The sequence below is a fragment of the Ciconia boyciana genome, chromosome 2 (genome assembly GCF_034638445.1).
Source record: "Ciconia boyciana chromosome 2, ASM3463844v1, whole genome shotgun sequence".
NCBI classification, from domain to species: Eukaryota; Metazoa; Chordata; class Aves; order Ciconiiformes; family Ciconiidae; genus Ciconia; species Ciconia boyciana.
In genome coordinates, this window is record NC_132935.1 from 16058829 (window position 1) to 16129674 (window position 70846).

The 70846-nt window shown below is 41.4% G+C and overlaps 1 protein-coding gene across 1 annotated transcript; it reads left to right on the forward strand.

Annotated features, from left to right (window-relative positions):
* Positions 1-19605: 19605 nt before the first annotated feature.
* RAD21 (RAD21 cohesin complex component) lies at positions 19606-44521 on the forward strand. The gene is made up of 14 exons (XM_072851994.1): positions 19606-19755; positions 26907-27076; positions 28922-29051; positions 31039-31138; positions 32134-32240; positions 33092-33295; positions 33893-34018; positions 34216-34338; positions 35588-35811; positions 36137-36296; positions 36675-36826; positions 38400-38549; positions 39990-40073; positions 42698-44521. Exons 2-14 carry the CDS (start codon positions 26933-26935, stop codon positions 42887-42889), a joined length of 1896 nt encoding a protein of 631 aa, XP_072708095.1. The 5' UTR covers positions 19606-19755; positions 26907-26932; the 3' UTR covers positions 42890-44521.
* The last annotated feature ends 26325 nt before the right edge of the window (positions 44522-70846 follow it).

The following is a 70846-nucleotide window of genomic DNA, read 5'->3' on the forward strand; positions in this document are numbered from 1 at the left end:
AATGGCTGCACTGGGGCATTGGCATCGCAGGGCTGGGACCAAGGTCATTTATTCCCGAGAAGAGACAGGGTAGAGCTAGAAGACTGCAATGCACACACCATGGGTGCATGCGCAGGATACTATGACAAGAGATGGGTGAGGTTTGCGGAGCTTCAGCAGCAGGGCGAGTTGGCGTGTGAAGATACTGTGTGCATGAAGACAATCTCACTGTGATGCTGCACAGCCACCCACTGACCAAAGAAGTTTTAAAAACAATCTTGTCCTACTATGCAAGGATTTAAAGCATAAGCTCTGACATTAATCTCTAACATTATCATAATCTTCAATATCAAATAGTTGCCATTTTATTCCAACTCTACAGGGATTCCCTAGAACTTCTTTCATTAGGAATGGCTAAAACATTCCTGAGACTCCTGGCACCAGTCTGGCATATGTAATGTATACTGGGCCTGCTTCTTTACTCCACTGTATCAGTTTTATTCCAGTGTAAAAGTGATATAATAGAGAACCAAGCCTCCAGCCTCTGTGCTTGAATTACCAGACCCTAGCTTTAGTACAGAAGAAAGTAAATCAGTGTATCTGTTACATATTTCTTGTCTTTCTTATCTCCAGAGGCAAAATCATTTTGGATAGGTGCCCTAGGGAGCAGAAAATACCATGTGTTTTCAGCTTTTGTGATATTTGTTGCTTCTTTGATCAGAAGATTACACAGTAATCTCAACAATAAAATAAACTCCAAACAATAATAATCCTCCAATGTTTTAGCTGTGTGAAGAAAAGCCTCCTCAGTGAAGACTTTGAAAAGAAATAGGAGGTGATGGAAAGGTTAATTTGGATGTAATTTTATTCTTAAGGTGATTCGACTCACGACTGGGAGGAGCACTACTGAAGAAAATGCATTGAATCTCTTTGACAGGACGTGAACTCAATCACTAGCAAAGGTGCTGTCAGTAAGCCTACAGCAGTAGTCCACGATCCCCAGGGAGCACGGCCAGCGAGCAGGTGATGTGACCACTGCACACGTGCAGTCCTCGGCAGCACAGCCCAGATGGGCATTACGTGTTGCTCTGCTCTCTTCTCTCCCATCTCCGCTTCTCTTTGCCCAAAACAGGTCTTTAAAACTGCCTTTGTGCCTCCCTCCAGCCCCAAACTTCACAGTTTCCCCTGGGTTTCTAAAAGGATATGCAGGTATAGCCCTGGATATGACCTTGTTTCCCAAAGCTAAGTTCTATGAAAAACAGATAGATGCTTAGTGAAAACATTATTTCTCTTCATTCTTGTTCATGCTGCAAAATAATAGCCTATTTTATACGCACACACAAGTGTAAGGGCCTCTCTCTCTGAGCAAACATACTGATACACGAATGGTTGTGGTTAAACTGATGAGTGAGCTGGAAGTACAAACTGCTGGCATGAAGAGGGTTTCAGAGCCGGGGACGTGTTTCTCACAGCTGTTACGTTTTCCATAGCAGGCATGAAATTTACTCTTTGAAAAGACACTTCCTTTTTGAAATTGTTACTGGCTTTGAGAAAAATAACACATTTCAAGCTTTCTTTGCACATTGTAAGGAAACACAAACAGGATACAAACAACATTTAAAAAATTCTCTGCTGGTCACCTTTAAAAACCTGCAATTTTCTGTAAAAGGACTCAGCTGCATTTTCTTCCATTAAATCCTTTCTGTCTCATGTCTTCTCAGTGCTCTGTTTCTGCTATATGTGAAAAAGTATCTTAGCCATATAATATCACGTGGGGGGCAGAATTCTTCTATGATGTGACAGTACAGTTTTAGAAATCATCTGAACTGGAGTCAGATACTAGTTTATTTTCAATTATGATCTTAAAAGGTGTGTTACACTGTCCTAGAAAGACAAGGAAAAAAACAAAACTTAAGATACCAAAAAATGCCACAGGAAACAAACTGTAGAGATATACTTTTTCATAAATGTATACTTTAAAAATATGTTAGAGGACCCAAAATATGAAAGTTCTCTTCTGTACTTACATGTCTTTTCTGGTAGATGTTCAAATCAAGATCTAGCTGAAGAAAATAAAGCTGCTATAAGAAAAGTCCCTTTCAACATTGGACAGTCTTCCTCAGCTACAACATTATTTTGACTGTCTGTCATGCAGATCTCTTCCTAAGTCTGCACCCAGGGCTATCAGTGGTAATGTCTCCCTGAACATTCCAAAGGGATCTTTATCTGGTCATCCAGGGTGCACTTATCTTCACATTTGTTATCTAAAAGTTGGCCATCTAGTTCAAACCAATTGTCCAGGGAACCTCTTCAGTCAGTGGAGGGAGGCAAGTATCTTCAACAACGGGCAAAGATACACATCTCAAGATGTGTGTTTGGCACCAATAAGAGGAACTGCCCTCTGGATGTACCTGTGTCAGCCCACTAAATGTGAAGACAGCTAGCTCAGGCTTTTACATGACTTTTTTGACTTTTACATGACTGAAGATCGGTGAGATGAAGCTCAGCATCGCAAATGTACTGTTGCAGTGGGGCTGCTGTAAGGCTCAGATTCACTCCACCTTTGTTTAGGTACATTTCCAAAGCACCTACGGGATGAGTCACTTGCCTGAGGGACCTTCTATAGAGACTGGAGAAAGACAGGCACATCCTGAGAGTGAGCCATACCCGGGGCTGCACAGAACATGACAAAGGCACTCTCAAAGTCTATTCAGGCCACCTAAGACCTGCTGAGAGACTACAGCAGGAGCCAAGAGCTAGTCTTTTCCATTTCAGGCAACCTGGACAAGTGGTTAACGTTATGTGGGATGAATCCCAGCTTAAACCCCACTAAACTGTGGATTTCCACATGTACTGTACAGCACTAACTGCAATGTCATACTTTGCTGTAAGATAAACAGTACTCAATAATAAGGCAAATCCATAGTTGTCTGAAATAGTAGCTCTTGGAGAGTTTTTTATAGCAGAGTAAACCCAGATGTTGACTTTGTGAATGTGATAAACTGTTTTAAAAATCGTAGTACAATAGGATTTCAGCTGTTAGCACAGATTCTGCTAAGTCATCTGTATATGTCCAAGGAGAAAATTTGTCCTTAATGACTACGCTTCTGCTTATTTTTAAGTGGCAACTTAAAAACATCATCCAGCATGAAGTATTGGAGCCAAACATGGTCTCCTGCTATGTTTATTAATTTCAGTGCAGAGCCATTTTAGCTTTGTTTTTTGCCATTCAGATGTCTTTGCACCATATTGCCCAGTATTTCTGCCTGCAGTAGTGTGGTGCATGGAGACACGCACAGAGCTTGTGTGTCAGACAAAAGCTGCTGAAGTGTTTCTGGCCCAAAGCTTGTCCTGGAAAGTATTAAAGTCAAGTATCCAAACGAAGTATCCAAACACACCAGGAGTCTGGCTAACCCCATAACTTCAGGTTGTTATGGTTTAGCGTTCTTGTCCACCCCACAAACTCTGCTCACCTCAGGAGTAAGCAGACTCAGCTGAACACAGAAATACCATTCTTTCACCAATCTCCCCTAGTCCAAGTCCTACTCTGAAGTGCAGCTCCTTGGTTATTTCTGCTATTGCTAGTTTAACTGCTGTTATCTCAGTCCTGTTGGATCATGGCACAGTAAAGTCACTGCTGCTGCTAAACTAGGCTGGCCTCCACCATGCAAAGACCCAAGGCCAGATTAGTCCAGTCCTTCAGCTTAATTCTACAAATCTTATTAGTTAAAATCAAATTCACCCCCTCCTTCTCCTTCTCCTTCTCCTTCTCCTTCTCCTTCTCCTTCTCCTTCTCCTTCTCCTTCTCCTTCTCCTTCTCCTTCTCCTTCTCCTTCTCCTTCTCCTTCTCCTTCTCCCCTTCTCCTTCCCCTTCCCCTTCTCCTCCTCCTTCCCCTTCTCCTCTGACGACATGTCCTTACCAAGCTGTCCATACAGTCATGCAGGAGGAGCTCACTGCATGGCACCTCCTGTTCATTCGTTCCCTTTCATCACTAAGGTAAAAATAGGATTCTACTGACATCTGAGGAAAACATAAGCAAATAATACATGAAGAGAAATGATGCATATGAAGTAGTGTAATTCATACAAATGAATCAGACTAAAAGCTACTTTTCCCCCTATACACGGAACAGAGATTTCTATGCTTCTAAATAATATTCTTACAATGTTTACATTTCGTATAAATTGACTTCGGGGCTCTCCCTGGGTCACTGTGGACATTTTCCCATCACCAGTGATTTTCAAGTGCTTTCCTACAGTCTGATTTTTTTCCGTGCTAAGGTAACAATATAAAAGTAAACTTACCTTACTTTGCAGGAACATTAAAACCAAATTTATAACAGCATGTGTTGTTTAACTGCTGGGAGTTGAGATACTATATACAGGAAGTTTACTGGAAAGCTCAGAGCTAGGGGATTTCTGCATATTAGTTATGACACCTCTGGGAATATTTAGATTTTGAGTCAGAACTCAGGTGGGTTTCAGTGACATCAATTTTATCCCAAAAGGAATGTTATCACACTACAGGCAAATAGTACTGGTTTGTTCCTATATGAGAAAAACTTCATTTTTATAAAAAATAATGTGCTGACTAGGTGAATTTCTCTGCTGTGCTGAGAGATTGTATAAGGTTTATGAGCAAAGACCTCAGAATAGGATGTGAGGGGGTGTGTATACCTATATGGCTTTCATCCTCAGAACACTATACTGATAAAGGCAAGAAAAAAACTGGGATTGTTGTGCCCCAGTTAGCCTGTTAAATGTTCACACTAATAGATATAGTTATGAACTGAAAAAAACAGCTCTTGGTGTTGAGATTGTTATATATCCGAGTTAGAGATAAGCAGGATTTGTTAGAGTGAAACTAGAACACAGGTAGGTAAGTAGGTAGGTGATTATATACTAGTATTGTTTCCCAATTTCAACCAAAGGCAATTCATCTCTTTCTTGGAATAGAAGGAGCCACATGATAGGAAAAATAGTTATTTATTCCATGTTAAACAATTTAGATGGGTTTAGCAGCTTTAGTTTTCCAATGGCTTGAAGCAGGAATTTGGAGCCTAGCATAATACAAGCACAGTCCTACTGATCTGTGTTTGGCTTTCTCTGTGAAATGCTGCCTACAGCAGAGCAAGCTGTTAGCCTGAATTTGAAAGGAAATTAGGCTTATTCAATTAAGGTCTCTGTCAATCCTTCCCTAATAACTTTTAAACCAGATGGCCAGTTTAAAAAAAAAGCTGACAAGGGGACTGAAGTCTCTGCAGTCTGAAGTTGCTAAAAGCTTTCAGACAAGAAGCAAATACAAAAAGAAGGAAGAATTAAATATTGCATACCCAGTGGAGGAGACAAGTGAGCTCAAGTTAGCTGTTGTGCTGGGCATGCCAGGCAGCCCCTCAGCAGCGGTACGTCCAGGGAATTAGCATCAGGGTACATCCAAGGAATTTGCATCCCAGCAGCCCAGGATCAGCCACAGTACACGCTTCCTCTTGCCTTGCCCATGGGAGGAAACTAAGGACAAAGTGGGGAAAAAAGAAAGGGCAAAGTGCTAGGGGCCGTGAGGGAGGCTAGTGCCCTCCCAGGTGAGGGTAGAGGGAATATGTAGTAACACAGACACAAATTGATAGGAAATGAGATTTAAATAGTTCTGCTGCTCATGTGGCTTCCTGCTTATTAAACATAATCATCATGGTATCACACATAAGCCTTTTTGCTGAACTGACCTTTGGCAAGAAGGTCACAAAAATTGTGATAAGTATATATACATATACATATATACATGTATGTATTTAGATCTGATTAACCCCGCTTTATCTGAACCTCAGGTACATAAATATATTTCTGGTGGCAACAAGAAGGGCACTTTAGGCAAAGGGAAGAACAACAATAAAAAGTTAAAATTCTCTTTTTCTTTCCTAACTGTAAGATGAAATTTTGGCATGCTGCATTTAGATTTGAAATACTTGTAGCTTGTTTGATATATCTATTACAGTGAGCATGAAAGCTCTTCCAGCAAATTAAAACTGATTCTAAAATACCTACAATATTATCAGACTCAAGAATTCCTTTATCTTTTGCACCACCTCAATAGAAGGTGAGCTTGAAAAATGTTCTGTAATGTAACAGATGAGTTTGCAGACCTACAAAGAAGGGAAACCAGTACAATGCCAATTTATTTTACTGCATCTTTTATTACTGTGAACTGTATCTTAATTTCTCCTACAGCTTTTACGTTGCTGCTATTTTTATTAGACAATGTATATTCTATATCAAAATGTGTTATCATAGTATCAGAGAGTAAAATATTGACCAGTAATAGATGTCAACAGAAAATGCTGGAAGCCCTGTAGTGAACAATTACGGGGCAGACATTTTGGAGACAACCTGCATATAGGAGAAAATGTTCCCTTGTTTTCATAACACAGTAGTAGTGGCTTTATGCAATGACATACAGGGTTTATATTACTGGAGATAATTCTGTCTAAATGTGAGTATATTATCTACATAAATATCAAGTTTTTTACATACCTCACTTAGCCCTTGACCTGAAGCCTGACCGTGAGTGCCATGGGTCAGTCTTGCATTAGATGCTTTGTGTTGTCTTTTATTAATTTCATAAATATTGCCTTCTAATTGCATTGCGGCTAGTGGCTAAACTTTGCAGCCTATTACAAGCTAGGGGCAGGCTATGATCTCATCTCCTTCTCAGTCTTGCTCTTCTTTAAGGCTAGAAGACCTAGTCTATTAACTTAGACTAAACATAGGACTTTTGGACAGCTTAAGCAAGATAAACTCCACTGGCAACTTCAAATCGCAAAGATGTAAGTAAGACTTTTTCCATTGATCTTTCTGGATAGTGGCTGGAGGCATTAAAAACTTTACTGTTTCCTGGCACCCTGGGTCTCTGGGTGTATATTCCTCTTTTATCACTTGTCTTACAGTATGCCTTGCCTAACTCTCACTCAGACCCAGCCCCTCCTGCCTTTTGATCTCAGTTTGATTGCTTTGCTCCTTTGCTGACTAGATTCTCACAGCTTACGGGGAGCTGTGATTGAGAAAGCAGTTCAGAACCAGGCCCATCATAGTATAATTTAGGAACAAATAGAATCATCCCCACCACAGTATATGAGTTTAGAAAAGGTTACAGCTCAGACAAATAACTAATGCTTTTTTTTGTACTGAAAAGATAACAAAATAGCTTAAACACATTTTAGCTATTTATATTTGAAATAGAAATGGTCTTCTTGAATAGGGATTATCTGTAAAAGTTTAGGAAATAAAATCACAGGTTTTAGGAATGTCAAATAGGAAACAATCTGCCAATCACGTTATATTACCCCCTTCACACACTAACCAAGCTTTATATTAAAAAAACAGTTAGGGAGTTCTTTTGACTCTTGCATTTCCTATCCTAGAGTCATAGTTTTCTAATGTTTGGAACTTTTAATTTCTAGCTTAAGTTTTCCTGTGAAAAGATTATAGTTTGTCCTTGAGTCATTACTGCCAGTTGGCTGAACTGAATCTTCACCTTCTCTGGCATTTACCTCTCCTGCCAAAAAAAGCCCATCATATTCCTCTCTGCTTTTGTTTTGTTAACTTAAATACACCACTTCCTTTTATTCTCTTGACATAAAGAGGTTCCCTATTGTCCCGATTCTCTCAGTACTCCCACCTCCCAGTACTGCAAGTCAAGTCTGTGTTTCTAGGAATAGAAAACTGTAAAGATGATATTTATACCAATAAAAAAAATCATGTAGTACCAGGGCATGAGGGCACAGGATCATCCATACTATCAAAACACTAGCCTGTTCCATGGCACAATGTTAGCCCATGCCATCCAGCGTCCCTCCAGACAACGCACGGTTCGGGGGACAGAGCAAGTCATGGCCATTCCTAGTAGATGCTTTGAGATGAACCCTGGACTTCTCTTTCAGGAGTGGCAGTTGGGAAGAGGGAATGCAATTTAAGCTTATGAGCCATTTATTTACTAATATAGATATAGCCACAGAATTTCAGACATTAATGACACTTCATTTACATGCTCTCAGTACCTCCACTGGAAATATTTGATACCATTGATGATAGCATTTTCTGTTTTCATGGACACATTACATGGATGACATCATATCAACTGACCTTATGCAGTTGAGGCCCTTAGAATCATAGAATGCTTTGGGTTGGAAGGGACCTTTACAGGTCATCTAGTCCAACCCCCCTGCAAAAGCAGGGACACCTTTAACTAAATCAGATTGCTCAGAGCCCCGTCCAACCTGACCTTGAATGTTTCCAGGGATGGGGCCTCCACAACCTTTCTGGGCAACCTGTTCCAGTGCCTCACCACCCTCATTGTAAAAAATTTATTTCTTAAGTCCAGTCTAAATCTGTCCTCCCTTAGTTTAAAAGGTTAGAAGCTGCTTTTGTTTACACTGACATTTAATTATAGCTGAACTAATTTCTGATCATTCATTTCAAAGTATTTTTCAATGACCACCTTTTCAATAACATCACATCACAAAACAGGTCTAATATAGTACTATTCTGATTGGTTCTGTGGCTGTTTGGTGCATGTTCTTGTGTTGTGGTTTAACCCCAGCCAGCAACTAAGCCCCACCCAGCCGCTCACTCACTCCCCTGCGGTGGGATGGGGGAGAGAATCAGAAGGGTAAAGTGAGAAAACTCATGGGTTGAGATAAAGACCGTTTAATAGGTAAAGCAAAAGCTGCGCACGCAAGCAAAGCAAAGCAAGGAATTCATTCACTCCTTCCCATGGGCAGGCAGGTGTTCAGCCATCTCCAGGAAAGCAGGGCTCCATCACGCATAATGGTTACTTGGGAAGACAAACGCCATCACTCCGAATGTCCCCCCCTTCCTTCTTCTTCCCCAGCTTTATATGCTGAGCATGACGCCATATGGTATGGAATAGCCCTTTGGTCAGTTTGGATCAACTATCCTGGCTGTGCCCCCTCCCAGCTTCTTCTGCACCTGGCAGAGCATGGGAAGCTGAAAAGTCCTTGACCAGTGCAGCAACAACTAAAACATCTCTGTATTATCAACACTGTTTTCAGCACAAATCCAAAACATAGCCACATACCAGCCACTATAAAGAAAATTAACTCTATCCCAGCCAAAACCAGCAGATCTTGTCAGATACCAGGCTCAGAAATATCTAAATTTTACCTTTTATTCTCCGATCTATACCAGAATGACAGACTAACACTTAAGTGAATTGCATCTATGTCTATACCTGAGGGGTCTAACTATGTTTAAACCTGAGGGGAGATCTCTGGCAAACTTCATTCACTCCCTTCAGGAAACTTTCTTTCTTTTTTTAACAATCAGTCATCAGAAGGGATAGTAAAACTGATTTTTTTCTCTTTGTATCCCCTTTTATAGGAGATACCCATTTATGGTCTCTAGCATTTAGCAATCTGTTCCGCTCCAAACTGCCTTTAATATTTTTTCTGAAGATGCGATTTCTAGTTACTTATTTCTGAACATTTTATGCTTTACAAAGATGATTGCTATTCACTATGTCCCTGTTGTTCCTATAACATCTAGTTTCATATTCTGCGTTGGTCTAATTTCTTTCCTTTCTTTTGTGTAAGCCCCTTATAATTACTGTATAGATACTTCAATTGCTTTTTACTGATTATATCCAATTTCCCAGACAGATAAGACACAGACCTTTTTCTATCTTTTTTTTCATTAATATAAACACTTTTTTCTAGCTAGCAGTGTTTTCTTACTCTTTAACCTATTCCTTTTTTTGTTTGTGTACTTTTTAATCAAATTTTGTTTTCTTTGTGCTAAAACCAGGTATGTCTTTTCCACTCCTCATAATTCCTCTCACTTCTTCACTCACAGAACTGCCTCCCAAGAGGCCAGTATCCCTGGTGCTCAGTACTGTTATCATAAACGTTTTCTAGGAGATGGACATCCCAAAATCTTTTTTTCACAGAGGTAATCCTTGGCTGCATTATATTATTATGACTATGTCACAGAATTATAAGAAAGGTAAACTGCACGAGCCGCTGCAGATCATCAACTCCAACCTTGCTGCTCAAGGCAGGGCTAGCTTCAGGGATAGATCATGGGGTGTGGAAGCAGCAGCAGGAAGGATCAAAGGCAGGAGAAGAGCAATAGGAATGACCTCATATTGAAGGCACCCAAAGATTAGCAGTTCATCACGATCCTAGCACATAGATAGCAGCTTCTGAGGACACCCAGATCAGAGACAAAGAACAGTGAGTAAATGCTGACAGCTCATGGAGGTGAGACGTGAGATAGGATGGAGAAACTCATCACTGAGAGGCCCTAAATGGTACAAAAAGGCATGTGCAAAAATCAGCACAGTTCCCAACCTAAGAAGAGATCAGGAGACAAGATGAGGTCTCAATAGCCGGTGTCCTTGTCCTTCAACAGGACTCCTGGACAGACCACCTGGATTTAAGCATCCTGATGCCTGCATGCTGGACAGACCACCTGGGTATATATGTCCTGGTGCCTGTCTGTGGGAGTGTGAGAGAGCATGAGTGAAACCAGTATTGTTTTAAAGTAAACCACCTTCCAGTCCCATTTTCAGGGGGCAGCAGCAGCGAGGTTGCTCCATGAGGGGAGACGAGCCGGGTGCTGAGGCTGGCCACGCACAGGCAGAGTCCTCACCGACCGGGCACCCTCCCACCGCCCCTGAGCAAGGTGAGCAGGGCTGGGTTGAGAGGAACAGGGTCTGGTGACAGCCCAGTGACCATCAGATGAATGCAAAGTGATGGCTCAGGTCCAAGGTCAGCCCAGGAAGTCCGAGGCAGGACTGAGCAGAAATGGGACTCCAGGGACCCTAGGAAGAGGATGGGGGTCCGAGGTGAGGCCAGTCAGGGCAATGAAGGCTTACTGGCCACTCAGGGCTCTGACAACCACAGGATCTTTCACATGGATTTGTTACAATCTTGCAACATTTTTTCCTACTCATCCAGTTGATTTTTAAAAATCTCTGAGGCCAAAGATTTGCAGACCCTTGGGCAACCTGTTCCAGAGCTAAACCACTATCATGGTAAAGCTTTTTTTTCTTATGTTTAAATCAAAATTTCCCTCACTGCAGCCTGCAACTGCTGCTTCTTGTTCTTTCATTATGCCGGCCCTGCCTTTTCTAAAGCCCCCTTTAAACAGTGGAAGACTGCTCTTAGAGCCCACCGGAGCCTTGTCTTCTCTATGCTGAAGTCCACTTTGCTTTGCCTATCCTCATACGCCATATACTCCAACTCCCTCACCAAATGGTTTCACAGTCCTCTGCAGTCAGCTGAGAACACCTTGGATGGGGCAGGGCCCAGCCTTTATCAAGCGTTTGAGATGTGACCTCACCAGCATTAAGCAGAGGGTAAATGGAGTAGGTAAATGAAGGCTAAATGAGTAGAGGGCAAATAGAAAGAGATGCTCCATTTCCTGAGCATCTCTCCCTAGCTTGCCATAATCATCCCTGATCTGTTCCAGGTCAAGTCATTTGTCCACAGAAGAGTGACAACCAGAGGAGACTCTTCTGGTTCAACAGTCTACAAATGTACATCAAACTACATCTTGGTCACTCCCCAAGACTGCCGTAACAGCCAATATGTCTATAGCTTGCTTATGACCTTGGTATATGAAAATCTCTAACATCTTCCACTTACATGCTTCCAGGCACCTTCAGCTTATTCTATATGTAGCTGTAACTTACTTATAACATTTATTGATCATCTGTTAATTCCACATGAAGTATTTATAAATGTACCCTTCATATAAAGTATGATTCCTTCATCTACAGAAATTTATTGTTTGGGGATTATATTATATAAAATAGATCTTTATTATTAACAGAATTAAATTACAGTACCCTCTAAAAATCATTCATGATTATAAAGACAGAGAAACTATGCTGACATGTTTAATAGTACTAGAAATTGGATAGTATAGCTATTATACTCTATATATAATATATAATTTTTTTATGGCTGAACAGCATTTGGCTTCATTCTTTATTTAATAGCTATTTTGATCCACCATGTTGCTCTAACTTCTATCATAATTCTCTGTAAATCTGGTAGCCCACTTAAATGGTTTAATTAATTGTTCTACTTGATCAGAGAAACAATTATATAGCCATACCTATATACAACAGTAAAATATCCAGGAGAAAATTTCAACAGATAGATAGTCCCAGAAAGTTGTACTGAAAAATATTTAAATGACCACTTTTAAGTGTAAAGCAACCACAAACAGGAATTGTGAAATGTAAGAACTGACAAAGGAAAAGTGCACAGCTAAAGAAAAAGCTAATTCAGTAAGAAAACTGCATTTTTGTTCCTAAAATATTTTAAGACCTGATAATTATCTGATATGAAAAACTGTATTTCTACTAACTTCCAGTACTTGATTTAATGACAGGCTGATTTATGCCACTGGGCAACCTTGCCCAACATCCATTAAAGTTACATACTTTGACTCAGAATCTCTGTTCCACATTTTTTCCCAAGACTTCAGCCTTGCCTACAAGAAGGTTACCTTGCAGTAAGAATATTAATTATAGTCATGTCATACTAATGGGGATGCTTCATCCACGTTCAATGAGATGACTTTTACTTTACCATGATGCATTGTTTCTATACAGAGAACGAAATTTATTTTGAATGATATACTCAGCTTGGGGAAGAGGTATGCTGCTCTCTTTGCTCCCCTTTCAAACGCCATGCTTTCAGGGGCAGCTTCTACAAAGGCCTGGAGGATACTTAACAGAAGCCAGTTAGGTTGGAAGTCCATGTAATTCTGAGTATGGAATCAAATTTTTAAAGTGGCAGGATTTGTTTCCAGACATAATTTATAATATAATTTCATCAAAGTACAATCTTGATATGATTTTCCATACTCTTTCTGAAGAGTCTTCTGTGGTGCAAGGACAGTGTTTGGGAGCAGGGTACAACTTGTACCTTCTGTCTTTGATAAGTCACCACTGGATGACTGCACCTTTGGGGGCCAGACACAGCTGCTGACGGCGGTTTTCCAAACGGCAGCTACATCTTACCACTGACTAACAGAGATGGACAACAACAGCGGGAACGGCTGTTGGAGCAGCTTCATTCTGTGCAAAACTGTTTCCAGACCTGTGAAAAACAGATAGGTACATTAGCTACAGTTAGCCCCGCAGCTGTAATATAACCAGAAGAAAGATGGGTACTTTCCCGGTGATCTGTGCAGAGCCTGCCTCAGAAGCCCAGTGGCGTAAGAGCTGCTTTGTCTCTGCTGAGACGTGTGGTTATTTTCCTCTGAAAGCTCAGCACTCTACATTGCTACTGGGAAGTTATGAAGCAGAGACAGCAAGAAATCTTGTGCTGAAGACAGGTGCCATTATTTAATAGATACCCACATGTTTTAGGGCTTACCAGGAGACTATTAATGGTTTTGCTACATACTGGTGCACATCATCAGAAAGGTCATTTTATGGTTATTGCCTGCACCAGGGCTAACAGTTTGAGCAAAGGGTGGAATGCAGGAAAGCCTAATTTGGAAAGCCTACAAGTATACACTTGCCAAAGAATCAGATTTGCCTTCTTTGACAATTTTAACTCAAAAGACAACACAGCACAACTATGCTATAAGTAGAGTAAATAAGTAAAAGAATAGTTCTGATGTAAATACACCTTTTACGTCAACACATGGAAAATAATGATGATATTAATTGATGTTACAGGAGCCTGAGAAGTCAGATAAAAGGGCAGGAGGTAAAATCAAATTGCCTAACGACAACTGGACCAACAATATATACTTAACACTCTCATTATGAATTCTAAAAGTTTCTAATCCATCTAATTACTACAGTGTGCCAAAATCTAGTTAATTTGTATTTTATCTTCCAGAGATGTACTAGCCTCAGAGCCACAGTTAAAGAAGGTTTCATGATTCCTTAATGATTTTAATTATGTACTCTTTTTAAAAAAAGTTCTCTATTTAGAGAAATGTACGGTGGGTTATAATGGGTAAGAAATTGTGAAACTCCTTGTATTTTGGGAATACTTTCAGACATTATCAATAACAGATAATTTTCATACACATCAGCATGATACACCTTTCTTGTTCTACGAATCAGATAAAATTATCCTAACAGCAATTCGGTATTGAACTACTCCCAGGGCAAGTATTACATGAATATCACCATGCTGATAGAGATTTGATGTATACTTTAATTTCTACAAAGTTTACATTAATGTAGGACTGTTCTCAATTAAAATGCTGGAGAGCATCAGCACTCAAGGTATGTGTAAAGTTGGTGGATTTGACTGAAAATCCATTTAAAAATCAATGTTTCCTTTGTATTTCTGATGCTTGCCTTCAGCCTCTCCCCTCCCTGCAGAGCTGTCCCTGTGCTCTTTTCCCTGGACCATCTACTACCAGCCAGTTTCCTCACCAGTTTCACCCTTCTGATCAACTTTAGAAGTTAAAAATGACCACAAATTGCGGCTAGCAGGTTGGGAGAAGAAAAGCAGAAATGTGTGGGAAGAATGTAACAAGACAGGAGAGACGAAAGACTGCAACTGAGCAGCAAGTTGAAACCTTCAGGCCCAAGAAAGCATTACTGGTGTTTATTGGTTAAATATGAAACTTATTAAGCTCCAGTATGCAAGAAAAACTTCATCTGATAAGCTGCAATTTAAGAAAATAAAGCCTTTCCAGAAAATTAATATTACAAATGGCCAAACACATATTTCAGTTTACTGGAAACATAATGTGTTAGGAAGAGAAAGGGAGGATGCTTTCAAAGTTTTCTTCTTGAATAACAACAAACTTAAATCTTTTAAAAATTGTTCAGCAGAAGTGGGCTGATACGTAATCAAGTCAAAAAGGCCAGTACAAGCATGCTGAGTCTATAGATAATTCGAAATTCCTATACCGTTTCTCCTGGGCTGGGAAAAAATCTTTTTCATTCTAAGAAACAAAATTATGGAGACCTTGAAAACCCCTGTACAAACAAGTTTATTTGTACTGATTATGTGGTGCATGATTTGCTGTGTCAGATCCTAACAACATTTCACCTATCCAGTATCAGCAAACATCGAAAGCTGAATTTCCATTGCAATTTCAGAAAACTAAACTTTTTTTTCCCTCAGTTATATCTCTTTGTGTTCCTCAAATGAAATAAAGTGGTAGGAAACATCTTTGACTCGCCATGTAAAGAATTCCCAGCAAACAGAAAACCTTTCTGCCTGGAGCTACTGGCAAAAGGATGTATTGTGAACAAAAAGCCGAAGTGGCAAGAATGCAATGTTTTCAGTTATTCGCATCTTTCATGTGCTTCACGTGAGATCTGTGCCAGGTGGCCCATACTGAAAATAGGAAGTCTAAAGTACCAGCTAGAGCGCAAAAGTTTGTCTTCTAATGTTCAGAACAGCGTACCATGCCGATTTTGTGGAGGCAGCTGAATGCCAGTTTCAGAAACCATTACACCTATGGATCACCTAAAGGCACTTGTGGCTTGCAGTTGAAAACTTCTGTCCATGTGCACTTGCAGCAGGAGGTCCCTTTCTAGCACCTCCCGCTCTTCTACACAGCTGCAGCAGAGCTGACTTGCTGTAAACAGAGGCTGAAATTGTTCCTCAGAGAAGATCCAACATATTGGACAAACTTCAGATTATCTGCCTTGAAATGTTGAAGTTTTTAGAGTACCCAGGTTCTAATCAAATTACAAATGATGGTATTTTTTTCTTCTGCTTCACATTATAGAAGCATGTCTGTGACCATCCTGAATTTCTTCTTTGATGGCTCAAAAAAGCAATTTATCTGGCAACCATGTTGCTAGTACTTTGAAGTGATTCGGCAAAATAGCTTAGATTGGAAGGAACTGGAAGATGGGTGTATGACTTAAGAGAGGATCTGGATCTCACAGTTCAAGGGAAAATGTTTATCAGGGAAAAATTATTACTTCAGTTATTCAAAAGGAATTACAACATGCTGTTCTTTCTCCTAAGAGAAAGTTATTTATACATGAACTAAGTTGTTCTGCACTTGAAAATCATGGTTGTGTTGCCTGATAGATACACTTGACCAAAGCTGGAAACAAAAATAGGCTTTTTGCCTCAGTTTCTTTCTAAATGTCACTGCATAATGCTATCTGCTATATGGTAGCAAAAGTGTACGTAAGTCACAAACTTGCTTTTTTAAGTACCATCTGGAATGCATGTGTTTGAGCAGGGCCAGAGGAGAAATTCAGCAAAGTAGTCAGTGCCGCATACAAATCAAACAGTGCACTCCTTTTCTTGTGGTAGTTCTTTAGAAAAAAACATTGGGGCAGGAAGATGAGTTACACTGTCTGTCTCAGGCCAGGAGATTCAGAGCACATTCCAATCTGAGTGAAAAGAAAACTGTAAACAAACATTAGTAATGGAGAATTTTTTTTTTTTTTAAAGAATTGATCTTCAGGAGAACCAACATGCAAAAGGCTACCGTTGAAAAATATTGGACTTAATCATAAACATTTGAAGGAGTCATGCAATAATTTAATATATGATTAATAATGAAAAGAGCTCATTTATGTTCTTTAAAACTGATAGGTTAGTGGATGGAATTCAATGGACATGAGTTCCAATACACTATATTTTGGTCTTCCTTGTTTACTGTACTATAATTGTTTTATTTTTTAGCAGAATATCTGAAAATTGTACTGAAGTTTAAATATCAACTTGCTCTTCTAGGAGTGCATCTACCTCCACAGTAAAAATGGAACATTTTTATATTGGGCAAGGAACGTTAGTCTTGGACCATGCAAACGAACTGTCTTGATTTTAATTTTGACAGAAGGAAGCATTCTTGTTAGATGAAGCAGAAAAGTATCAAACTAAAAGACCCTGGAAAAAATAAGCCATATTAAATTAGACTGGCATCATTTTAGAATACATTCAAGAATAAATTAGAGGACAAGATTACAGACTGATCTTCACAGTAGTCACATACTGCCATGAGAAACAGATGTGATAACAATTCAAATCCTTTAGATTTAAATTGAGCCAAATTTAGACTACAAACTCTCTGGGATTTGCATATACTTGCTTCTTTGAAGTATGTACTTTTAAAGCCCTATAATAACTAAGTATAGAAAGACTGGAAACCAGACTTTGGAAGACTTGCAAAATCTGACTACAGAGAATCATCTGGAAAGGACTGCACCTATGTACTAGCTTTATGCTTTTAATTACATGGTAGGTATTACCAAAAACTTAACTTTAAGTATCCTAGTTTTGGTTTCAAAAAGGATGTCTTATAGACAGAATTGCTGGCTCAAGCGGTATAGAGCACAAGGAGAAAAAAACCCTGAGACCCATTTTTTATTATTTTATGAAAAAAAGGGCAATAATTAAGGAAATGGTAGTGACAATTAAAAACCAATGATCATAATTCTCTCCCATCGTTACTTTCTGCTATTAGTCAAAGGCAATTTGATGTAGGGCTTCTAGACAGGCAACCAGCACACGCTGGCCAATACTAGCTAGAAAAGCAATTTTGGCCAAAAGCCACTAACACTCAGTGTCTGCTGAGACAGAGAAAGAAGGATTTCTTACTAAAATGCACGCAGCTGAGATAAGTACTCAGCATGGCAGGAGCCAAAGCACGGCTATGCTATAGACTTTTCAGTAATAACGTGGGTTGGGGTATGAAGAGTTTAGATTTCCGACACCCACAGTTGTGCTATTACTTTACTGGTGTGGCTTTTTTTTTTCCCCTGTGAGCAGTTGTTTTCCTATAGCAGCAAACGACACATCTGCGCTGGTCCACACTTTTGGTGGATTCCATGCAATCCAGTACCTCAGCACCGTTAAACTAATTTAAGTTTCTAATCAGTGGTCCAATGGCCTATAGCCTAGACACACCCTGGTTCAATGCCTGGACCACTAACTCATTTCGTATGGGGATAAAGGAGGGAATAAATAGTGGTGACACAGGAGATGTTCTCTTGCAGGAAAAAACCCTTGAAACATTATTATACTTAGCAGAACTCCATGTGGGGCATACGGAGAATCAATGTTTGTTCTGAATAAAGGTTCTAGGGAGACATTATGAACGAAAATGAATGCTGAAATCTGCAAAATTGAATCTGAGGAAAGGGAGTCGGGAGACTGAGCCTACATGTTTTCACATATTATTTGTTGATGTTATAATCCACTAAGATATATTAGCTGAGTGTCACAAATAGCAGTAATACTTCTTAAACCCTTGGTAGGCAGCTTTTCCTGGTATTCTAACATTATTTTTGGAAACTGATGCCCCGTTACACAAAAAATATTATTTCTGAGAGGTTATTTTAATAAGGTTTTTGTATTTTTGGTCTCTTTGGGCTAAAGTCTGTTTGTTGTTGATCCAGAATGTTATTTTACGTACTCGTAGCTTCAGACTTCCTAGTGCCTCAGAGAGAAGACCAGAAAAATCCTATTCCCAAAACCAGCCTCTGTTTTCCCTTTCCATTCCTTTTACCTAGTCACTGACTCCGGTTTAAGTCCAGCTGTAGCCACAGCTCCCTCTCTGTTACACCACAGGTGGCTATCATAGGTTAGCAAATCAGAAACAAGAAAACCTTTCCAAGTCCTGTTGAAATCAAGTTAGTCCAAACAAAGAAAAGGCACGGTGCACGCAGCTGTTCCCAGTGTAGTCAACAAACACCCCACAGCACAGAAAAAACACCTGCAGTGACCCAGATAGCAGGAGTAAGCTGCAAAGCTCAGAAAGAAGACCTGGTGTGTTAACCTCCTTAAGGAAGCCATTTGTTTTAAGCTTTAAGGAACTCCATTTGTTTTAAACGAGAGCCTTTTGTTTTGTTTTGAGATAAGTACTCAGCATGGCAGGAGCCAAAGCAAGGCTATGCTATAGACTTTCCAGTAATAACGTGGGTTGGGGTCGCTTTCAGAGTCGCCTTCAAGGCAGTGCTTTTTGTTTGCTGGGTAACGAGAGAGCTAAGCACCACATGCAGCCAGGCTGGTCCCCACGTGCAGCCCAGGCCGGACTCGAAGGTTGCGCTCCGCACCCCCGACCGAACGGCCTCCCCAGGCCGGGCCCGACCACGGAGCACCCCGGGGCGCACAGCCCCGGTCAGGCACACGGACACACCGCAGGCCGGCTGCCCGGCCCGCCAGGCTGCCTGGTCCCCTACAGGCGGCCCCGGACAAGGCTCCGGCCCCGAGCCCCGCGGCCGGGCCCGTGACAGGCCCCGGCGCCGCCGCAGGGGAGCGCGATCGGGCCGGGCCTGCGAACGGGGCCCGCCCCGGCAGCACGCACTGCCATGGCAACGGCGCGCGCCCGCCCAACAACCACTCCCGCCGCTCCCCGGGGCCGCCGGCACAGCGCTGTGGGGCTCGGGGAACCGCGCAGGCGCAGTTCCCCCCCCATCCCTGCCTTGGCCCCGCCCCTCACGCAGCCTGCGTGCCGGTGTCACTCATCCGACCTGTCGTCATCCCCGCTGTCCCGCCCCTTCTCCCGGGCGGCGGACCGGAGCGCCGGGGACGGGCGCATGCGCAGCTGGCCGGTTCCCACTGGGCGCTCGCCTTCTCCGCGCGGAGTGGCGGGGCGGCGCGCAGGCGCAGTGGGCGGCGGCGCGGCCCGGGGGGAGGAGGGGGGGCATTTTAACAGTAAACATCCTGCGATTTGAACGGCTGGTTTGGGCGGCAGGAAGGGCTGCGGCCGCCATCTTGTTTGTTTGAGTGAGCGGCTCGGCTCGGCTCGGGGGAGTGGAGCGGGTACCGAGCCCGGCCTCGCCAGCCGCCGCACCGGACCAGGGTAAGGAGCGGCTCCAGCCGCGCTCGCTCCCGCCGGTCACTCCGGCTCGCTGCCGCCGTCCGAAGGAGCGTGGTGGGGGCCGGCCTCAGCCTGGCTCTCGGGGCGCTGCCGGCCTACACGGGCTCGCTTGCCGGCCCCCTGCGGCTGGGCACGGCCGCGCCGGCTGTTCGGCCGAGCCCTCCCGGCGGGGGCAGGCAAGCGGCAGGGGAAGGGGAAGGCCAAGGCCCGCCTCGCAGCCCGGTGCGCGGCGCCGCCCGGGACTCCCCGGGAGGGGCAGGGCGGCGGGGCCGCCCCGGGACCCTGCGGCGGGGCTGGGGCTGGGGTCGCGGGGCCGGGTGGTTGGGGTGACCTGTGCCAAGGTCGGGCGCAGCGGGGCCCCGTCTGCGGCGGGGCGGCGGCACGGGCAGAGCCCCGGGGGGAGTGCAGTGCCCGGCCAGGGAGGAGGCGGGGGGGGGGGGGGGCGTGTGCTCCGTGATAAGAGACGGTCTGTGAGGCTGGAGCGGTCACACGCGCGGAAGTGCAGTGACCTCCCCGCTTCCTCGGGGGAGCAATGTGTTGGGATCTGGTGGCCGGAATAATGTAGCAGATCCCCAGCTGTGGTTGGCAAAAGGGAGGGCGTAGCTGCGGGGCTGCTGCAGTCTGGGGAGAGGGAGAAGTGCAAAGTTTCATCTTCCTATCTCCTATTTTCTAATGCAATTTAACTTCTCATTTGGATAAAGCAGACTTGAGTGTTCTTGCAATCCTCACTAGTAATATATGATCTACCTTCTAGGCACTGTGACTGTAGATCTGCAAATAAAAGGCCCCTTTAAAAGTGCCTACCTCTTGAAGAATTAAGATCTTACTCTAGCAGTTCCTGTGGACACTCTGATATAAATCTTGCTATAGTTTTTAAGATTTTTCTCTGATCCTGAATGAAAGGCTTCTGTTAAATATAAAATAAGGTGTTGTGTTTTATCAATAACGAAGTTTGGGGTCACTGTGACTTACTGGCATGGCACTGTTTCAGTGGAAGTGGCTTTTTTTAAAATTTAAATAGACACATGGAAGAAAATATTGTCAATTTGGAGAAGTTATCAGTTAGGCCCACATTGTGTGAACGTGTGCAGTAAGGATACACTTTCATTAATCTCTTCCTCAGTAAAACTCGTTACATCAAAAGTGGGGAAACATCAAAGCATTAGTAGGGCCAGGCTTGCATTTTATTTTGTGAAGGTTCATTTCTAAATATTTGACATTCTGTGAAACTTGGAAACACAAAGCCTGCTGATCTAAAGTTTTAACTAGAGAGGAAGTAAGTGTGGTGGGGGAATAAAAGGAGGGCCAAAAAGTTAGTGAGACCTACAATAAACTTAAATTACCACACAATTAAATTAGTCTTATCTTGCTGTCGGGGTTGCTGATATCATGGGATTTCCCACAGAAATGAGAATAGCTGCCTCAGTTAATACATGAGTTAATACATAAGGAATTCTATTCTCTTATTCGGTTTGCGTACATTCAAGAAGTGTGTTAATACATGGTTTCTGCAAATGTATTAGTTTGACTTGGAACCAGAATTGTGCAAAACAGGTTGGGATAATCGAGATAGGGCCTAAAATTAAAAATATTCTTTTCCACTGGATGAGTGGACATACTGAATCTAGGGGCAGTTGCAGTATACCTGCTGAGGTTTAGATATGAAAATGGAGTGGGAGGGGTGAGCAGTGTTCATAGGATTCAATAATCTGAAACTCTATACAATAATCCTGTGTGATCTGCTTTTTGAATTAGTAACTTTAGTGGGGCGCTGGTTCTAGCAATTGGATTATGTAGGTGTGTAGTACATTGTAATTGGAGAAGAGTCAATGCAGTTCCTGTAAAGGAGTGTTGTGTTTTGAGCAATTATAGACCTGGTAGTGCAACCTCAGCCATAGGATTTCAGAAAAAAATGTTGATGGAAAAACCAAGACCTGGACACAAATTGAAAATGCTGTATACATTTATCATAGGTATGTCAAGTTGGACTAGTTCAATTTCTTATGTCCACAAAATCAATTATTGAAAACATGAAATTGAAGTGACTTGTCACTGAACTTCAGTAAAGCTGCAGGTGCCACAAAGAAATATTTTAAAATTCAGAAAAATGTGAATTAACCAGAGAATTATAAAGGTGGTTGAAGGAAGGGGATGAAATAAGGAAGTGCTGAAAAGAGGCATTGAGCTGTAAGGAGTTATTAGTGGAGTTTGTGAAGACTGGTCCTGTGATGAATTTTTTTTTTACCAGGTGTTTAGTGTGCTAATGAAACCTGCTAGTGAGACAACATTAGTAAGTGCCTGCACCAAGAAAGTTTTAGACATGTAAGAAGGACTGTATAGTGAAGGATTATGAGTTAAAATTGAAGAACTCAAAGTACAATTGCAGGGTCAGGGTAATCCTTCTGGACTTCTGAAGTCTGGCAGGGCCAACTCGGACTGCTGCAGGTGCACAGGGTGAGCTCACTCTTCCCCAGATTACCCAGGGCTGGCTTGGCTTAGCAAAACAGAAGCAGGGACAGTGTAGGAAGAAAATAAGTATGTATGGGGAAACCAGCAAAGAGGGGAGATTAAAGGATAGCATAAGAACAAATGAATTAAAATGATTGGCTGATTTTTAAACTGTAGCGTGGAAGTTGTCTGCTGATCAGTGGATGAATGCGGTTCTGGAGTAGCTTTACAGCAGGAACAAAAGTAGGTGACAATGAAACAAATTGAAGGCTGAACTTAACCTGTGAACTGTGTGTATACATAACCTGACCTAGTACGGTAACAGGCAAGTGAATTTAATGGGCTAGAGTGAATCACGGCCAAATTAAAATATGGTGAATATTGTATTTATTGTCTGCAGTATTATTGTCAACTGTTAGTTCCTGAAGCTTCTTTCTGAATGTCTTGAAGGATGGGACTCAAGCTACGCAAGAGTGCTTTTCAGAGTTTAGAAAGTTAGCCATTCTAATATGCAGAAGGATTTTAAGACTTAATATTTGTGAATTGATGGTTAAGATGAAGTTCATAGGTAGCACCTACCCAATTTTGTTGTTGCTTCTTCAGGAGGATGAATTACCAGATACTCAGATGAGAGAATGAAACAGGCAGATTCTGGATCAGACCCTGTGTACTATCTGTATTGTATTAGTTTTGCTTTACATGTTCAGTTACTTTGTGTATAGAATTATTACACTTCTATAGAAAGAAAAATATTAAAAATAAGATTATGCAATTGTTCAGGACCAATTTAGGCAGAGAAACATGAGGACAATTGTGGCACATTGAAGCAAACTTGAAGTTACTTAAAATCAAGTTTAAAGTCTTTTTTAAAAGCGCAATTTGGCAAGATCAGGATTTGGTCCCACCTGGTCTTGTGTGACTACATATTATTTTTGCCTCAGAGCAGTGCAAGCAACACAGAAAAATGAGTAAGTTCTAAGAACAAGTTTTAAGGTCCTGGTTTATATCCAGTCAATTAAAAAACTTAACAGTTATATTTTACCTTATAAGCTTTTTAAGAGCCATCAGCTACCTTTTTTCTTTTGAGGATTCTTATGAGTTGCATTTGCAGCCAATGACATATGTTTTACATGTCTGCATGAGCACTCTGCCACTCCAAGAAACTCTTAGTTCCTTTAACATTCATCCCAGTCTTGAATTATGCCAGAAAATCTATTTCTTCTCCTTTTATGCCACTGCATCAGCATATTGCCCTATGAATTAAAGATCAGACAAAAAAGCCTGAAATAAGGAAAAGGATTATCTGAAAATAAAGAAAAAAATGTGGAGAAAGTGAGAGCAACCATTGGGGCCTGCTTTAAGCAATTGTGCTGATGCTCGAAACAGCAGTAGCTGAACTGCTGCAGCTCCGAACCGTAAAGGTGGGATTGGTACAGTTGGTGTAATCCAGGTATTACCATGCAGGGCAGAGCATCTGCTGGAATTTGGAAGTGGCAGAGACTCATATTGTGACAGGAAATTAGTGCTTCAGGGAATAGAAGTATTATTGGTTAGTAACAGTTCAGATTAAAACACACTTTAAAACCATCTGTAGTTTGATTGTCACTGTTTCTCTTCATGTATTGAAGCAAAAGGGAATATCAAACTCTCATCAGTTTCGCTGTGGCAAGGCTTCATTAATGGATGAAGAGAAACAGACGGGCTCTGTCAGAAGCTAGTTATTTTTGGTGGTTCTTCACTCCAAAAATTTAAGTACCCTGCACATGAAGTATAATCTTCTCATTAGTTTTACAAGAAAGTTTTAGGTTTGATCCATACTCCAGTACTGAGCAGTAGTTAAACCTCGGAAACACCACAAACACACGTGACCACTTACTGTTTCTGTGCCTTCTGTTGGTGCAATGGTTTTCAGCCTCTATTCTTTGATTTAATTGCTAACAAAGCATATGTTTCGAAACCCATTCACATATGTTAAGCCCCCTTATGGGAAGTACTTTGAGTTGGATTGTCAGTTCTTTAAAAGACAGAAAGAAGTTAACAATGTGTCTGTTTAAAAAAAAAAAAAGGAAAAGTTGTGAAATCATTAGCCTTGGTGTGATCGACACCTCAGTTTTTTGGGGAACCTTGCTCCCTCTTAGACAGTTGTTTGTTTTTACACTTGCTATATGGGATTTAAAGTGGTAAGTTGTTTCTGTCTGAGTTGTCCAAATAGCATGATTCCCATTTAAAAGGAAATCTTCAGTATATTTTCAGGGTTACAGTTAACTGTATGTGTGAAGTTTTGTGAAGCCCATGCTATGTATTTTAATGATTGTAAAACATTGGTGAGTAATTGTGCCAAACTCCATGAATCAAAGTACATTCTTTTGCAACTGTTGTAAGTTTTTAGCGGAGTAGTACAAGTGGTTTTGTTAACTGTATGTTTGTGTTTTCCCCTGTCCCTCATACTTAGGGGTAATTTACAGGCCTGCTGTTACCAGAGCAGTGTGTGGTTGTGGTAGCAACTCCAGATACCAAAATGCTGTGCTGCAAAGTTATTATGTCTCTGCATATACAAAAATACTGTGAGGCCTTTGAAAATGCACAAGGGATTGAATTGTCTGCTGGCCTTTGAGACAGTGTGATGTCTTTCAAAAAATACTTGGGTGGGTGGGGGGGAGTAGACTACCTTGCTTTAGATAACTTTTATTGATCAAGAAGACTTCCAAAATTGTTTTGTTGTGCTTCCTATAAAAGCTTGCTCATGTCCATCTTTGTGCAGTGCTGCCCTTAGCACCCCCCCCAGTCAACAGATAAAAATGGCATTTTAACTTTTTGTTAATCTGCAGCTTTGCTATGACTCAAAGCTATCAACTTCACTCCTAAGAGTAGTTTTAATCCTTTCTATCTACTGTGTTAACTCGAGCTGAAGCTGAATATGGCCTTTATTTCCTTTAAATCTTCTCTCCACTGTGTCCATTCTTGGTTATGAACAGAATCAGTGCTCAGCCTGTCAATAAGACAGATAAGCTTGATAATCAGTTCTGTTGTCCAAACAACTCTGTTTAATGCAGCTGAAATTCAAAGCTTTCATCATCTTGCATGTTGAACGATACCTAAGAGTGGGTACAAGTGTGGAGTACGGTACCACTACAAAGATAATTTTCCCTATCCTTTATATTCCTTCAATTCCCATTTATTGAAACACACCTTCCCCCTTCCCCCCCCCCCCGCAAAGGAAAAAAAAAATTATTGGCCTTTACTTTGAGGTCTACCCCTAGATCTACAATTTTTCATTTTTTATCCAGATATCTAGAGGTTGACTTTGCTTCCATTGAACCAGTAATGCCAGTGCTGCTTCTTCCCCTATACTTGTTTTTCTAGCAGTCACAATTGTGCTCCTCTTTTTTTTTTGTGAAGCATACTATATCAACAGCTCTACCCTAGCTGCTTTGAAACTTGTTTCTTTTACCTACAAGTAAATTGATATGGTTTAGGAGTTGGCTTCCTGTGAATCTCTCTCTGGCTGTCATGTTTACCAACGCTTTGTGTTTCCCTGTGTTCCCTATTTGCTTTAAGTTGTGTTGGCATGCATTTGGGAAACACTGGGGGGTTTTTTTATGGCTAGAAACTGATGCTCCTGACACTGGCTCTGCCCAGATTAAACTGACCTGCTTTTACTGTTAGGTTGCTGTGCTTCCTCTGGCAGTTTTTGTATAGGCATGGAGGAGAGAAAAACTGAAATGCACTTGTTGCATCTCTCCTGTTCTTCTCTTTGTTTCTTTTTCCCTAGTTATGGATATTGCTGGAGAAAAAGCTGTTTGTGGAGAACCTTCCACCTCTTTAAAGCAAACTTTTTGTTTTCTTAACTTGTAGTTGAACTGAATCATATGCTTACCTCATGCATGAAATTGGCATGTTTAGATCATAAGACATCATGCTGTTCTGCTTCCCCATCGTTTGATATGTTGGCATCTTATCAGCCGAAAGAAGGTAGTTACTAGATAAGTAGATAAAAGGAAGTCTGTTTTTTCTGGTGAAGGAGAAAGAAGAAAATGAACTTCAGGAAGCTTGGAATAATACAGTCAATTTTCTTACCATTTTTTTAACACTTGAATAAAAAATATGAAGCGTGTCTAAGAATTATGAAATGGAGAGCAGTCTGCTCAGAAATGAAGACATAATTGTACTTTCTGTTTAAGAAAATATGGTGAAGTCTAAAAAGTTTAGGACTATTTTATAATGCTGAATGTTTTACAGAAACAATGTAGAATATATACTGGTATGGTATAGTATAGTAGTAGCTACTGAGTTAAGAGTAGAAAAAAATGGAAGTGGTAGAAAACTACTGTGGACTGAAAACTGAGGCAAGTTTGCATTATATGAGTTGGTATCATGACCATGAAGTTTAATATATTCAAGATTTTTTTTTTCTTGCAGGATGGTAAACATTTTTAAATTATGTAAATGGTCATTGGTTGCTGTTCTTCCTACTTTATCTTTCCTCTGTAATAAATATATATGCTATTACATGGCCACCACTTGCAAGTGTTGGCTTCTTAACTGTTTTATACAAATAGTCTGACCTTAATGATTGAAAAGCAAACATGTGCTGTGCTTTACTGTGGGTAAGGGGTGTGTTTAAAAGGATGTTCCTCATAAAAATATTTTCTAGAAAAAAAATAAATTTGCCTTTCTCTTCACAGGTTTGCACTTTTAGACATCCGGGACCATGTTCTATGCCCACTTTGTCCTGAGCAAGCGTGGGCCGCTGGCCAAAATCTGGCTGGCGGCCCACTGGGATAAGAAGCTAACCAAAGCCCATGTTTTTGAATGTAATCTGGAGAGCAGCGTGGAGAGTATCATTTCACCAAAGGTATCTATTTTACACCGATGTAATGTTATCTTGTAGTGAAAAGAAATTGTGTGTACAGATGGTAGTTACTATTTGGGTCACTGAAACGAAAAATTCTGATTGTTGCTATTTTAAGGGTGGAAAGGTCTGTCCAGATGTGAAATACTCTATTGCCTATTTGATTATAAAGAGTATTTTCTTGTCAATTTTCTAATGTTAAAGTATCATGCAATTTAGTTACAAAATGTTTTGCTTTGTATAAATGGAAGACTTGTATCTTGATGTATGATGCATAATTTAGAAGTAATGTTTGGAAGAGAGGAAAGCCCAGGCTTTCTAAGAAGTAACTTTTAAAGGCCTTATGATGACAGTCTTTCAGTGCTGTTGTTACTGGGAGCTGTAGAAATAATACTCAAGATATTCTTGGTTATGCTTGTGACCTAAGTTCAAAGCATGCTTCTGCTTAGCTACAGCAAAAAGATCTGAAGTATTGGGATAGCTTGTAATGTTACTAGTTACATGAGGATAGTTTTCCATATAATAAAAATACTACATGGTAGCGTAAAAGCCTTGCTTTTGAAGCTTTTAGCCTCTGGTTTTCTGAGAAGTGAATAGATAGCAACAAAACTGTGAAAGAACATAACACTTCTGGATGGCTATTGTGAAACCAGAGGAAATTTTGAGGAACTTGGGGTTTTAAATGTTTTTTTTCCCCTTTACTACTCATGAAAACGAAATTTTCCATTTAAGAACTAGTGGACTGATTCGGTTGTGGCTTTTGTCACTTAACAGATGTCTGAATGTCTTATAAGAAAAGCAACTATTTGAAAAAGAAGGAAAACTTATTTTTATCTTTTCTTTTGGTTGAGACAAATATAACAGTGTTTCTATAATGCTACTCTGGATTTTGGAAGATGCTAAGTATAAGCAAAAAAATGTGTAGTACAATCACAGAGATACTATTCCAGAACAGTGATTTGCTTCAGTGTCAGTCCTGGAAGGATTTAGAAAGAAGATAATGTTCATGGAGTCACTAGTGAGCTGCAGCATTCTTTTAGAAAAAGAAGAAATTGACAGGCACTCTTTCATATATTTAACTTTCATCAGCTGGAATATTCGAAAGACTTTGTATGTAATAAAAATTTTGAATTCTTAGAGTTTGAGGTTAAACCCTGTATGGCTTAATCTTTCTGGGAGACAGTTACTCCATGTACCCTTCAGGACAAGTCTCATGCTCTTTCAGACTAAAGTACTTAAGAGTCCTTCCTTGGAATTTTTTTGTCAGTTTTCTGTTCCCACAGCAGATACTTGATTACATAGTAAAGCAATGAGGTTAAAGAGGAAAGGAACTTAAACTTGTTTTAATGTGGCAGTACTTGTTTATAGACACCCCACATCTTCCACTATTTCTCTCTGATTTTCTCCTTAACTGCAGGACAGAATATGGAGAGGTAACAAATAACAGTTTTTAACCAAATTTTACTTAACTAAATTGTAATTTATGGCTGTCCATATTTTAGTGTTTTTCACTTTTTTCACAATTAAAGTAAGAAAGATGTCAGAAAAAGATGTGGTAAAATGGGTTTTGTCATGTCATCTTTTTTTTTACTAGACAGAGCAGTGTTTGGGAATTCCTGGAGTGAGCTGCTGTTAATTTACTGATATTTGCTAGGTCATCCATAAATAATATGTAGAGTATCATCTTGAACTGTAGACTTTGCGTTCTTTCTTTCTTCAGTTTTCTGCTGATTTTTATACTTGTTTTGGATATTTGATGTTACTGAAAAACTCATGCGAAGCTGACATTTCATTAAAGGAAAAAAGTAAGGCTACATCTAATTCACTGATTGTGCAATATGTTTTTAGGTGAAGATGGCACTTCGAACCTCAGGACATCTCTTGCTAGGCGTTGTTAGAATCTACCACAGGAAAGCAAAATATCTTCTTGCAGACTGTAATGAGGCTTTCATTAAAATTAAGATGGCTTTTCGTCCAGGTATCTGTCTTTAAGCACTCTCTGAAAACTTATGTTGTTATATAATGATATTTATTAAGAAGGCATACAATTATACCTTCCTATCTCTGTGGAAGAATTACATAAAGTTATACACGATTATAGGAGACATTATTTTCTTTAGTGCAGCTTCAGGCTGGCTGTGTGACTAAGTTGTATGCTGAAAAACATCTTTTAATTGAATTCTGAATGAAAACTTTTCCTATTAGTGCTGATTCAGTAAAATCTCAGTTATGATTTTGGCTGTTGTTGGTGTATGATGTTAAATGAAAATATATGCTGCATGGTTTTTACCTTCTGTCACAAGTCTGAAAAAGGCCAGTTGCATGTACTGAATAGAAGCACAGAAGGGAGCTTGTTTCCATCACGGGTAAAGATTGCCTTGCCATGAGTTACAAAAGAAACATAGAAGTAAGCTGGGTTTTTTTACCACTTTCACATTTTAGTTTCTGGAAATAATGTGAACTGTAATGTGTGCAACAAAGATATTTTCCCTTTTGTATGTGCGACACATAACTTGCCCCTCTATTGTTGCTTACTCCAAGATTTTCTGTAAAGATGAGGAGCCATATTAATACCTGAAATAACTTTCCATCCAGCAATGAATTACTTGGCTTACACACAATTGATAATTTTCTTTAATTTTGGCCTAGGAAACTTTTTTCCAACTGGAGTGTAGCTGTGGCAGTGATGCTGCTAGATACTCACAGCTGCTGAATCATATTTTACCTTTTTAAGTTTGAGTGTAATAGATTTAAAAGCTGAACTTAAGGAATACTTTTTTTTTTTAAAAGGCCACTCTTGAAAGCCAGTGCAACAGGAAATTTGAGAAAAGTTAAGGTATATAATGCTTTTATCTTCATTTCCTGATCTTCATGTGGTGATTCAGGAATTGAACTTTATGTAGCTTTCAGTGACGGTTTGTTAACTGTTGCCAACTTTTTGTTTACTCTTGCATTTAACTTTCTCAGGTGATAAGAACACATAAGTTTGTCTAACTTCACAAGGCAATCTGTTTTCCCAGTTTTCCCACTCCCAACAGAGTGCATGTAGAAGACGAAGCGCCTTAAAACAAGATTTACAAAAAGTGGCATGCTGACCTGAAACAAGTTGAGGCACTTGTCTTTTCAGTTTATCAGCTTTGTGGCTTAGGCATTGTCTTGATCCTGTCTGGTCTGAGAATCGTTTACATGTTTTATTTTAAGCAGACAACAGGTAAAAATATTGGATAGCCCTGAAAGGATGGACTAGGTTTCTTTATTCCTAGCCAAGTACCAAAATGGGTAAACTACAGACTCATGCTTGTTCCTGGTCTCTCTGGACAGTGGTTCTTTGATTATCCATTGCGGAGGGGAACACAGCAGGCAGAGTGTTTCTGAAGTATCTGTACCTCAGAATTGCCTGTGTTGTGTGGGTCAGAAGGCAGAACATAGAGCTCAAATCTTCTGCAAATTACAGAAGGAATTGAACCTGCGTTTCCCATGCACTTTCAAGTGTCCTGACCTCTAAGCCTTTGAGTAAAAGAGAGGCACCAGCTACTGGCACTGTTTTTGTGTGATGCCTAATCTGATAGTCATACTCAGAGAATGCCCACTGAATAACAGATTAAGCATCTCAGGAGGACAAGAAAAGGTATGTACGTGGTTTACATAATCCAGCTCTTTTAAATGCAGAAGCCTAAGAGTTTCTATGGCCCAAGTAGAGTCAGTACTGTGCTGGGACTTTCAGAGCTAATTGAACTGACTAAATGACCAGTAGCAAAGTAGTCATACTGTGTTGCCACTGCTTCACCCAAGCCAGGCTGCCATGACTAACATTACCTAAGGTTTCTTCATAGGTGTCTAGCATCGGTTCAATTCAACAATTTAAAGACAAGAAGCTCATGCTGAGAGAACAATGCTGAAGGCACAGGGAAAAATGCTGTCCTTGTAAGGAATGGGAACTCATGTCTGATTGTTCTTCTTTACAGGGGTTGTCGATTTGCCTGAGGAAAACAGAGAGGCTGCTTACAATGCTATTACCTTACCTGAGGAATTTCATGATTTTGACCAACCACTTCCTGATCTAGAGTAAGCTTGGTTTGGTTTTTTTATTTCCATGCAAATGATGTTTGGTTTTAGTTGAGGGGAGAACCTGGTTTTAAACAGCAAACTCATTGCTGAATTAAAAAAAAGTCTGTAGGTAACCTGTATTCTTAAGTCTTTTAATATACCAAGCAAGTATGCAATCATCTTTGTATTGATTTTAAGTTCATAGTAGCATGTAATTTTAACCGAAGTTAAAGCTGTCCTTACAGAAGCTTTTGAAAAACTTAGATATGTATTATCAGTTTCTTTTTTCTTCTGTGCAGGGCACTCCTACATCACATATGTTCTCAGGTTAGACAAGATTAGTTTTATGGAAATGTCCTTGTTGACCTTCAAGTGGCACTTCTAATTCTTAAAACTTTTTAATACTAATAGATGACTTTTAAACATAATAACAAGTATACAGCTTGAATAGTTCTTGATCTTTAAAAAATTGATGTTACCCTTTTGGATTATCCATAATGGAATTTTTGGGATACACTTCGCTTTACTTAGTGTTCTATTTGGTTTATATTCAAATTAAAGTATATACTAATGTGAAACTACATAAAAATTCTGAGTTATTCTAAGAAATGTACCTTAACACACCACAGAGTGTTAAGTTGCTACTGTTACTAGATATACTTTTTGATAAATTATATTACTAGCTTTTGAAGTTGAAGGAGGGGAAGTCTGTTCTTAGTTATTGATTTGGCCTTTAAAATTAGTGACCCAACATAGCAAGGAGTAAGAGAGGTTACTGATACATTTCCCAGAAGCTAATGCAATTTGAATGATAGGGTTTAACCATGAATGTTCTTACTGTTTTAAGTAGTGTTTTCTACTCTGTATTTACCATCAGTTTTTTCATTAATTGACTTAAATGTATAGTGTACTTTTTAGGAGTTGATTTCACATTTATCTAAGCAGGCTTTATTTGGTTTTTTGTTTGTTTTTTTTAATGGAGATTTTTAATAATTGCCTTCTGTTTGTTTAAGTGATATTGATGTGGCCCAGCAGTTCAGTTTGAACCAGAGTAGAGTGGAAGAAATTACAATGAGAGAAGAAGTAGGCAACATCAGTATCCTCCAGGATAATGACTTTGGTAAAAATCTCATTTATTATTATGTGTTACTAAGGTAGTTTTGGTAACTGTAAAGTTATTGTTTTGCAATTACTATGGAATTCCCGCTGAGTACAGAACAAATTAGATCAAACATGCTGTGTTTCCATACATTTAATTTTTAATTTGTACATGTCAGTTTTTCCAAAAAGCCTGTCCTCTAGTATTCACAAGCGTCTAGCTGCCTACATAAAGCTGAAGAATATTCAGTCAGGTTAATTAGTGAAATACTATGTCAATTATAATTTTCAAAACATGGTGAATATTCAAGTCACCCATTTCTAAAGCTGAAGCAGTCAGTGGTGACTATTTACTTCTTTCAGTATCTTTTCAAGGACAGCGTTCTGAGATCTGAATCAAAGCCTGAAGACAGTTGTATTTGAATATCTGGTTTCCAGAGTACAATAATGTAATCCATAATTTAGTAATCTTTTTGAAAGTATAATCTAGGTATTGATGGTGGTGTTGATTTGGTATTGGTTTGCTCTCTGTGCGTGAAGCCCAACCTCGAGGTATAAGGTACATTTTTTTTTTAATTCCTTGGAATTCTTTGGTTTCAGTGCAGCCAAAATTTAGTAGGATCTTGCTAAAATCGGTTCAAATAAGTATAATAAAATGCTCTGAAGAGGAGATGGGTATTTTTATAATTGTTTGAACAGTATTTTCACTATGGTATTGCTGGGCGTAATTCCTTACACCTTGTCATTAACTCTGCAATTAAGATAACTTGAAATGAAGTTTCGTCTTACATTTGGGCCTTTGCTGATTGATTAGCTAGGTCTCTTGCATCTTGGTTCTTCAGCATTTATAGCAATGAAATCGTATTCTTGCAGGTGACTTTGGTATGGATGATCGTGAGATGATGAGAGAAGGTAGTGCATTTGAGGATGACATGCTAGTGAGCACTAGTGCTTCCAATCTCCTACTGGAACCTGAACAGAGCACCAGTCACCTCAATGAGAAATCTAATCACCTGGAATATGAAGACCAATACAAAGATGATAATTTTGGAGAAGGAAATGATGGTGGAATATTGGGTATGTTTGAGAAATTTGTTTTTCCTCTGTCCTACCTTGTGCCTCAATAATTAGTTCTTGGAGGGGATGAGGGGAGGTTGTTTCCTTTGTTGCCAAGGTACCTTTCTAAGTTATGCCTTCAGCAGTGGAATTCTGTTTTGTGAGTGCTACAGCAATATAGATGATGTGTAGCATCTTAACTGTTGGCATATTTCAAAGGAAGTAAAAATAAATCATCCAGAGTTTCTCCATTCTATATGTAACGTTCTTTAGAGAAAAATCAATATGCAACTCTTTTTTGACTCCTTCCAAGGGTTTGTTTAATATTTTGAGAATTGTATTAAGTGCTGCTCTGTGCAGTACTTAGAAACCTAGTAAGATGCAAATATGTGGCAAGTGTATTGTAATAAAGGTTATCTGTAAGCTCAAAATTTGAGCTTAAATGCGCCTTGAAAAAGCACTCCTAATTGCTTTTGTGGCAGCATTGAAAGTATAGGTTTCTCTAACCTTTGCGCTATCTTTGTGTTGTCATAAATTTGTCTGTACTTTATAAATCTGTCTATACTTGTTTCATGAATTTGTGGATGCAAAACTGATTCTTTCACGTGGTTGTTTCAGATGACAAACTTCTCAGTAATAATGATGGTGGTATTTTTGATGACCCACCTGCACTCTCAGAAAGTGGAGTAATGATGCCAGAGCAACCTCCGCACGATGATATGGATGATGATGATAATGTATCAAGTGAGTATGATCCAGGGCTAGATGTAGAATTACTTGTTTTCAACAAAATTCATTGGGATTCTAATTCCTTAAAAGCATGTTGAGCTCAAAAGCGTGAAATGTGGTAAACCACTTTAAAGTGTGGAGGAGGGAATGGGAAGGGTAGCACAGTTTCTTGATGTTTTGACATAGTGCAAGATACTTGTTCTAATTGGCAGTGGGCGGACCAGACAGCCCGGACTCGGTAGATCCAGTTGAGCCGTTACCAACTATGACTGATCAGACAACACTTGTTCCCAATGAAGAGGAAGCTTTTGCTCTGGAGCCTATTGACATAACTGGTGAGTACACTATTTGGGAATATTTTACTTGGGTCATCAGAGACCACCTTAGCTTGATGGAGTGGAAATGAATGTCTAGCACTGCTGCTGACTTCTTCTCAGCTGGAAGAGAAACCAGGGAGCAAGTGCTGAATTCCTTTTATTCTAGCGGTAGCCTTCCAGTACTTTCCAGGTAGGTAGCTTGCATTGATGGTCTTGAAGGGTACTAGTTCATAGTTTCTGCAGTCAGTACAGTAGTATACTGTAGCTTTTGATAAACATGGTAGTTAAAATACAATGAGTTGGAATAGAACTCATCATGTCTTTAATTCTAATACAGTATCTGTAGTGCAGCACAGTTCTCGATATACTATGTTTGATGGCCAGGAGTGACTGTTTACACTGAGAATGGGTGCTCTTCCAGTGATGCATAGCTTTAATGAATTGCTGAATTCAGGAGATGCATCTTTGTACTTGAAGTTCTACTAAAGAGTGAAATTCCTTGTCTTTTTCTCTAATGCAAGACACTTTCTTATTTTAACTGGTAATGTATTTGGCTCATTATAAACAGATCCCTGCTTTATTAACAACAAAAAAAAAAAGATCTGGAAAAAATGTAGTTTGTCCTGTGTTTTCAGACTGAACTCCAGGCCCTGGTTTACTGCTTGGCCAATTAAAAAGCCCTAGCACTGCCCTCTGGCGGCAAGCTAGCAACAGAGGTCCTAGCTGATCAGCTGGGACCAGCAAAGACAGCGTTTGCCAGAGCTTCAGGGTCTGCTGCAGAGTGCCAGGCTGTAAGCAATTTACAGTAGAATCATTCTAGAGCAGGATGAGAGGTACAGGTAAGATAACCACCCACATTAACACTGCCAAAGCTCAGATAGGGCTTAGGGGAAAAGCTTGGTGTGGTATTTTGACTCTTTGGTCAGAGGGACCTTACATCTCAGGGGTTTGCTCCTGAAGAACACCAGTCTTACAAGCAAGCCATGAGGGAGGGAGACATGTGAAGCTGAGGACATTGAGGCTTAGGTAGATTCAGTAGAACTACAAGTATACACAGAATAATTTAGGTTATGGGACAACATTTGTAGTGTTTGACCTTTCATAGTGCTTATAGCTTTTCATTCCTTCTCCCAAAGCTAACGTTGCCTTAGGTTCTTGAGGCAGCTTTATATATGGGCAAATAAGACCTATAGAGAACCTGCAAGATTATTCTGCAGTGTGGTATCTGTTTGAGCTAACCTTCATTACTTGCTAAAAATCTCAACAGTCAAGGAAACCAAAGCAAAGAGGAAGAGAAAGCTGATTGTGGACAGTGTGAAAGAACTGGATAGCAAGACTATTCGAGCCCAATTAAGTGACTACTCTGATATTGTTACTACTTTGGACTTGGCACCTCCTACTAAGAAACTGATGATGTGGAAAGAAACTGGTGGAGTTGAAAAGCTTTTCTCTCTGCCTGCACAGCCTTTGTGGAATAACAGGCTACTGAAGGTAATGTTTTTGTGCAGGTTCATTTCTAAATGGACTATATTCAGGATTGTGCCTCATATATAGTAAACATCAGCGTATAAATAGTAATATAGTGATAGCAGTGTTCATAATTTAAAAAAAAAACCCTCATTAAAACAACTAAGATAACACCAATGCGTAAAATATTTATCAGTTACAGAAATAAATTATTTTTTCTTTAATGTTACTACTGTTGGAGAGCAGCTTAAAAAATGGAAAAGGAAGATGGCCCATAATTACTTGATCTGAAATGAAATTAAGGACACTGAGAACTACAGTAGTGAATAATGTAACCTTTCCCCTGTAGCTCTTTACTCGTTGTCTTACACCCCTGGTACCAGAAGACCTAAGAAAGAGGAGGAAAGGTGGAGAAGCTGACAACCTTGATGAGTTCCTTAAAGACTTTGAAAACCCAGAGGTTCCCAGAGAGGAGCAGCAACAACAGCAGCAGCAACGAGATGTCATTGGTTTGTATCTTGCCAAAGATGCTCTGCTTTCCCTCGGAGCTTCTTTTTCTCTTTTGTTTGTGCTTTATATTAAGTGACCAAAGATTATGAATTAAGCGAAGAGCTTTGTAATGGTTGTTTAGTTTGATATACAGTCTGTGACTTAAAATAGCTTTTTTCCTAGAAGTAGAAGACATTTAGAAATTCAGTTTGATCCAGTGGATTAAGTGGGTATTGAATTGGGTTGTATGCACATCTGTACCAATTCTGTTTAAGTTACTGCAAAAGCTATGCAGGCTGTTAAGACTGCTCAATTCTAAATTAATAGCAGATTGGACTTAGTAATGTAATTTGAAACTGTACCAAAGTATCTAAAACTGGGTTTGTTGTGGAATATAGATGAGCCTATTCTGGAAGAACCAAGTCGTTTACAAGAATCAATGATGGAAGGCAGCAGAACCAACCTGGATGAATCTGTTATGCCACCCCCACCACCTCAGACAGGTGTTAAACGCAAACTGCAGCAAGTAGAACCAGAGCCAGTGTTACCTGTGAGTAAGACTTTGTTTGTTTGGGAGAATGAGAAGTGGGTAGTATCTTTGAGCAGGCAGTGACACAGATTTGAGGCACTACCGTTCTGTGGTGTTGAGATATGCTGGAGTGGTATCACCGTCTTTGTCCCTGGGTAGTCTCTACGGTGTTTTTCTTAAGTGGAAAGCTTACTGAAACATCTAAAATGCATGTAGGATAAAGAAATGGCACTGTTTCCTCCAGAAAACGTCTTCAAGGAGTAAAGTGTATTTCTTACAAAGCTACCAAGTTCTTCTTGGCAAAAGTGTATGTGAAGTGTTCTTCTTGGCAAATGTATATAGCTTGCACTGAGGAAGAAAAGATTGTGCTAGCTGCACAAACTTCCTTTTTAAGATAATCCTAGTGTTCAAGGGTTAAGGGTTCAAAGAAAAACTTCGATCTTCAGGAAAGATTTCCTAGTTGAGTTATGAATAGACTTGGAAACTAGCTCATATCTACCTCTTCTGTAAAAGCTGTGATGCAGTGTGAAAGGAAACCACCTTTGTGAAGAGGAGAGGAAATGGCCAAAATGAAAGGTGTATTCTTTTTCTGAATGCTTACCTCATGAGAACAGTCCTGGTTTATGCTGTCTTTCTCATATTTGTGCATTTTTAACCCCATTTTTCACATGTTGCTTGGCTAACAGGTTGTGCACTGTAGAGTGAGACTGTTAGATGTTACATTATCTTATTAAAAAGGGTGGCAGCTGCTGCTCCTCTTGGCCATGTCATTGGGTGAAATTGGCATTGACTGTCTGTACTTTGTGCCGAAGTCAATGCTGTTGGTGTGTGTCAGGAATTCTTTGATCACACCAACCAGATCAGGCCTCTAGCAACACACCTGCAGCGATACCTGCTGTACAACTCTAAAACAAAAGTTATTTGGAGCTATTTTAGAATGTATGTGTAGAAACAGTTTCAGGTGTCAAGGTAACTTTACTGGCAAACACTTAACTGTGTATAGATTGAGGGGGAGAATACTATATATTAATTTTAATAAAACTGACTACCTAAATCCTCTTAAGATGAAAATCCAGAAAAGCTGTTTGATATAAATAACTTCTGAGAATGATACTTGAGCACCAGAGTCACTCATACGTTTTTGGAAACTTTACAAAGTACTTACTTTTTAATTCCTTCATGCTTGTATTGCAAAGAACAACATTTTGATATTTTGAGGATGTCTTGTTCCAGTGAGTTAGTGTGTTCATGTAGCACTGCATCTGGTTACGTGGGATTTTAAAGTTGCGTGTGCTGATCCAAGAAATGAGATCAGTAGTTTGGATGGTGGACTAAGTGAAGTTTATTGGAAAGCCTTTTTCCTTACAGTGGTATCATAATTTCTGGTTTGAGTAGAATCTAAAGGATTAAAAATACATGTATGGACAGCAAAACAAAATTATTTACTTTTCATTTTCCAAAAATGAAAAATTCTGACAAATGGCTAAGATTAGAGACTTGGATTTTGTGAAATTGGTTTGTAGCATCAGCATTCTATTGTAAAAGCACTGATAAGATGATGCTATCAGTATAACTGTATTTTGTACTCTTAAAGCATCCACCATCACAACAGCTGGAAATACCACCTGTAGAAATGCCTCCAGAGGAGCCCCAAAACATCTGCCAGCTAATACCAGAGCTAGAACTTCTGCCAGAAAAAGAGAAGGAGAAGGAAAAGGAGAAAGAGGAGGAGGAAGAAGAGGAGGTAAGAACTCTATGTAGAAAGAGTTTGTGTTCCCCAGCGCTGTTTGACTTTGGATTCATTAAATGGCTTAAGAAAGAAATCTTCAGCCCTTACTTGGGAAATGATAACCTTTGGAAATGTAGATTTTAAAATTATTCCATGACCATTTTATATTATTATTCCATTTTCTAAATTGCATATACATTCTGCTTTGAATTAGAGGGTTCTCCTGTTCTCACACATGGTTGGATTAAACCACTCTGTTTATGATGCCTTATACAAGAAGTTTTGAACTTAATTTTATGGTTCCATTTTAAATAGTTCATGCCACTTAATAAAAGTAGATTTTTTTTTAAGAAAACCATCCATGTCCTAAAATGTGATAACTGAAGTTGTTTTGTAGCTACAATATTTACTATTCTGTGGATATCAAACCAAATGTCATTGCTGCTTTTTATTTTACACACAAAATGCATAATATTAAATTAGTTTAAGAACTCTTTTATTGTTGGAAAAAGAATGTATCTGGACATGTGAAGTTTTCTTCTGTAACAAGTCACATGTACAAAGAAATGTGAATTACTTTAGTCAATTACTTTAGTCAAGCTGATTTTCCTAGCAATGTAAAAAGCTGTTAGAATAGAATATTTTCAGTTGGAAGGGACTTACAATGATCATCAGTCCAGCTGCCTGACCACTTCAGGATGTTGCTGGACACAGAGAAATGTTACTTCAAAAGCAGTACAATGAAGAAGAAGAAATACATTCTGACTTAATTTTGAGGAAGAAAAAAAAAAATTGGCCAAACAGTTTTTCTGCACAGTTTGATGTTCTTGAGTTAAGGCTGGAAAAAAAGCAGATACTGCTTGCATGTGTCGCTTTCATGGTAATTTTTAATTGCTGATTTGAAGAAAGTTCTTATTTTAAAAGCCATATATAACACATCTTCCATAAACAAGTACTGTTCTGTGTAGGCGAGTGCTTCGTAGGACATGGGGAGCTGAGTCGTTACAGCCGGCCTCTGCAGCTTTTAGCAACAACCTCTTTTCCTTTTCAGCGGTTCTGTTTCCACAGTGAAATGAGAACATGTCTGTGTTTATTAACGTTTGCAAAATAAAAGCATGTTGATACTGTGTTCAGTACTAGCAATCCTAGATTAAAGTGTCTCTTCTCATTCAGCTGTCATGACTGAACTTCTTTGTTTTACTAATTGTCAGCATAACATTTTGAGGTATAATCATAGTGGCAGGTGACCTTACTATGGTATATCAGCTTACATGTGTGTCTTCTGTCCCACTTCCTGGCTCTCCTAGATGTATCCTGTGACTCAAGTTGTCTAAACCTTCTGGGTTGATGAAAAGAAAAAGCTGCAGTGATATCTAGAAATACCTCTTTCATTTCATAATTCAGTGGATGAAAAGATTATTGTTTTGTAAATGTGTGAATTCTCACTGCTTGCAGGAAGAAGATGGCACAGGGGGTGATCAGGATCAAGAAGAAAGGAGATGGAACAAGAGGACTCAACAAATGCTTCATGGACTTCAGGTACACATGATAATTTGCTTTCTCTTAAAGTAGCTTTTCAGTGTGCCCACTGACACTTTTGCCCTGACTTAAGAGGTTAAAGAGCTTTCTTTGCAGTAGATGTTACAGACTTAAAATATCAGTTCTGTCTTAGAGCGGAAAAAAATGCTTGTAATTGATTAAATCATAATATAATTGTCACTTCAAATGTTCTTTGGAAAAAAAATTTTCACTTAAGTGTTTTTCAGCCTTTATGTCTACACTTGGTGTGCAAGTAAGGCTCCCAGAAATTCAAATTTTAAAATAATTGGGTTTGATTGTGTGTTTAATGAAAAAAGGTGCATTGTTTAGCACCTCTGACTTTGTACTATGTGACCCTAGGCAAACCCCATCAAGGCCTAGGGAAAAAACATTTTACAGGATGTTTACTCCCAGCTAGGCTAGTTTGAAAACTTCCATGCTATGATAAGCTGAATCTATAACAACTGTGGGAATCTGACCTTGGCTGAGGTGCAGCATTACTTTTCAGCATGTGGCTTCAGTCTGCACAGACAGATAATCTAGGATGGATTCTTGCTTGCTAGAACTGAAGAGCTTTTTTCTGATAAGATAATTGAACACCCCTAGTATACATTTGAACCTAAGTGCAAACTGCTGTCTGTTTGCATATAGGTCTCTGTGTAGTTCATGTATTCTTGGACTACCTTTGCCTTTCAGTCTAGTTTGTGGTTCCTACCCCTTTGTTCCCTTAAACATTTTGACAGCTCCTGAGATTCCACTGTCACTGAAGTGTTTCAGTTCCATCTCTCTAAGCTGTGGTTTTTTGTTTTTTTTTTTTCAGTCATCCTTACTTTTTTGTGAAATTAATAGGGTCCATCTCTGCTGATAAAAGCTCATTGTCATTATTGAACTTCCAGTATAGTGGACTGGGGAGGGGATGCTGCTGGGTTTTCAGTAAACTGCAATTTAGTAGTATTTCGTATTCTATTTAAAGTTTCTCAAAAGTATGATATAATCAAGCAAAAGCTTTACATTTCTGGAAAATGTTACTGGAGTGTTATCATAAGAATTACTTATATCTCTAAACAATGAAACCTTAATTTTAAACTAAATAGCCTTTATGACACTTAAATACACTTAAATTTAGTTCAGATTATATTGTAAACTAATGTGATTTAAGTAGTTCTTTTGCACACCTGCAAGAATTCTGCTAGTTTAAGATTGTTTTAAACTGTTGTTGTGGTTTAACCCTGGTAATCAGTTCAGCCCCACACAGCTGCTCACTCACTTCCCCCCCCCCCCCCCCCCCCCCCCGCAGTGGGATGAGGGAGAGAATCAGAAGGGTAAAAGCAAGAAAACTCATGGGTTGAGATAAAGACAGTTTAATAGGTAAAGTAAAAGCTGCATGCACAAGCAAAGCAAAATAAGGAATTCATTCACTACTTCTCAACAGCAGGCAAGACATTTAGCCATTTCCAGGAAAGTAGGGCTTCATTACACATAATGGTTACTTGGGAAGACAAATGCCATAACCCCAAATGCATGCACACACCCCTCTTCTTCCCCCAGCTTTTACTGCTGAGCATGATGTCTTATGGTATAGAATATCCCTTTGGTCAGTTGGGGTCAGCAGTCTCAGCTGTGTGCCCTCCCAACTTCTTGTGCACCCCCAGCCTACTTGCTCCAAAACAAAAACATTTGCTCCTATCCAAAACATAGCACCATATGAGCTGCTGTGAAGAAAATTAACTCTGTCCCAGCCCAAACCAGTACAACCGTTGCTTAAAAGTAACTTTTAAAGTATACAGATGTTTAGTCGGTAATGTGTAATGTTTTCCTCTCTGAATGTTTCATCACAATTTCTGAAAAGAGCTTTTTTCAAGTCTTTCTTCCATATGCCCAAAAGAGCATCACACTGGATGGCTGAAACATTAAGTCTGTAATGAGATTCGGAGTTAAGATCTGTTTAATATAAAGTAATTTAGTTTGGCCAGCCTAATATCTTTTCATCTAGTAGATATTCCAGAGCAGACTGTTCTGTTTTAAATTGAAGACATCAGTTGTTGTTCTAGCCAGCAAACAGATGTATTTTCCTGAATTTTTTTATATTCTGGCCAAGACTTTGAAAAAATGTAAGCGACTTTGGGTACTTAGTTTCAAACAGAGGAGTTTTAGAGATAAACAGGCTTTCACCTTGGGAAAATCATGCATCTTTTAAAGAACCTTAGCTCTTGAAATTTTGTTTTAAACAATAGGTCATGATTATTTTTGGAGTTATTTTTATTTTGAAAATAAAAAAGGATTTTTTATTCCTATTTAAAAAATATTTGTCCTGTAGTCAAAAAAGACTGGCTAGCTGTTGGTGCAGAAAGAAAATTTTGTGCTATACTACAGTGTTTCTGCAATAAGTTGCACAGATTCAAGATTGATTTTTTGCACATCTCTGGGAAGCCTGCTTGGTTTCATTTAGATAAGATCCATATAGAAATTTTCATGTACGTGTTGTAATGTCCTCATCCAATGTCCTGTCCTTCCCAATCCCTCACAGTGTCCTGGGGGTGACAACAAACAATCTTGCCAACAGACATTCTTGTTTGTATGTAATTCTCTATTTAATTTGTGGTATCGATGTTTGTGTTTTTCAGAGAGCTCTTGCTAAGACTGGAGCGGAATCTATCAGTTTACTTGAGCTGTGCAGAAATACGAATAGAAAACAAGCAGCTGCAAAATTCTACAGTTTCCTGGTACTTAAGAAACAGCAAGCTATAGAGCTGACACAGGAGGAGCCTTACAGTGACATCATTGCAACACCTGGTCCCAGATTTCATATTATTTGAATGGTTAGATATAGCAGAGCTAGTGTCCGTTTCACTAGTGCGTACATGTATTGCCCCATCTGTAGGGCCCACAAGATCATTGCAGAAAATTTAGATTTTATTGTCTGTATAAAGTCTTTGGTTTTCTTTTTGGGTTATTTTGGTTTTTGTATTTTAAATTTACCACTTAAATTTTTAGTGAAACTGCTGGGGTGGGTGACTTGAGTTTCAACTGCAGAAACCAGACAGCTCAAGGACCCAGACGAAGATTGTTTTAACAACTCAGAGCAGATTTGTGCAATATTGGTGCATGTAATGTTGAGTATCGATGAAAATGTCTTACGATAATTTGACTAGTTGATTCAATAGTGACATTTTTAACCTATACAAGTAAACCTGAATGGCCAACCTATTGTCTGATTAAAAACTTTGCCAAACTCGTCTAAAATGTTCGGTCTGCTTCTCATAGTAGTGGGTTTTTTTCCCCTTCCCTAGATCTTTGTGCATACTGTGGGTCTCTTAAAGCTGCCAATATGAAAGGTAGTGCCTGATATGTCAGCTTGCTTTGTCACTGCATTTTTGCAGTCAGATTTTTGTAGCCCTTGATGCTAAGGGGAAACGGGTGTCTGTGGAGAGCACTTCCTCTGCGTGATACTATTGCATACATGAAAGGACGGAACATGTGTTAAGCATTTTAGACGAAACATTCCTTTTCACTTATCACCTCATTATGGTCCACTACTGATAATGGCTAATTACTGTTAATAAGCATCAAATAAAAACTCTAGTCATTTCATTTAAACCTTTAAGATATCAAAATGCTTTAGGTTTCTTAGAACTGTATATAAACTCCAGACTTTTTAAAACAGACTTCTAGATTGTAAATTATCTGATTTTTATTAAGCAGGCATATGAAGATAAGAATAAGAGAAGTTGAACAGATTGCCTTTGTAAAGATGCTAAATTCACATACCACCTGTATTGAAAGGGCAACAAACTTGAATATACAGTACAAACGGGCACAGTTCCACTTAATTGTGTAGTGTATTAATGGCTCTTTGGATATATTTATGGTTTTAGTATCAATTTTTCCAATAATGCCCACTCCTGTCTTCAAAACATTTTATCAGTTTTGCAAAAGTCCCATTTGATTTTACTTACAGTGAATGAAGCTTTACTGTTAGACCTGGTAGCACCAGAAATTATGTGAATATGTTGATTATGGAAACCTGTCTTAACTTTTTTTTAGGGCAAAATTATTCACACTGAAGGTTCTGGTTTTAATGTTGGCACTTTTGTGAAATAATTTTGGGACTATGAAATTTCAGTGTATACTCAACTGTAAAATTATGTGAATGTTTAAAAAAAATCTGAGACTACATGATGACCATGTTTTAATAATCCTTGAAAAAGTTAATTGTATAAAGTTACTGCAGCTTTATTTTCAACATGATGTGCCTGTAAAACCATGATTTTCCCCTTTGTAAAAAGAGACATTGTAGATAACTTGAATGTTTAATTATAGAAAAGGTCATTAGTTTCTTGTTACACATTTTTAGTCTGTTTTTGTTGCTTTTCAAGGTTAATATTCTTGAAAATAGTTGATGCTGTTATGTATAACTTTTCTAATAAAAGTTGTGTTATAAGCTGTTATGTATTAGCTCTGTATCTTGTTTGAACACCTTTCACTTATGTAGTAGGGACCTAGCATTTACAGGTTGCTTGGTTTGGTAGTGGGAGTGGGAGTGGAAGTGTAACGATTTAGCTCTGAGAGATTTAAAGCTTGAATACGTAAATAGATTTCTTGCCATTAGGAAGGAAGAGTTATTTTACTGGCCGTACTGTGGTTTTGTTCAAGCATTCTATGCTAGGAATGTCTGTGCGGAAAATTAGGGGAGACTGTCTATAAAATGTGATTCATCTCCATGCCAGTCCCTTCTGAATGCCAGAATATATCCAGCTTGAATTCTGCTAGCTCTACTGTTCCCTTCTAGAATTGCCTCTGCATGTGGGTATGTCAGTGCTTCTGAAGTTACATGCTCGTGGTAGATCCAGACACTTGGATCCAAGCCTGTAGAAGCAGTGCATCTCCCATGGAGTCACTCGGGTTACCTGCAGAGCTTGTACCGAGCGTGGGGTAACACATTCTCTCCGACATGGGCTGTCTCTGGAAGTTGGAGAACCAGCCTGGATCCAATAAGCTGCCTTAATCTGGGCCCCACACAAAAGTGACTCTCCTGCTTTCAAGACGCCTGTGGAAGCAGTTGGGCGGATTTTGTTGTGCTGTAACTCTTGCGGGATGCAGGCTGGCCTGTGTTGAGCTAGCCTGAGTGTGTGCGTATGTGTACAACTTGCCTGCATCAGAAATAAGGACTTTATTTTTCATTCCTTTGGTTAAAGCTCTGTAAGGGAGAGAAGTATGGGGACTCAGGTACTCGGGCTACAATGAAAGGTAGCTTTTCTGCCTTTTTCTTCTCTTATATCAATAATCTAGGCCATTTTTATCATCGGTTTTGCTCATTGTTACACCACTGTGATCAGCACTCATGACAAGCTGATTTTGCACAAATGTATACTCCTGATGAAACTAAATATAAACTGAGGCAGTGAATGCAAGCTCTGCTTTATAACGTACAGGATTTGTTACTAGTTTTGAACATGGCCTGCAAGCAGTACTGACAGACTTACATTTCTTGAAGAGCAGGCTTTGCAGTAGTACACTGATCAGCTGTTGAATAAGGTCTAAGGAATAGTGATAACAAAGCATTTGCTCTTTTTCCTATATTTACAAGTGTATTTCCCTACTCTCTTATTGTGCAGACAGATGATGAGATGCAGAAAGGCTAGCTGTTGCACAGCATTTCTTCTGTTTTCCCTATGACTGCTGTTCTTTACAAAGATATTGGAGTACTTAAAAGTACAGCATCTGCATTTTATTATAGTTCCTCTTCAAATAAAATGTCTAAACGGTTTTAAAGGAATTAACCATAAGCATTCAGTTAGCTTTTACTAGATAAGAAGCCATTTTGCTAGCAGTGCAGTGAGTAACACCATCTACTTTTCAGAAACCAATCTTCTTGTGAGGGATTTAGATTTGATCGATAACATTACTGTAAAGCAGCAAGGAATACATTTTACCACTCAGGCTGGAACGTCTCTAGTGTGTTTGGCTGTAGCGTTACACTGCGTCAGTGAGGGGAAGGAGCTGCTGTGAATACCTCTCAGTGCTCTGTCTTCCCTACTGGCAGCAGGTTGGTTCTGTCTGCAAATCTTAAGTATTTACATCGGTGACTACTATGCATGCCCTGCTTTCCAAATTACTCCTTTTTGGTGGGTGAAAAGGAAAACAGTTCATGAATCTAAGGAAATATTCCTGCAAGGAGAGTCAGTTGTTGAATGAATTCCTGCCCTGCGTGTCTGACCACCTTGAAGACATACTGCTCCAGTTTCCCTTGAGAGAGCTCTGTTCTCGTTCCAGCTGGGGCGGAAGGGAGGAAGTCAGGCAGGTAATGTTATCTACATCTGTAGGTTAAATAGCTCTCTGCTTCTGGGAAGGGTATGAGTAGAGGACTCGTCATAATTCACAAGACGTTCTGTAAGGCAGGTTCTAACTTAGCTAGAAGTATTGGCTGAAAGTATCACTGGAGCTCACACTTCAGGATTTTAAACCAACTTGGTTAGGAAGCTAACTGGCAGCTGTCGTGTGCAACTTTGCTTCAGGGGCTTTGTTGGACGGTCAAGTATATGGTGTTAAGGATGTCGAGCTGTGCCCATCTTTTGTAGACACTAGATTGCCTTTTCTGCTTTGGTCTTTCCAGCTAATGTGCTCCTATACCTGCGCAAGTAAAGGAAGTCAGACTTCAAAGGGTTATTCACCACTCCCTATGGTCATCCCACTGCCACGTGTGTCCACGTGGTGGTACGTAACAGGTTACTTTTGGGGGGGGGAGTGGGGTTCTGGTAAGTTTTTCTGTTTCCAGAGCTCTCAAGTGTCCACTACTTCTGGGACGTATTTCCTCAAGTGGTTATCGTGTTCCTGCTTGTACTTTTTGAAAGATTTTTCTTTTGTTATACCTGCAAGAATTGGCTATATACTGTGAACTTCTGCAAGATGAATATAAAGAAAAGCTAAAGGACCAGGAAATAGATTGTCCCAACACACAAGGAAGAAAGGACAATTCTCTCTGCATTTCTTGCTAACCTCTGAATGTCTGATAAAGCCACCGGAGAGACAAGAACAGGAGGTAGAAAAAGGGGAGGTTTTCCCTTGTTATTCTCACAGGAGCTGCTTTTACATTTGTTTTAGTTCAAAACATTTTCATGCAGAGTCCAAAAAAATCCAAAAACTCAGCTAGGAGAAAATATTCATACTAGCCAAACGCTAATGTTAATGTTGTGCTATAAGCAGAATAAAGTGCCAGAAACTTTCTGGGAGAACACACCCTCCCATTTCATTTGGCCCCAGCTATTCCCCAGCAGCCAGGAAGGATACAAGAAGTAGTTTGGCTGTCACGAGCTAGGTCTCTACATGTTCTCCCTTCCCCAGCCCCCCTGCTTTTCTTGTTTGCCCAACTTTTGTTTTCAATAAAAACATTAAACATTATAACATAGCCTGAAACTAACACTAAATAATTGAGGACTGTGTGGTTGACCTTTAATCATGGATGCTTATAAATGTTGTTTGACATTGATCAAGAATACATGCGATGAGAAACCCAGATTTGCTCATGACACTAGCATCCTTCTAGAGCAGATGGGGGTTTAAAGCCAGTAGTGTTCTCCACGTGAGGACTCTTCTCTAAATTAAACTGTTCTGCTACTTTCTTGGAATACTTTCCCCTTCCCTGCCTTGCAGTACCCAGGTAGTGCTGGCAATTATTTGTACAATTCAGTTATCTAGGTTTGGGGATGGTGGGAACTGATTCAGGGTAAAACCCACCAAAAGAAACACGGTTCTTTTTCCTCCAGCTGGATCAATTCCTACATCCTGCGCACTGGGCAGCCATACAGAAACTTGTGCCAGCATAACACAAGAAGCACTAGGCAGGAGAATAGAGAAGGGAAAGGGTGACGATTGCTTTTTCGGATGGCTGTGCCAACTTTGCATGTGTGTTAAATCAGTCTAAGAAATTTATTCACAATAATGCTGTTTGAATTCAGGAGTCCCAGCACTGGCTAAAACTGGTGGATTGGCATGTTTATCGTCAACTTGCACACCAGTATTAATACTCTGCTTTTCCAAGGCAGAAGTTGAATGTTCTGCCTCAAAGCGGGTATTTCTATGACAGGGCTCAAGTCCGGCCTCTGCCAGAGGATGTGTCTGCACTAGCTTTCTGTTCATTTTCTGAAAGTTAATATATCCAGTCCTCGCGTTACTTGAGAGCAAGCCAGAATTCGAGTCAACGTGTGCTTCACAGGCAGCGTGCACCACGCATCGCAGTGGATTTTAGCTCTGAAATGAAGGGATCGGGATACCATAAACTGTTCCACCGCTGAGCATTTCTGCAGAAAAGTTCAGCTAAATTTGGTTTTGTACAAATTAAGTTGCTTCTCGTATTCCTTGACTACGGGACTAATCTCCAAAACAAAAGAAATGCTGATGTTTAAGGAATAAGAAACCACAGTCAATGTTGTGAGAAAAAAAGAGAAGGAGCTTAGCATTTGGATTCAAAAGCTAAATTTGATGCTTAACTTAGGAATGTTTCTCTGATTGGTCAAATAACTGATGAGAGACCCTGAAAATAAACTACATGTACCATTTTGTGTTTTGTAATTACATGAATGCAAACTTGTAGCTAGTCTTGATGATGCTGAGGGAGGCAGCAATGAGCCAGAAAAGGCAGGAAAAGGTTTGTTATGGTGGCAGCTACTTAGCAACACAAGCTGCAGGTTTTCCTTGACCATTTCTCAAGACTGAAATAAGTGCAGAAGACACCGGGTGCTTCCAGTGCTAAGCTTCATCTTCACATCTGTCAGAAGCAGTTCCAGTTCGTTAATTGTGGCAGGCTGCTCCCCGCAGTGTGAATTGGGGCTGGGATCTCTGTCGCCTTTGCCACCAAGCCTGTGGAATTACAGGGAGGCTCTGTTCAGAGCCGAGCAGGTAGCCCTAATACTAAAAAGGTTTAAAACCAAGCCCAAGGAGACCAGACCCGCCGTACGTGAGAGGAACATATCAGGAATACTTGAACCATCCTTCACGTCAGCAGCGAAGACCCTGTCATTCCCCTGTCTCACTTGTGCTGTTCCCTTGGCGAGGGTGACGTGACCATCAGAGCATTGCAGATTTCCGACAGGTTTTACCGATTACCAACGAGCTGCTTTTGATGAGGCACGACGGAGCAAGCAGCTCAGCCTCTGGTGCACACAACGGCGGAGGAAGTTTTCGATGCCGCTCGTGCTCCCTGTCCTGATCGCCCAGAGCTGTTGCCTGGAGGGCGAACGCAGATCGCTCCCAGCACTTGCAGAGCCCGGGGAGGAGGAGGCTGAGCCTGCCTCAGAGAGGAGCATTGGGTCTAGGTCTCTCTAGGTCTAGGTCTAGCTAGACAGGTACGCGTATAACCTTGCCTACAGTTGTTTGCATTTATGCAGACTTTGTTCTTATGACTCAGTAACGCCGTTTCTGTTATGAAAAGGCCCTTCTGGTTCAGTGTGATGTGCGGATCATTCATGCCCCGAGGGAAATACAGCGGGTACCAAATCCAGCCAGATGTGCTGGCCATACGTCTCGTGGAGCCTGAGGCTGGACTAAAAGCGAGAGGACCGTGGGCTTTTATCGCGAACGAGGGTGGAGGCATAAGGTCTGCCAGCTGTGGAGGTGGATTCAGCGGGATGGGAGCCAGGGCCCACAGTTCAGCTGCTTCTGTAACTGTGACACCTACCTGAACGCTATTCCAGGAGCCAGCACAAGGACGTGACCGAGTCACACACATCATTTCTGACTGCTCCGGGAAAAACCTTGGCCTGAGTGTTCTTCTGCCCAAAGGGAAAATGGATGCTCTTATGCTGCAGCCCCAAGTCTGGTACTCAGCTGTGAGCTGCCAAGAGCTCCCTGACAGCCTTGGATCCAGGATTTGCCTCCTCCGCAGGAGCTGACATTTTCCTCAGGGATGCACTAGCAAGGACATGTGCGTAAACGCTCCTCTGTGAGCGGCACTTGGCCAGTCACCCGGCTTTCTAAGTGCCCGCTCTCCTTCCTCTCCAGCAGAGGAATTCCCCAGCCTTTCCTACGAGAAAGCCCGATCGTGGCTAACCAGGGGGAAGCCCCCGTGGGAGAACCCCGTGAAGATGACCGAGGTGTGTGCCCTGCTGTTTCGCTCCTACGTCTCGGCACCTCAAGCACGTCGCAGCTGCCGAGGAAAGCCAGTACTCTGCTCCCCGCCGCAGCACGACCTGCCGAGCAGAGGTGAGGGGGAGGTGGAGAGAGCATCTCTCGCCACGAGCCTCACAGCTGGGACAGAGTCCTTGCCCCCAGGTCACTGACGCACGGTCGGGTCTTCATCACTTGGGTAAGACTCAGACTAGGGTGCCAGGACAGGGCCCATGGCGAGGGATGAAAAAGACGTCTTTATGCTTTATAGCAGGAACGTGAAAACAGTGCAACTTTTAAGCAGAAATCAAGCTGGTTTCACCTGGATGTTACACAGATGTGAGTAATGAATGCTCATCCATGACTCTTTTCCACCTACTCCAGTGGAGAGGTACCAACTTAGCACCAGGTTTTAAATCCAAAGAGGGAACTTAAAACGTTACAGTAAATTTGGGACTGGCATTTAAAGCAAGAAATAATGTTTTAAGGTCATTGGACTAGCCTGCTACAAAAACTGTGTGTTATTTGAAAACTGCAGCTTCTAATTAATGCTGTCCAAAATAATTCTGTTCCAAACACAGCATAGAGAAATCCAGTTTAACCAAAAGGTACAGGTAGCAGTGAGGCGCTACGTTTATGAAGTTTGATTGCAGAACTAATTGGCTTATAATTTGACAAATCATCACTACAATACATATTCTGCACGTGTTAAAACACATCCTCCTATAACGACCTTCTAGATCCCAGTTAAATGTAGTAGAAGTAGCTAGCATTTAAAATAATCCCTTACAAACTGTAATTTCTCCATATTGTTTTCCTCCAATCAGCTAAATTAGATCTTCTTTTTCAGGTTCAGGGTTTAGAAGCACAATAAAGTCTGGTAGGAGTTCTTGATGAAAGCCATGTAACGGTAGGCAAAAGGCCAAAAAAAGAAGATTTAAAGGAGTTAATTTCCTGCTGACTGAAGGATGTGTATGAGGTCACATGTATTTATCTTCCATTATGACTCTATATTTCCTTCTGGAGGGGAAGGAAACTTGTCTTCATGGCATTTCTGCACTGATACTTTAATTTTAGAGGACCTCACTGCAAAAGAAGGACCAAGAATCCAAGCAGTTCAGGGAAGGATCTTAAATTCTTGAAATATTTACAGTAATATGAGGTGGAAATGGTCCACAGAAAAATGTCATCAGCTATCTGCTACCAACCTAAATATCTGTCTGAACCACCACTGAGGACTGAGCTAACCTACTCCCTCCGTGCCTGGATTGGTCTCACAGAGCCAGAAATCTTTCTCGGAAAAAGTCTTTCTCAGAAATCACATTCCTGAACATTCTTTTCATGAGTCTGCAACTGTAGTCACTTGGCTCTCAGTTATTTTTCTCCAGCATTGGCAATTTGTTGTTTCTCTCAAATGTTCATCTGGCTCTGTTTTGCTTAATCGCGATGTCTCCCAAAGGTCTGCACTAATGAGTTTCTGCATTCATACCATATGCTTTCTTTGCCATGGAGAAGTTTAGTTGTATAGAAAACAGATTTTGAGAGTCTTTCTATTCCCTTCCTCTTCTATCCTCAAATCTGAAAGGTCTTGAGGCAGAAGAGGCTTCTTGGGTCCCTTCACCCTGCTAGTTAGAATCAGACCACATCTTAACAATGCCCCCGTGTAATTTAGATATGTGGCAAAACTTTGGAAGTAATTGTCCGGTTCCTTCTTGATTTGGATTTAGGTTAACTAGCTTTTTGGAGCCTTCATTTGAAATCCCAGAGGCCAAGGTCATCCACACGCTCAAAAAGTGGTGGTAACTCTGGGCAACGAGACACCAGCTTCCTATTGCAAGAGCTGTGCTTCTCAGGGTGGCATTTACAGCCAGGGAGGACAGGGAAGAACTGCTCCAGAGCAAGGGGAGGTTTCAGAAGGTTTTGGGAGGCTCGAGGTAGCTAGAAGATCAGCACCGGAGCACAAACCTCCCAGGAAAGGCCAAGCCAGCTGCCCTGAAGGTAATCACAGCTAGCAAAGGGAATCACCCAAACTACTCAATGATAAAAACAACCCGTAAGAGCTAAATATCCCAGACAGAGAATATAAAATCTTACTTAAAATTATCCAGTTAGGAAATGGCCCAGCAGGGCTGTTCTTTACAAGAAAGTCCTTGGAGGACTATTATTCCCGCCCTTTCTGGCAATTGCTCTCTCTCCACTCCCATAAATTCCCATCCCAGGGCACTTCTGGCACAAATCTGCTATCAACAGCAACACTTAGTTTAGCGAAGCATCACAAATCCAGCTCCAGTAGCAAAAAAGAGTTCCCTCCTGCATTTTCCCCATACAAATCACTTCGTTTCTAGTTTTCTCTTGTAGATGCAATGGAAGCAGTGTCCAAATGACATTCTAGTTTTTCAGATTGTCCATCAAGTTTGAAGTGTACGTGAGTGTTGTTTGCTAATCTAGGTCCATGCATGGCCTGTTCCCTGGTACAAAACACTATCGGTTGGCTGGAACATAGGGAGACATGGAAGAACCTGGTGCTTTTGGTCCTGAGAGAAGCAGTAGGAAGGAAGATGGCTCACTCCAATACAGCTGTGTCAGGAAACCTCCTGAGCAGGGAGCCATTCACGCACTGCCCATGTGTGAAGTACGGGAAGATGTTGACTGTCCTGAAGGATGGAGACAAGGACAGTGGTGTTGATGTACACTGGGGCTGGGGGGAACTGGGCAGAGGAGTTCATATTGGTGAGCACTGGGAACATGTAGCAGAACAGATTTGTTCAGAAGAATTTTGGGGAGCAACAACAGTTTTCCTATAGTCAAGGAGCTTCTTAGGCTTTTTTTTTATGGCACCAGATTAACAACAGTATCACTCCCTGATAGCCTTCAGAAAGAGACTATTTTCTTTTTCTGGAGGCTGTCATTTCTCAACCTGTTTGTTACAGGAGGCTCAGGCAGGTCTGATGCACTTTGTCACTGTCCCAGAGCAGCATCCGGAACAGCCAAGCTCCTTAGCAGTGGTGCCAATTACAGCCCATCACAGGGCTGTGCTGGACCTACCTTTGCATCCCTTCGTGGTGCTGAGATGGATATCTCAGACCCTCTTGGTGGGAGAGTTCCATCTAAGTAAGAGACTCACCACAGCTGAAGTTCACTGGTGATGTCCTGCCCTCTCTGCTTTGCAAGTCTACTGGCAAGTAAGAAGAGCGTTAACACCAGTGGATGGCATTTTACTCAGCCATTAACTCACTTTCAGGCAATGGTGTCCAATCTAGGCATTGCCAGAAGAGCAGAAGACAAAACTGTGCTTATGTCTCCAAGACACCAGTTCCAGTTTGTCTGCTGAAGTTACTGCTGCTACATCATTTTACAGCTTTTGAGATTTTTGCCCAGGTGTTTGTCATATGTATTTTTTCAGTTACTATGGATTTTCTAAGTGTCTAGTTTTGTTTTCTTTTGTCTGGTTTTACAGACAATTCCCAGCGTTCAGGCTGCTTTCATGTAAACACTGGGCTTACCTGTAGGATGTCCCCTGATAAACCTGACTATCAGTTATACAAGCTCACATTTTTCACAAGCTGGCCAGACTTCTGGAAGCAGACTAAAGTATGTTGCATTAATGTATGGGAAGAGACTTTATCTACTTTTATATCCATTTTCAATAAAACACAATTTTCTCCAAAAGATCTGCCTACAACCTTTGTCTCTCAACTTGAAATATATTTCTGAAAGTAATAACATTTTCCATTACACCAGCAAAGTAGATATTAAATTTTATTTCTCTAAGTATCCGAACTTCCCATCCCTCGAGGGACGTCTTCTGTGGATCTTTGCAAACTTGATAAATGAAGTACAATGAATCCAACTGATGTCCCACCTTCAGAGCAGGGTTATTATAAAACAGAGGAAAAAGAATGGTCCTACAGTAAATGGAATCAGAAGAAAAATCTCCTTGTGTTCTTACCATACTTGGAAATGTCTGGCAAAAATTATGACAAGGTATTTTACTCCTGTATGTGCACATAACTATAAGGGCAGCTTGCCGTATACTTCACTCATTTAGAGAAAACATCCCTGTGATGGATGACACAACTATGTAAAAAACAACAGAGCCTGGTGATAAATTAATTGTGCAGCTTTGACCTATTGTCTTTCTAATACTCCATCTCCTTGGGACTTTCTCATTTCAGGTGTCCTAGCCTCCTCAGCTGTGGCTCTGTCTTTCTCTATTTCTTTTTCTTTTCCTTTTTCTTTTTCTTTATTAAACTCAAACTACAGGACAAATATTTCATTCTCTTCATCCAGGTATGGAGATCCCACCTGCTCTGGGCCAAAGGCAGGTGAAAGTCTATCCAATGCTAGTGGAAACTTTGCTACATGGACAAAAAAATCACCCTGAGAAAGTGTGGCATCCTGTCACATAAAGCAAAAATTGGCTGAAATGCCAGTGCTGTTGAAGTGAGTGGAAATTTCCCGATGGATTTCAGTGAAGTTGGAGCTTTGGTCCTAGAGTTTGGGACCATGGAGCTGGGCTGTCTGGGGGGACACCCCATGGTCTTGGCCAGAAACACTGGCGATCACATCCCACGGGAGCTGGTGCCGAGTCACTGCTGTGTTACTGCTCACCACCAGCTGGTTCACCACCATCATCAGGCTGGTTCACCACCAGCGCTGTACCAAACAGAAATGGTGTTGTGGAAAGGTGGTCTTCATCACCTCATGGGAAGATGTGACCCTCTGCAACCAAGCGCTGTGGTCACCCCAGAGGACTGTGCTGGGCTGGCGTCGGCCATTCCTTCACTCTCTCCTTATTCCTTATGCTGAGAGAACACAAATAGCATTCAAACATTATCGTTGTGAGGCCATTGGCCAATTTGGTCAGTTAACTTACGTGCTGCCCTTTTGCTTTAGCTGGCAGGGGAGGAGGGAGTCCGAGCAGAGACCTCCTCATCTGACCCACTACCCATGCCGTGACCACTACTGGAGGCAGGAGCACGGAGAAGTACCTCCTTCCCCCGAAATATAAACCTACCAAACACTACAAATGACTGGTGCGATTAAAACTGCAGTCTGGAGAAGGAAGATAGCCCCTTAATTTTTTGCAGGTTGAACAAGATAGATGGAAGTGATGGTGTCTTTCCAGGTTCAAGAGAGACATGGTCAAACTGCCTGTCTTGTCACAAGCTGCTCGCTGGCCGAAGGGAGTCAGGCAGGGCATCGGCCGCCGGGTGAATATCGCAGTTCAATACTGATCACTAGTCTGTTATTTTCTTTTCCTGTTTTGTTGTCTTATTGTAGCTGTTGTCTGCTAGTTGTTATGGTGCCCAGTGAAAATATTCATGGCCTCTCAAGGTGTTTGGTGTGGTGAAGGCAGGCGAGGAGGGCACATGCCGTAACAGAAGCTGTCCTTGAATCCTGCAATTTGGATTTCTTCTAATCAGGCTGCCCTGCTCAACAGGTACCTTGAAAAAACTCTTGTAGGAAATGGATGTGGCTGCTGCCAAAGAGCAAGTATTCAGATGCAATGTTCAATCCCTCCTTAAAATAACCTTAGACAAAATTGCATCTTCCTTGGACACCGCTTCCATCCAGATATGGCAGCAACCTATGGTGGGGCTCTCTGATGCCTTCTGAGTGTATCTCATTCTCCCCCCACTTTGTCAGAAGCAAAAAGAAAATGCTCTTGATGTTGAATAAGCTGCCCTGATATAGACACCTGACCTGTCTAGAGGGCAGTCTGGTGACCAGACACATTCCTGGAAGAAGACTCCCAGATATCTGGGATATCTTGTCCTGGCCAAACCTGTAGGCACCCAGCCCTGGCTGTTGTTGAAAGCAGGGTATGAGACCGAATAGACCCTGGGTTTCATCTCCTGGTCCTGAAAACCCAGTACCGTCTCGAAACCCATCCTGCCCACCTCTTCCTGCCAAGCTCCAACCTGCACAACAGATCCTGCTTCCCAGCACCAAGCCAGGGCTGGCACAGCATTCATGTCTGATGGAAACGGCAGTTTCATTATTCCTAAAATGATTTGCTGAACTTGAAATAGGAGTGCTTGGCACAGAAAGATGCATAGCAGATACCACAGGCCAAGCCAAGGAGTTTGGGGATACCTCATACCCATTAAGAGGTACAGAAAAAAAGCCACCCGTTTCCCTCTAAAATGTCCCTCTGTGTGCAGGTAACAAGGATATGCAGCTTGAATTGTGATAGTAGTTGGAAATGTTTTAAAATCCATTTGCAGGTCACATCTAGCAGGCAGGCAGGCTGTCATCGGCTCTGATTTTGCCATTTCATTTCCACTCGCTCTCATTCATGTGGAAAGATCCTGGAGCGCCCTGGGCTGTGATCTGCTCAGTTCTATTTTTGGCTGTCTCCTTTCTGAAGGAAGGTGATTTCTCACATGTGGTTGTTTTCCAATTATCACTTGTTGAGACATACCCCCTGGTTATATTACAAAGAGAATCAGGTGGCAAGTACATATTTACAAGTCTTTATTCTAAGGCACAGGAATACCTTATTGATCTGAGCTTTGAACTGAAACTGGGGGGACTCTCGGGAATCACGTTTCTTCTGGCTGAGTTGACCCAGCCTCTTACTCTTCCATGGGAGATACACAAAATTAAGTATCATCTAATTTACTTGTGTGTGTGTGTGAACCGAGTGAGGGTGGCCCATTGTACAAGATTCAAAATAGCCAAGTGTCTCCTACAATATGCTGTAAAGTTCCCACTGGATTTGATTTTAAGCAGGCTTTTTTCCAGTTGCTGTTCACCCACTGCACACCATGCTGTGACCCAGCTGCTTCCTTCATTTCAAAAGCTTAATCTTTTTGGTGTATAATGTTAGTTTGTAAAGCACTTTATCAGGAAAGCATGGATTTGTGAAGGGATGAGTGGGTGAGCTAGCAGTGCCGTGGCCTTTCTGTTTGCTCTATCCCACTCACAAGATGCACGGGATTACCTTTGAGCTCTCTCAGCAGCATAAGCTTGAAAACTGGAAAAAGCGTGACGATAAATGAAATATTTCCATTAGCAGGGAGCAGATGGACCCGTTCTGCATCAAAAATTAGCTAAAATATTGACAGCATTACAATAACACATCAAATACAGGAAAACAAAAGCCTTGGGGCTGCTGCGCCGGCTTCCGGCAAACCGTGCCATGGGCCAATCAAAGCCACCTTCCCTCCCATCAGAGTCCCCGGGCAGGTCCCAGGAGTCCCCAGTGCACCCCAGCCACAGCAACAGGACCAGCAGGGGCCTGCCTGGAGCAGCCTTGTCATCAGTGGAGGCTCCTTTCCGTGTGAACGTGCAGGACCAGCTCGGTGGAACCTCCAGCCACTGGTTTTCCTCCATTCTGTGAGCTCCCAGAAGTGGCAAAAGTCCCGGCGAGAGCTACTGAGAAGAGAGGATCTGTTTTGTTGACGCTGTGGATGTTTCATGGCTCATAACCTTTGATTTTTTTTGGCAGCCACCTTTTCCTTTGCACCAGTGTGGTCAGCAGCTGTCTTTTCTCCTTGAAACTTGAATGAATTTGACATATTTCTGCAGTTTCTGTTACTTTGGTGAGCAATTTATCCCAGGGTCTTTACACCAGCTGTTTTCCTTTTCCAGCTGTTTGCACACATCTGATGGAATGATTTCATTAAAGCAGCTTCAAGCTCATTATAGTCAATGCCCCGGTTTCTTTTACAAGTCATTGAGATGCAGTTCATTTTCTTGCTTGTAGTTTTGAAGATTGAAACTGAGCTGCATCAACATTCTGGTAATTTCTGGTTGCTTCTTACCCATCTTTTCATTTATAGACATCCTACTTTTTCTAGGCAAACAATACACCATCATCCCCCTTCTTTCTATGCATTGTTCGAAAAATAGAAATTTTCAGAAATTCTCAGAAAATAACATCTGAGAACCAACCCGTAGAGCTTTTCATCTACAAACGCATGTATTCAGCCTATGGTGAGTTGTTTTGGCTCTGGTTCAGATAAACAAGAGTACCAGATGGAAGTATGATACTTGTAGGGCCAGGGAAACTGAAGGAGAAAACCAGCATCTTTCTGAGAGTGCCAGAAGGATGCACACAGTAAGTGTAGGAGCTCCCTGTTTAAGATATGAGGTCCCCAGGCCTGGACTGTGCAGCCTTACTTTGTACCTGGGCATCCGGTATTGGAGCTTTCTGTGAGCAACATCTAACAGAAAGAGTGCTGAGGAAGAACTAAAAGGTATGATCATGCTGCAAAAAGCATGGGCAACGAGTTGAAAAGTTCAATAACAGCACCAGATAGCTGGAACGGAAAATGCCCTAAAAATGTATGATTACTCTCTACAGAGGCTTGCAGCTGAAATTTCAATAGAGTAAGGGGACTATTTCCTTATCAAACGTGACAGAAGGCAGGGTGGACTCTATGCTCCATACAAATAGGAACTATGACCATTATTTAAAGCCGCCTACTGAATAGTCTGACACCTGGAAATCCATCTACCAGTGAGAACAGTTATTTTGTCCATGCCTAATTCGTATTTCTGAACCTTTTCTACCTGTCAGTAGGTAAGTTAGAAATAATTACGTGATTCAATAGCATGTTTCTTGGAAAATAAGTAGTATGAGAAAACAGGTCTTTTTCCCCTGTTCAGCTTTGTTTTCCATGCTCCCTTCTGTGCCGCTCTCACTCTCCATGTATTATATGAGGGATTCATACTAATCTGAAGGAAGAATCAAGTGGCCTGGAAATACCTCATGCTAAATTACATGTGCACTTGGGCTTCTGACCCATGGAGCAGTCTGACGGAATAAGCTGGTGTGGTGGATTTTATTGAAATGGGTTTTACTGAAAAGAATAAGCAAGGGAGTTTACTCTTAAGGCAGCAAGGGTTAATCTGCTACAATTTTGCTAAGTTAATAAAAAATGGAACAATCCCGTGATTGCATCAGGGTTCCTATTAAGACTAAATCAATAAACCAATGGATTCAAATCACAGAATCACTAAATTAATGCAGTGAGTAATCAAACTGAAGTCCAAGGTTGGCAATGGAAGGAATTACTTTGTGTTAGCCCTGTTTCAAGTTCTCGTGAGAGCAAGGGACAGAATTTAAGGAAAAGCCAGCTTCCTTTCCGTCTCAGGCTGCAGGCTGTAGTCTAACCAGCGCATGAAATTATTTACCCAGTGAAGAATCATTTCGGTTTTAGGCCCATGCCAAGGAGACGTTGTAATCCCATCCTGTTTCATTTTGAGGAAATGTAATTTAGAGAGTTCTCAGCGGTTCCTCTTTAACACAGCCTCTGCGTGCTCAGCTGCTGCCAGCGGTTACGGGTTAACTGTTCTCTCCGAATACCACAAAAGCTAGAAACTTCCCAGAGAAGAATAAAGACTCCTTCCATGAGGTGCAAAAGAAGTGATACAATGAGGAGCCCGCTGCCCCCAGACCAACTGCTCTTTCCCCTCCCCAAGCACTTGTTCTCATCAGCAAACTGCCAGGCAGTGCTCCTGGGGAGAGGCTATTCCACAAGACACTTTTTAATATATCCACAGCTCTGAATTTGTTATTCCAGTATGAAATGTCCATCAAATTGTTTGTGGCACACAGAAAGCCCCTTGTGTGGGTGTCACGGTGCGTCCTCCCTCCAGCCCTTCTGGACTAAGTGCCCCTGCACAGACGGCCCTCCCTTCCCTCCCTGCCCACTAATCAGCCAACTAAGTGGCAAGACTTCAGAACTGTTTGGAATCATTATTTTATTTTATTGCTTGTTTTATTAAAGTCCCTTTAAAATTCAAGTTGTCTTATTTCTCAGAAGAGAGACCTCAGCCTCCTTGCTGTGGCTTTCTTGCTGCCCTGCCTTTATCCAGGCAATTTCAGGGGAACACACTCTGTAAAGATAAATGCTATGCTATTTTCCAAACATTTCATGAATTTTCTTCTCATGATAGAGCAGTGCAAGGAAAACAGTGAGCTTTTACCTGTGGAGATTTAGTTCAGGCTTCACGGGTGAAGTTTCAAGAGACATATTTTCAAAGATGCTTGAAGATCCTGACAGACAACATGTAGGATTTTCAGTACCGTCTTTACAGCTGATTTGTAAGCTTTTGAGTTTCTAACTCTCACTCGGATCAGTGCCTTTAGAAATCAGGTGTAATGCCTAATGAGTGGGTGCTTTGAGCCAGTGAAAAATTGTCCTATTCATTTCCCTATGCTTAAAAAAACCCCTGGTACTCAGCACCCTACTGTGCAAAGTGTCCCGGTAGGTGTCTTTTCCTATGTTTATCCATCTTGGTGTATTGCTTCAGTTAAGAGGGTGACCATCAGATGAACACACTCTTTAAGAATTGATTAGGACATTATGATAAGCATAAGACAAGGAAGCCAAAATGCTGTAATTTTTACCCCTCGCATGTAAACTGGAAAAGTTATTTCTGCCTTTGTTTCCTTGTGTATAACATAGGGCAGGGAGCTGTGCCCCTCCTTTGCTGGGGTCCATCATCACAGGCACAGGGTATTACACAGGAGAGAGGGTCAAATCTCTCTTAGTCCGGGTGGCTCCACACCCGATGTAGTACCATCAATAATCTTTATAATTCCTGTCTGAGTGCAGCAAAGTCCTGTGTGGTCACCGGATCACACCGAACAGTCAGAATTACCAAATGATTTCTCCCAGCTGAAACCAATTTTATGGTGTAACGACTGGGAGTTCAGCCTGCTGGGCATAAATACATCACATCTGGCAGAGCCGTTGGGGTTGTGCCATCACCGGGTAACCCTAGAGAGCTGGGCAGGCAGTGATATCCCTGCCATAGACTTCTACGGGACGAGTGAAAAATACACAGGCAGGCTAGCGTGCTTTACTGGATTTGACATATTTTTAATGAATTAGAAAAAATCCATGGTAAATTCATTAAGACTTTTCCGTGGGGGTCTCTAACCAGAGTCCCACAGCTGGGATTTAAAGGTCCTGAGACAAGACGTGGAAGTTTTCCCCTTGGATGAGGCCCAGAGAACGTATTAGAAAGATAAATGCACACTTCTCCCCTCATCTTCTTTCTTTCTCTGTAAAACATTTAGGCTTAGATCTTCCCTGGAGATAAACTGGCACGGTTTCACTCATTGCAGTAGAGCTGCAATAATTTACGAAGGGCCTATGCATTTTAAATCACGTCAGTTATGGCAGAGACAGAGGGAATACTGCAGACCACGGTCCCTTCTGAATGACCACATCCCCTCCAGCTCCTGGTGCCCACCTGACTGCTCTCCTCTTTAAAGCCAGGCTCGGCGGAGGCTTTCTCATCCACAGCACCCCGGTTCTGAGCTGGGGACCAGAAGTGCCTGAAGGAGCAGAGCTGCAGCCAGAAGCAGCTCAGTGCCCCCGTGCCCGCCCCAGAGAAGCCGGCGTGATCCCGCTCGCTGCACTGAGCGCAGGCAAAGCTGCGGCTCCCTGCAGGGCTGAGCCCCGGGGACCCCACGCCGCCTCCGCAGCCATCCCCGGGGCTCCCCTCGCACCCCTTCCACTTCGCAGCCAGAGCGCGGGGCCACGCATCCAGCCTGGCCTCGCAAATCCCCCAGCCTTCCCCCGGAGCCTTTGCAGGCTTTGGGGTTTCCATTTAGCAGCCCTCTGAAGTAATTAATATAGGGGGCCATATGCTGATTCTGCAGAGCCCATTAATCACTTTTGCTGAGACAGAGGGACTGTTTGTACAGAGTTTGCAGAGATTATCGCCCTGGCTCCGGGATTTGTCACATCGCATTACAAATGGTGTTTTAGTGAGCTCCTCAGTTCCCAGCGGGCCATAACCTGTCTGAGGCAAAGTCAAATATTGTTGAGCAGCAGAGGTTTCCCAAGAAGGGGCTTATCTGTTCCACATTGCTTGATTATATAAATAGGACTTCAATATGGGATACAAATACAATTAATTCCTCAAGGGTTACATTTGATAATGGGACAGAAATTAATCTTCATTCGCAGAAATAACACTGACTGTTTCATGGAGTTTAAGTAAAAGCCTGTAGAGATATCCACTATCCCACCAAAAATATTGCTTTATTTTCCATTTAGAAAGAATTATATTATTATTCTTGTAACCTACTGAGATTTCTTATTTGAAAATGTTTTAACAGGGATTAATTAATGAGTAACTGAAGGAAAGGGCACAGCAGCCATAAAACAGCTGAGCCGCGAGCACTGTCCTGCACGAGCAGGGGGCTGAGCCAGCCTTCCAGGCTTTCAGACCCGCTCTCCCAGCCATAATCCAGTAGAAGGATAACCCAAGATTGAGTTTTACAAAGTCATTTAATGTGCCTAAGTACTCTGGTGTGAGTTAGTTGCCTAACACTGTTGGGGACCTCATTCTAGATAACATAACGGGTCGTTTCCCAGGGGCAACTGGGAAACTCTCATGTGATTCTACAAGGAGATGCTGATCATAAACCCATTCCTGCAAAAGTTTACCAGCTAGACAGTCAGATAAGGACAGTCATAAAGCCAAGGGCATTAGTGAAGAGTAAATGTTTTCAGGACTATACTATACATTTTTCAGTCGTTCCTTTAGTTCAGCTATTCCTTTTCTAGGTTAGATTTTCTTTTCTGGGCCCGATGTACCTATAAATGTAAATGCATCCAGTGCCTTCCCCAGGCTCTTGTTCTCCATCTGGTAAGCGGCAGCTCTGTTCAGTTCACTGTCTATACACCTTGAATGCCCATGCAGAAGATGGATGCGCCTAAATGCCACAGGTTCTTCTGTGGCTTTCAGAGAGGAGAGAACCTGGAAAAAGGTGGAGGAGTGAGAGGAGAAGAGGGGAAAGGAGATGCAAAGGCTGGTGGGATCTGGCTTTGATGCAGAGATGCTGCTGCAGGGGTACAGCCAAAGATAAGTGGTGTTCACGTCACTCTCAAATATACCAAACAAGTGGTGCTTACCACTAGGCAAGTGAGTAGGATACCAAGAGAAATGTGTCCAGGGACTGGGACACACAGTTTTGGCCCAATCATGGAAAAAAATGCTGAGAAATCCTTCAGAAAAAAAAAAAGTGAAAGCAGGGCATTAGTTTTCTTCAGCATAATGGTACCAGATTTGTTTGTGGTGGAGGTAAGCTTGTATATAACAGGAGGGTAGCTGAGAAAGCCTTCATCAAATGTAGTTTAAAAAATAGCATACGTGAAAGAAAAGTTTTGTTATTTAGAAGTTTGGTGATTATGTATTTTGAGCAATCCTACCACCTGCAGCTTGAGTCAGCTAGCTACTTCAGAGACTTTTGGAAGGCACAAGTGAACAGATGGTGTGTTTGTGACACCATCAGGTAGTGGGCAGTGAATATTAGTAAACTGGCAAGTATCCACCAAAAATTATTCCAAAGCAGATAATTAAATAAGTTATAAATAACACCCCCCCCCCAACTCAGTAGTTGAAAAGGAAGGAATGAGGGGAGGAAACAAGATTTTTTTCAGATGAATTATACAGCCTTATTTCTTACCTTTTCCGAGTCCATTACACACAGAGACCAATTAAAAATCTAATAAATTAAACATCCCTCAGATATTCTACATAACTGAAGCTAATTGTCTGCCATTTCGATATGGTCAAGCATATGTAATAACAATGTTCTAGTTCTCACTAGCATTAAGAAATAAATACAGACTTGAAATCAAGTCCCCCAGACATCACAAAAAGCCAGACAGATGGAAAAAAAGTCCACTGATTGGCACAGAGCAGTGATTTATATGAATACCATATCCCCATTTTAATTTTACTATCTTCAGCTCAGAAGCTTGGCAGGTCTGCCTGGGTTCTGATAGTATCGATCTTGGATTTTTTGTGCAAATTTCTCTCTGACTCAAGCTTGACACCAACAGTATTGCTCTTGTTTAGTGCAACAATAAATGCGACTTCTTTTCTACACAATGCAAAAGGAAGTACTGTAATTCTGTATGCATTCTAATGATACAGAAACCTTATACAATTTTTAAATATCCAGGTTAACTAATAAAAAAAATATAATATAAACAAGCAACTCTCATTCTGAAAATTGGTTGTGGATACTGAGAGGCGAGATCTAAAAGTGGGATAGAAATACAGTCACAGGACTTGGGGGAAGATTCCAGCTATGGAAATAAGGCCATATAGTCATTGAGGACTATAAGAACCTTGCTAGGGCATGCAGAGAGGCAGTCAGGAAGGCTAAGGCTCAGCTAGAACTGATATTGGCCAAAGATGTCAAGAACAAGAAATGGTTCTTCAGGTACGTGAGCAGTAAGCAGAAGCACAGGGAAGACGTAAGACCATTGTTAAACAGGGCAGGGAAACCAGTTACTTCTCAGTGTAAAAGGGCACTGTCTGCAATATTTTAGAAGTCGTGGAGATCAGGGGATGTCCCTGATGACTGGAAGAGGGCAACTGTCATACCCATCTGCAAGAAAGGCCCAGAAGAGGACCCAGGAAACTACAGGCCCATTAGTCTTACTTCAATCCCTGGGAAAGTAATGGAACAAGTCCTCCTAGAAGGTATCGCTAATCAAATGAAGCAGGTGACTGGGAAAAGCCAGCACAGGTTTACCAATGGCAAATGATGCCAGACTAGCCTGATCACCTTCTACAACAAAATAACATCTTCTCTCGACATGGGAAGGCAGCAGATGTTGTTCACCTGGACTTCAGCAAAATCTTCAACACCATTTCCCACAGCCTTCTTGTGGACAAACTGGCAAGATACAGATTGGGTGGGTGGAGTCGAGATGGGTAGGGAATTGGCTAACAGGCTGCACTCAGAGGGTGGTGATCAATGGTTTTCACTCAGGCTGGCAGCCTGTCACAAGTGGGATCCCCCAGGGATTGATACTGGATCCCATGCTCTTCAACAGCTTCATAAATTACCTGGATAATGGGATTGAAAACACCCTCACCACATTTGCTGATAACACCAAAGTGGGTTGGGCAGTGGACACATCAGAAGGGAGAGCCATCTTACAGAGAGACCTGGACAGGCTGGAAGAGCGGGCTAGCAAGAACTGTATGAAGTTTAACAAAAACAAGTGCAAGGTCCTGCACCTGGGATGACATAACCAAAGAGCCCAGTACAGTCTAAGACCTGTGTGGCTGGAGAGCAGCCTTGATGAAAGGGACCTGGGGGTCCTGGTGGACAACAAGCTGGCTGTGAGCCACCCGTGTGCCCCTGTAGCACCAAAGGCAAATCGGATCCTGGGCTGCACCCTCAGAAGCATTACTAGCAGTGGTAGAGATGTGATCATCCCACTCAGTGTTTGTCGGGTTCCAGTTCTGGCCCCCACAATTCAAGAAAGATGCGGACAGACTGGGGAGGGTCCAAAGGACGGTCACAAAGATGATCAAAGGGCTGGAGAACCTGCCCTGTGAGGAACAACTGAGGGTGTTAGGGCTTTTCTCCCTGGAGAAGAGAAAGCTCAGGGGGACCTCATTACTGTATTCCCGTATTTAAAGGCTGGCTACAAAGAGGACAGAGACCCTCTCTTCACAAGGAGCCACATGGAGAAGACAAGGGGCAACAGGAACAAGCTGCACTGGCAGAGGTTTCATATCGACATAAGAAATGAATTTTTCACAGTAAGAACAATCATTTAGTGGAACAACCTCCCCAGGGGCATGGTGGAGTCCCCATCACTGGAGGTTTTCAAGATGCAATTGAACAGGGTGCTAGATAATCTCATCTAGGCTCCCTTTCCCATGAAAGGTTGGACCAGATGATCTTTTGAGGTCCCCTCCAACCTGGGCTGTTCTGTGATTCTATTCTATTCAAATTATCATTTACATCTTAATTTTAGCGTGTGAGGTTACAATTGTAAATCTAGTGTACAGCTGAGTTTTATTTAGGATTTATCGTGTCTTGGGCAAAGAATAGGTTCTTACAATAGTGTCAGTGCAGTAGCCAGTTGACTTGTGCATGATAGAGATCCCAACCTCTGAAGAGCTCAGGAGCTCAGGGAAATATTTACACCATTATTCCACAGGCAAGAAGCCAAGACACATCCAAGGGCAATGGCATTCAGCTCAGGTACCCCAGGAGTGGGTGGCAAACCAAGAGCTGAATGCAGAGTTCCTGCCCTGCACCTTTTCGCACAAGACTCTTCTTGTCCACGCTCTTCCTCGAAGAACATCCAGCAGAAAACAGAGACATTCTGGTCTTCTCAAGTGGGCTTGAATAAGTTGAAAACTGCTTTTCTGTTAGGTGCTGCAGAAGACACTTCAACCTGGAAAAGAGATGAATGAGTGGGAATATCACAGAGGTCTATACAGTCACGAGTGGCATGGGAAGGATGACTAAGGAATGACTGCTTAATGTTTCATCCATTGCAAGGGCTAGCTGATAGGTAGTACATTCAGAACAGACAAGTGAAAGTATTCTTCATAAGATGTGTTCAAATTGTGCAACTCCTTACCACAGAAAATTAGAGGCTTAAAGTTTACATGGTCTCAAGGAGAGACTGGACAAATTAGTGAAACAGAAATTCATTGTGTGCTGTTAAAAACAAAATATTTTTCCTGGGTCAGGAACTCCCTAACAAATTGTCAGAAAGTTGGAAAGTCATCTGGGGAAGTACGAAAAAAATGTTTTGTCTATTTTCATCCTATTCCTGAGGAACAGCTTTTGGCCACTATTGGAGGCGTGATGCTGGGCTAGACAGATTTTTGGACCATCCCGGAACAGCCCTGCTTGTATTCTTGGGAGCTGACAGAGAGGTCAGGGGTGGAAAGAGGGAACCAGGAATTCTACAAAACTGCTCTCCTAATTTTTTCTGAAAACCTGCCTGTCGAAATGGATGCCAATTCACAAAGTGAAAAATTTCCTCACTGTTTCTCCAAGACAGTCTAAAAGAGTAACCGCCCCTAAGAGTCAAATCAGTAGCATCTTTGGCCCCAGAGGAAAGAACATGGCAAAAAGATCATTCTGGATCAACTAGAAGTCAAGACTGCAACAAGAAACTTTGAAGTCCCCCTACTGAGTTTCTGGAAGGAGACTAGACTTAAAAAAACCCATACCATGCTTTGGGTCATGATTTCCACAGCCAGAGGAGCCACAGTCTATCCCAGGCTATTGGTGCGAGTACCCTCAGGAGCAATTAACTACATGGATTCACCCTATCAACAATGGCACGAATAAGGTTGCTCCTGGATGTAATATCTGTGTGCTGGGCAGCGAGCCACGCGCAATGTCAGGCGAGCTCTACAGAAGAAGGATTTGGCTGCAAACCTGCCAGTGCTGCAAAGTGTGTAATATGGAAAACCCATAAGGACAAGGAGCGTTTGGCATCATGAGACCTACATTCTGCGGGAACTCTTGGGCTATCAACACAGGATCTGTGAGCGGGTTAGTCAGTCCAGCTCCCTGTTTTGAAACGGCAGAAACTGAGTCAGAGAGAGCAATGAAGTTTCCTTAAGGGAATTAGAAATATTTTTGTTTGTTTGTTTATGGTTTATTATTCCGTTCCCTGCTCTCCTTGACCGCTAAGCCATTTATGGTTCACCTTTCGCTACTGACCAATTCTTTCCTCCAGTTAACACCCAGAAACCCTCATATATATTTTTCTCTCTTCCTTGGTTTCTTTTAAATCCCAGTGACTAATCTACTGTCTCTTTTCTTCCTCCCAGCTCTCGGCTCTGGGTTGTCTTTGATTGGACCCTTGCTAACAGCTTCGTTGTTTCCCTGTATCCATGCACAGAGCGCAGCTGCACGCTCTCCCTCTCAACCGCAGGAGAAATCAGAAAATAAAGTCCCCCCGAGAGGGGCCAGCCTGTCTCTTCTGTAACAAGCCGTAGCAGCTTCTGCAAAATGACTGCCTCCATGGGCAGAGACAAATTTGGGGCTCAGAGTGCACAGACATAATAATTACCAGAAATACATCACAACCTCCTCTCCTGGCATTAGTTAGGCCATTCCTAAATCACAAGGTGCAGTCTCTTTCTCACTCCTGACTCTCTGGGTACAAAAACTTTTGCTTTCTGTCACTCTCTCTCAGTACACTGCAATCTTTCTCCACAAAATTGTAAATGATAACACCTGCTGGGGCTCTTATTTGTTCATTCCCCGTATCTCCGGCTGCTCCCTGTGTGAGATATTACGCCCACACAGAGGTATGAAATATACAGTAGCTGCTTGTGAAACTTCTATATGAAAGTTGCAACGAGTTAAATAATGGCATTGTTCCGACGTTCTTCATCTTGTATCTGACAGAACAAGTTCAAGAAACTCCAGGAACGCTCTAAAGCTGATGGAGAAGTCATTCACGCCGTACCAGTGTAGCTGAAAACAAATGAGCAGGACTGCTCTGGACATCCTGTTTCCCTTTCACGACCAGAATGTATTCATGCTTCAAGTCATACCATATTCATATTCATATTTACTTTAATGATTCATAAACATCCTAGGTTCCAGAAGCTTCTAATTAACTCATCTATTTAGTGTCATTAACAGATGCTCAGGGAGTGATTTATCGTACAATACCGGATCACACCAACATATAAATCCAGCCAATTGAATTGGCAGGCAGGCTGTGTAAGTATCTGCTGCTGGTAGATGAGACTCTGTCCTAAATTCAGCATTAATGCCCTGCAGACTGTGGCTGAAGCATTATTGTTTTCTTCTTCTATGACTCTGCACATGTAGCATACATTGTACTGTACAACACTGGTTATTTCCCTCTCTCTTAAAAAAAGATTTAGTGAGGTACTGCATAGGATTCGAGGTATATATTTATCCTGCCTGAGAAAAGAGGAAATCAATAGCCCCAAAGTTTTCGCTCAAGCTCCTTTTAGTTTACCTCTGGCTTTCTGTAGTTTCAAAACCAAAACCAGTCCCTCTGACACGCTACAGCAAAATGACCCTAAACTTTATTAGAAAAGTCACACTGGGGACCCTGTCTATACCAGAGATGTGGCCAGATCTCCAGACCATTTATTGATAAACAAGGAAGTGGGATGGGCCACCCTGGCTTTGGGCAGAACGTGGAGCTGAACACCTCCAACAGCAGAGTTAGCTCTACACGTACTCCCACGGCGGTGTTTTACACAACGCCTAGGGACGCTCCCAGTGACTCGCACTGCTGAATATTAGAGGGGCTAGAATCATTTCGAGCCTGGGCCAGCTAAACCTCCTCCAAACCCTGGCAGGCAGAGGCAGCACAGCCAGACAGCGTCCGCACGGGGCCCTTCGCAGGCAGCCACGCTGGTGGGCACTACGAGAGCCCAGCCTGGACAGAGCCTGTCCATGCCAGCCGGGCTCGGTGTTACAGCCTGCTCTTAGCGTTACTCATTTAACGATATAAATACAGCCCGCCAGCTTTGGCCTGGCGGACTTGTTTTACTTGGAAACTAGGGTGGGTTTGTTTTTTTTTTTTTCCAGATTTCAAGATGGTAACAACACATGGTCTGATTGTCTCTGCTTGTTGCCTAGGCAGGAGCTCTCTTCCAAAACCGAAAGGCAAGTTATTTACCTCACTGGAGGAGAGCTGCAGCTATGCTGCAGACAAATTTTACAGCTTTTCTCTGAAGAGCTCACGCCCTTTTCATTCCAGTTCTTCCCAATGGCAACACCATGACTCAGTTTGTGTTAACAAAATACTAAGGAAACACAGATAAATATTGTTTTAAATTCCTTAAGGTGGGAGTCATTAGAGGACTGTTAAAATATCCTTTTTTGCAGTAATTATGTTTTTGTCTGTCTGTAGTCTTCAAAAAAGGTGTATTTAAGCTTTGTGTTTCAACTGCACTGAAAGGGACTGTTGTAAATAATTAGGGTGTTTTTTCTGCTCAATTTTAAAAACAATATTTATAGTAAAGATACTGGGTTTTAATATACTTTTGACTTGGAATGAGATTTTGAAGATGAACCCTCTCTGCTGTCTGCTCCAAGCGTTACTTATAGCAGTGCTTTCTGCGGGTGGGTTTGGGGAGAGGGAAGAAATACAAGCAATATTTAAGGGGCAATGGGAAGCGAAACTACATTAATATGGCACTGTGCCCAAATAAGTGAAGGAGAAGGGAATATGACAGCTTGAGAAAGGTGATATACATTAAACAAATATGCTGCATTAAGGAATTTCTAGGACTAATTAGATTTCTCCTCAGGACTCACTATTAGCAATCAATGTAGGAACAATACCAGGATGAGCGTGACTGTTTTTAATTTTTAATTAAAACTTTCACCTCGAGTATAGCACCCTTCCTTGCCGCTTCCATCTCTTGCGGTCAGTTCCCAAGGCGCATGTGGTCTCCCATATGGAACAGTAAAGGCGCAGTCCACTCCTAACAAGCTGCGTTGCGGTGAACAGCTTCGACCTGGGGCTACAGCAGCAGCGTACCGTGCTGCAAGTACAGAGTGCACTGGTGCACCTCTCCTGCGCTGCCTGGAGGAAATCTCTGCAGATTCTAGGGAACGACCCTGCAGTTTCTGCTAAGACTGGCCAACTCCCATCACTCAAGTTGGGTTTTCAAACTCCATGAAACAACTGTCCTTATAATTTGAAAAGCCAACAGAAAGCATCATACATTATAGCTGTGTACGTATTCCAGACATTCAAGAACCTGTGCAGATAATGCACATATGAGAACCACTTTGCAATCATATGATGCATAGGTTGAAGGATTGTTTAAAAAACATGGCTTAAACTCACGTAAGTGAAGAAACAGAAAGCTTTCCTTTTAAGAATTACATCTCGGTTAAGTAGAAACACACC

Excerpts from the sequence above, each read along its gene's own strand:
- RAD21 (XM_072851994.1), top strand. The coding sequence starts at position 26,933 with ATGTTCTATGCCCACTTTGTCCTGAGCAAGCGTGGGCCGCTGGCCAAA. Across the intron at positions 33,296-33,892 it reads AAATGATGGTGGAATATTGG|ATGACAAACTTCTCAGTAAT; the intron begins GTATGTTTGAGA and ends TGGTTGTTTCAG. Across the intron at positions 36,297-36,674 it reads GCAGCAACGAGATGTCATTG|ATGAGCCTATTCTGGAAGAA; the intron begins GTTTGTATCTTG and ends TGTGGAATATAG.